At 42.8% G+C, this 72,089-nt stretch overlaps 2 protein-coding genes across 2 annotated transcripts in view; both read left to right on the top strand.

Annotated features, from left to right (window-relative positions):
* Positions 1-30,274: 30,274 nt before the first annotated feature.
* Positions 30,275-42,186, top strand: LOC309565746 (phospholipase A and acyltransferase 2-like). Its single transcript, XM_082270728.1, has 5 exons — positions 30,275-30,414; positions 30,696-30,796; positions 38,674-38,773; positions 39,398-39,657; positions 41,998-42,186. The coding sequence occupies exons 2-5, from the start codon at positions 30,782-30,784 to the stop codon at positions 42,097-42,099; spliced, it is 477 nt and encodes a 158-aa protein (XP_082126854.1). The 5' UTR covers positions 30,275-30,414; positions 30,696-30,781; the 3' UTR covers positions 42,100-42,186.
* Positions 42,187-68,509: 26,323 nt separating this feature from the next.
* Positions 68,510-72,089, top strand: part of BATF2 (basic leucine zipper ATF-like transcription factor 2) — a 39,964-nt gene continuing 36,384 nt past the window's right edge. The window contains exon 1 of the mRNA XM_082270727.1: positions 68,510-68,634. Within this exon, the coding sequence (XP_082126853.1) occupies positions 68,572-68,634 (63 nt within the window). The 5' untranslated portion in view covers positions 68,510-68,571. The remainder of the gene's footprint in view (positions 68,635-72,089) is intronic.

Raw genomic sequence — 72,089 nt, 5'->3', positions numbered from 1 at the left:
GACTCTCCTGCTCGTGACGTCATCCGCTGTGCGCTTCCCCCTCCGCCGGCCTGTTTGCAGAGAGAGGCGCCGCGATCGGCGAGACGCTGCAGCTGCCTGCACTGCACTGTAAGCTCTGGCTGGCCTGGTCCTGCAGGAGGTCGGAGGAGCAATGAGAACGGCGTTCCCGCTGTGGAAATAGTGCGGGGACGCCGTTTCCATGCGTTCCCGCAGGACTCGACCCCTGGGTACGTCACTCGCTCAGCCGCTCGTTATCAGGCATCCCCGTGCGAGTGACCAGCGGCTCCGATGTCCGCCGGCCACTCGCGATCTCCCGCTGGAGAGGGAGAAATGCAGGCGGCTGATGTAAACACAGCCGTCTGTCATTCTCTCTGGTGTAACTGCAGAGACTGTACGATACTGCTATGTAGGATCGTATGTCTCTGTGGTTAAATCACAAGCCACGCCCCCCCAGTTAGAATCACGCCCCTAGGGATACATTTAACCCACTGTTTACCCATAAAGTTAACCCCTTCCCTGCCAGTGTCATTTTTACAGTAACAGTGCATATGTATAGCACTGATTACTGTAGTAATGTCACTGGTACCCCCAAAAGTGTCAAAAATGTCAGTCAAGGGTCCGATCTGTCTGCCGCAATGTCACAGCCCGCAATAAAAATCGCAGATAACCGCCATTACTAGTTAAAAAAAAAAACAATAAAAATGACATAAATCTTTCCCGTAGTTAGTAAACGCAATAAGTTTTGGCAAACCAATCAAAATACGCTTATTGCGATTTTTTTTTACCAAAAATATGTAGCAGAAAACAAATTTGCCTAAAATGTTAAAAAATTTTGATTTTTACATTTTTTTTTTGGAATTTCATATTAAAAAATTTTAAAAATATTGTTATTTTTTTCAAAATTGTCGCTCTTTTTTTGTTTATAGCGCAAAAAGTAAAAATCGCACAGGTGATCAAATACCACCAAAAGAAAGCTCTGTTTGTGGGAAAAAAAGGACGTCAAATTAATTTGGGTACAGCGTCCGTTGAAGTCATGCAGTGCCGAATCGTAAAATAGGCCCTGGTCTTTGAGCAGCCAAATCCTCCGGGGCTTAAGTGGTTGAATAAACTTTGAGATTTTTTACCTATACTGTCCTAACAACATGTGATATGGTACCATAAAAAGTCCCAGTAGAGGACTTTCAAAGCCCTGATGGCTCATTAAAGAGAGCCTGTCACAAAAAATGCACCACATAGGGGACTTTTTGTCTTTTATGTGGTAAAGAAAAAAATTTATTGAAAATAATAAACATAGAAAAGTGTAAAGAAAGTTACACCCAAGCACTTCTGTCAGATCACTTTCAAGTAATTGCGGGTCCCTCCACCCCCACCATATTTTCCTTATTGATCCCCCAAGAGGCAATCGAATGTTCCCTGGATCAACTTTACCTATAAATATTAGTACAATATTAGGGGTCTTTTGGAGCACTGATGTCTCATTAAAAATTAAAGAATTTTTCACCTATGTGATGATAAAAGTTTAGAAAAAAAAAGTGTAGAAAAATTGAAATTACACCAAAGCATATTAGCAGGATTGTTTCCACATAGCACAATAATTGCCCGTATCCCCCTCCCCCCACTCCACTCTCCTCTGCTTTTTTTTTTTAGGATGTAGGAAATTTAGGAAAAAATGTATAAAATATAAGTTACAGCTAAGCATTTAGATTGCTTCCACATATCCCAGTTGCTGCCGGTCCCCCCCTTCCCTCAATGTTCTGTGGTCATTGGTTAGGGACAAACTAATGGTGTGTGATCTGCACTCTCCCCAGGCAGGCGCAGAGGATTTTACAGGAGCAGGATAATAAAACATTGAAGAGTGATGGCAGAAAAAAGGCCAAGTGGCCTATCAAGTCTGCTCCATTTTTTAAATTTATATACGTTGTGGGTTTTTTTTTTGTTTTTTTACACAGCAAACATCAACAATTCTTTATGCTCTATTCTCTATATACTCTTACTCTAAACTATTTTTTTTTTTTTTATACTTTTTTTGTTTTTTTTTGGTTTTTTTTCACACACTAAAAAATTATACTCTTACTCTATATAAATATATTTCTATATATGCAAATATACAATACTAAGACCAGTGGTGTTGTCATCCTCATCTGTGACATCTCAGCTGATGTGGTCTTTCAGGCATCTAAATGAAGAGAAAAAAGATATGTTATATATAGAAAACAGGATGGGAAATACCAAGGTCATCAATTTCATAGAAAACCCTGATCTCCATAATTTCTCCGATGCTGAGGTTGAGTAGGTCTCGAGCGCTGAGTCTCCGGTGTTCTCTCCCATCATCATCCATAATGGGATTAGAAATAAATGCTCGGCACACAGGACATGTAGAGTTGTCTGCCAACCACGTTCCAATGCAGATGGTGTGAAATCTGTGGGAGCACTGAAGAGTTGTAACTTCTTCTCCCACTTCATATTCATCCAAGCAAATGGAACAAAGTGGTTGTTCTTCGCCCCACCGCTCCCTCGCTGGTGGTCTCTGCAATGCAGGGTTGTCCTCAGCAGCCAATATCCGGTCTATCTGAGCACGGCTTCTATGGGATTCTCTTCTCTGTTGAAGCTGTAATCTTGCCCTCGTCCGATGGGCGATAGGGGAATCTTGGCCTGCAATTACAATTGCTGAGAGTTCAGTATTTTTGTTCACATAACCCTTCCATCAGATTTTTAAACACTAAATGGCTGGGACATGTCTCAAATTTTACACATTTCAAGTGTGACAATTGACTATTTCATAGGTAAACCTTACAATTGGAGGTACATTAAAAGAGAAGTATGGGCTTAAAAAAATATATTATTGTTGTTGGTTGGCACCTTAAAGAGCCCAAGAAATATTTTTTTATTTTCCATTATCAGTTAGGGATGTGGTGCTTCTGGCTCCCCCTCTTGCCCAAAACCTCTTTCTAGTGTACTCTCCTACCAGTATAAAATATTGTCATTGCAAAGTACAAGGCACTCCTCTCCGCCTGGATGGTGCAGAGGAGACAATTGCAGGAAATTGTTTGAGATACAGAGCAGACAGATTTCATCTGCCCACCTCACTGCATGTGTGGTTATGCCCTCTAGGCACCCTCTTTGTCCAGAACATTATACCAGTGCAGGGGAAGGCAATGAATAGGATTTATCATAGGCTTCGAATTATCAATGGATTTGTTCCTGTTTTCCTGTTCTAACGGATTGAGATGAGATCTTTGTGGAAGATTGTGATAAACAGACAAACACAGACATAAACAATGTCAATAATGGATAATGTGTCTGTGGAAAAAGCGTATATACTGTGTGTGTATGTATATATATATATATATATATATATATATATATATATATATACATATATATATATATATATATATATATATATATATATATATATATATATATAACCAAAAGTATTGGGACGCCTGCCTTTACACGCACATGAACCTTAATGGCATACCAGTCTTAGTCCGTAGGATTCAATACAAAATTGAGTTGGCCCACCCTTTGCAGCTATAACAGCTTCAACTCTTCTGGGAAGGCTGTCCACAAGGTTTAGGAGTATGCCTATGGGAATGTTTGACCATTCCACCAGAAGGTCAGGCACTGATGTGGGCGAGAAGGCCTGGCTCACAGTCTCCTCTCAAATTCCTCCCATAGGTGTTCTATCGAGTTGAGGTCAGGACTATGTGCAGGCCAGTCAAGTTCCTCCACCCCCAACTCGCTCATCCATGTCTTTATGGACCTTGCTTTGTGCATTGGTGTGCAGTCATGTTGTAACAGGAATGGGGCTAAGCCCAACCCCTGAAAAACAACCCCACATCATGATCACCCCTCCACCAAATGGTTTTGACCAGTGCACAAAGCAAGGTCCATAAAGACATGGATAAGCAAGGTTGGGGTGCAGGAACTTGACTGGCCTGAACTTACAAATGCGCTGCTGGAAGAATGGTCAAACATTCCCATAGACACTCCTAACCTTCTGTACAGCCTTCCCAGAAGAGTTGAAGCTGTTATAGCTACAAAGAGTGGGCCAACTCAATATTGAATCCTACATACAAAGACTGGGATATCATTAAAGTACATGTGCATGTAAAGGCAGGCGACCCAATACTTTTGTAATATAGTGTGTGTGTATATATATATATATATATATATATATATATATATATATATATATATATATATATATATATATATATATATATGTATGTATTTTTTTTCTAATATTTTTTATTTATTTTTCCAATAGATATAACAATACAAAAACAATACATTAACATTCAACTCCCCCCCCCCCCACCCAACCCATTTTTGCCACACACTATTCGGGTTCTATTATTTACTAGTTCTAGCTCTCCTCTCTTCCTACTACTACTTTCCACCCCATACTTCCACATATTTCCCCGTTTTTTTTTTTTTATAATGAACCCAATTTTCCCATGTGTTGTTACATCCCTCAACTTGACCCTCTTCACAGCTACTTAAAAACTCCCTTTCATATAGAGAATCTTTGGCCTTCAACACTTTGTTTAACCACTTGCCGATCGCCCCACGCAGATTTACTGCGGCAGGGCGGCTCGGCTGCGCAAAATCACATAGATCTAAGTAAAATTATGTGCACGCGCGCTCGCCGCCGGGGCCACGCTCCTGCTGTGATTAGACACAGCAGAAGGAAGCCCGTGGGAGGAGCGGCAGGGATTGTCGCCAGCCATCCGCAATCGTCAGAGAAACTCTTCTGTCACTCAGGTAGAGAGAGATCAGGAGTTTCAGACAAGCTGAAACCCCGATCTCTGTGTGCCTGTCACAGAACCCTTCCCCCCCACAGTCAGTAAGCACAGTTAGGCATAAATTACCACTTTGGTCACCCCCAGTGTTAACCCCTTCCCTGCCAGTGTCATTTATACAGTTACAGTGCATATTATTTAGCACTGATTACTGTATTAATGTCACTGGTCCCCAAAAAGTGTCAAAAATGTCAGTTAGGGGTCCGATCTGTCCGCCGCAATGTCGCAGTCCCGCTAAAAAAATTGCTGATTGCCGCCTTTACTAATAAAAACGATAAAAAATAAAAAGTCCAAAAATCTATCCCGTAGTTTGTAAATGCTATAACTTTTGCGCAAACCAATCAAAATATGCTTTTTGGGATTTTGTTTTACTAAAAATATGTTGCAGAATACAAATTGGCCTAAACTGATAAAAAAAATAGATTTTTTTATTGGGAATGTTTTATAGCAGCAAGTAAAAAATATTATGTTTTTTCAAAATTGTCACTCTTTTTTTTGTTTATAGCGCAAAATCTAAAATCCGCAGGTGATCAAATACCATCAAAAGAAAACTCTAGTTGTGGGAAAAAAAGGACATCAATTTTATTTTGGCACAACATCGCACGACCACACAGTTTTTCTTTAAAGTAACGCAGTGCTGAATCGCAAAAAATGGCCTGGTCATTAAGGGGGTAAAATCTTCCGGGGCTGAAGTGGTTAATTGCTCTACCTCCAATCATGTTCTCACATCTCTTTCCCACTTTTCAATGTATGGCGGTATTCTTGGCTCCGTTATGTCCGATCATTTTTTATATATCTGGAACATACCATGTTTTAGTTTTGATTACGAGTTACACAAACATTCAAATGGAAAAAGATCCCTTTCTGACCTGATGGGCTGGGCCAACGATGCCACAAAATGTCTTAGCTGCAAATACCGACATTCATTCTAAATCATTAAATCACTTTTATGTTTCAGATCCTCATATGAAAGTAGCTCCCCCTTTTCCAGTTATATTTTTTAACTGTGCCATTTTATCTACAATCCATTCCCCAAATTGTGTCCGAATTCCCGATAAAAAATAATTTGTCCCAGTGAGTTAAATTAAAGGGTAGTTATATCCCCATTGATATTGTCTATGTATAGAATCCCAAATCCTAAACACATTTCTAGTCAACTCGTGAGTATTTATATCCAATCTCCTATATTTCTGTGGAACCCAAATATTATCTCCTAACTGTGTTTTACTCATCGTGTTTTCAATTATTACCCATGCTTTTATGCTTCATCGCTATTTGTGTTAGTCCACAACACCATTCGTGCTAATACAGTGGCATTATAGAAGCTTTAAAATCCGGAACTCAAAATGGTACTCAGTAGTTTGTATGGCCCCCACGTGCTTGTATGCATGCCTGACAATGTTGGGGCATGCTCCTAATTAAATGATGGATGGTGTCCTGGGGTATTTCCTCCCAGATCTGGACCAGGGCATCACTGAGCTCCTGAACAGACTGAGGTGCAACCTGGCGGCGTCGGATGGACTGAAACACAATGTCCCAGAGGTTTTTTATTGGATTCAGGTCAGGCGAGTGTGGGAGCCATTCAATGGTATCGATTCCTTCATCCTCTAGGAACTGGTTGCATACTTTCGCCACATGAGGCCGGGTAGTGTCATGCACCAGGAGGAACGCAGGACCCACTGCACCAGTGTAGGGTCTGACAATGGGTCCAAAGATTTAATCCTGATACCTAATGGCAGTCAGGGTGCCATTGTGTAGCCTGCAGAAGTCTGTGCATCCCTCCATGGATATGCCTCCCCAGACCATCACTGACCCACCACCAAACCAGTCATGTTAAATAATGTTACAGGCATTATAACGTTCTCCATGGCTTCTCCAGATCCTTTCACGTCTGTCACATGTGTTTAGGGTGAACCTGCTCTCATCTGTGAAAAGTAGAGGGCGCCTGTGACAGACCTGCCAATTTTGGTGTTCAATGGCAAATGCCAATCGAGCACCACGGTGCCGAGCAGTAAGCACAGGGCCCACTAGAGGAGGTCAGGCCCTCAGGCCACCCTCATGACGTCTGCTCCTGATTGTTTGGTCAGAGACATTGACACAAGTGGCCTGCTGGAGGTCATTTTTTAGGGCTCTGGCAGTGCTCATCTTGTTTCTCCTTTCACAAAGGAGCAGATACCAGCCCTGATGATGGTTTAAAGACCTTCTAAAGCCCTGTCCAGCTTACTTAGAGTAACTGCCTGTCTCCTGGAATCTCCTCCATGCTCTTGAGACTGTGCTGGGAGACACAGCAAACCTTCTGGCTATGGCACGTATTGATGTGCAATCCTGAAGGATTTGGACTGCCTGTGCAACCTCTATAGGGCCAAGGTAATGCCTCATGCTACCAGTAGTGACACTGACCCTAGCAAAATGCAAAACTAGTGAAAACAGTCAAAAAAGATTAAATTTCAGCAACATGAACTAGCCTGCTGCATCATTTTTTCACTTTGATTTTTAGGGGGGTCATTGAATTCAGCCCTCTGTAGGTTGATCATTTTCATTTCCATGAAACAATGTGGCATCCTTTCCTTCCTAGCACATTACCCAGTCTATATCAGCATAGATATCCAGCATGAGATTTTTCCCCTTTGAGATCTGATGTGTTTTCAAAGTGTTTCTTTCATTTTTTTGAGCAGTCTATGTATATATCTATATTTATATTTCTCTGGTTTGAGGGTGTTAGAAGACTGGAAGTAACCGCTATCTTCACGTGCGATGGCACAACCACGGGCGCTGCTGAATAGGGAAAAAGCACCTGGGCGTGCTGGCTCACAAGCTACATATGGCCATAAGAGCGTGTTTAGTTAGAAATATAAGGCAGCATGCATGGTCTTTTTTGTGTTTATTTACTAAATCTAGAGAGGGTAAAAATAGTCACATTTCTGCAGAGAAACCAATCAGCTTCCAGGTTTTATTGCTAAAACTTAATTCAGCAAGCTGAGGTTAGAAGCTAATTGGTTTATCTGCAGAATTGTGACTCATTTTGCCCTCTCTAGCTTTAGAAAATAAACCCTTTTGTTTATATTCAGTTTCCAGCCAGTGATTGCTAAGATGCTGGCTAGTGGAGGAGGGGCTGGAGAATGAGTGGGTGTGACTTATAGTAGAAGTGGGCGAGTACACAGGTAATAATTCAAGGCTCAATGTACCCGCCCACATTCTCTGCAGTTCCCAGTACTAGATGGGAGCTGTGGTGTCTAATCAGGCTGGGTTCACAGTAGTGCGAATTGGATGCGGGTTTCAATGGAGCCGGTTCACACATCTCGGTGGCGAATGCGGAGTGCATTGCACAGGGGTCCTATGCATATTTGGCTCAGTTTTATTTCCGAATTCAAGCAAAAATTCTGGCCCGATTGGCCCCTGAAACAGAGAACAGGGACACACCAGACCCCTGCTGTGAGCCGCATCCATATTAGGTGCTAACCCAGCCTTAGTGAGTATGGGGGATGGGACGTCTCCAGGTATTTGCTCCTCCTCCTCAGCCCCACATAAGCTGTTTTTTTTAATTAAAGAAATGATTAATTCATTCACTGACTTTTCTCCTAAACAGTGAGGGTTTTCACTAAAAAACTAACACTTTAGTGGTTTATACAGGTTTATAGGTTTACTGATCAAAGAGGTATGGGGGCATCCAAGAGTTTCTCATTAAACCTATCAACTCCACATAAACAACCTGAAAATGGTAATAAAAGACAAACAGGGGTTTAAAACATTTCTCATTATGGTACAATCAACTTACCTGCTGGGTCCTGCTGGCGTGATGGCATTCTGCGAGGGTTTCGTCGTGAGCAGCGAGGCATATTGATGGTATCAGATGCTGATTTACCTGAAAAAACAGCTAATAATAGATAATATCAGTAATAATAATGATATACAGCAATAATATATAATAAGAATAGCAGTATATATTAGGAATAATAGGTATTCGCAGGAGTGTCGCTTCAGAGATGCTTCTGTGTCGCTTTCTCCTCAGCTAAAGATGGCCGCCAGAGCTGCTGTGCGTTTCAACCTGCTGGAACCGGCTTCACCTCACACCACCTTCCACCTCACACCAACTGCCATCTCACACCAGTGGGCACTGCTCAGATTCAGTGCCCTGGCACTTTACCTTACAATTTCTCTGTCATAAAACAATGTACCCAAATACATTTTATACCAATTTATAGATTTTACACATTAATAACTAGTACTTTGGTGATTTTAGTGAGTTTTTTTTTAAAATCGCCTCAAGAAGGCGCTATGTTCAGTCCTCCGTAGCTACAGTTCTGCCCATAGCCAGAAGATGTCTCTCTTCCCAATTTGCTCAGCTGGGTTTATACAGAGCAGTTTTGTTTCTCTGAATAATCATTGTGACATTCTGATAGTAGCTGAGATCAGAGGAGGGAGAAGGGTCCGCTGAGGGGATGAGGAGCCCCGGGGACAGCACAGGTGAGGAGTGTATGGGGGAAGGGCTGAGCGGGAGAGCCGGGAGTGCAGGATGGAGGAGACCGGGTGTGTTGTATGGAGCTGTGTGGCCGGAGAAGGAGGTGAATGTGTATAGGAGAGGCCCAGGGCGGAGGAGCGACACACATGGACAGTCACCCCCCAGTGTTATCCCCCCCCCCCCAGTCTATGTCTGCCCCTCTCCCCCTCCAATCTATATCTGCCCATCTTTTTTTTTACCAAAAATATGTAGCAGAAAACAAATTTGCCTAAAATGTTAAAACATTTTGATTTATACATTTTTTGGGGGGGGGAATTTCATATAAAAAAATGTGAAAAATATTGTTATTTTTTCAAAATTGTCGCCATTTTTTTTGTTTATAGCGCAAAAAGTAAAAATCGCACAGGTGATCAAATACCCCCAAAAGAAAGCTCTGTTTGTAGGAAAAAAAGGACATCAATTTCATTTGGGTACAGCGTCGCATGAACACGCAATCGTCCATTAAAGTCACGCAGTGCCGAATCGCAAAATAGGCCCTGGTCTTTGAGCAGCCAAATCCTCCGGGGCTTTAGTGGTTAATAAATGAATAAACCTAGAAAAGTGTAAAAAGATGAAAGTTACACCAAAGCACCTCCGCCGGTCCCCCCACCTTCTGTTAGAACCCCCGCTATGTTTTCTGCGCTCTGCACACCCATTGGTGAACCCGGGACCAACAAAGTGGCTGTCGTCCATTTGCTGGTTTTCCCTTCCTGTTAATGACCCAGAAGCAACATGTAAAACTTCACTTCTGGGTCCTGGTGTCACCTGGCTGAGGAACAAACTAATAGAGTGCGATATGCGCTCTCTTAGGTTCATTGGAGAGCAGGTGAGATATCAGAGGACTTTAAAAGCCCTGATGGCTCATTAAAGAGAACCTGTCACAAAAAATGCACCACATAGGGGACTTTTTGTCTTTTATGTGGTAAAGAAAAAATGTTTTTGAAAATAATAAACATAGAAAAGTGTAAAGAAAGTTACACCCAAGCACTTCTGTCAGATCACTTTCAAGTAATTGCGGGTCCCTCCACCCCCCTTGCTTGCACCCCCACCATATTTTCCTTATTGATCCCCCAAGAGGCAATCGAATGTTCCCTGGATCAACTTTACCTATAAATATTAGTACATAGGTACCAATATTAGGGGTCTTTTGGAGCACTGATGTTTCATTAAAAATTTAAGAATTTGTTACCTATGTGATGATAAAAGTTTAGAAAAAAATTGTAAAAAGTGTAGAAAAATTGAAATTACACCAAAGCATATTAGCAGGATTGCTTCCACATAGCACAATAATTGCCTGTATCCCCCTCCCCCCACTCCACTTTCCTCTGCTTTTTTTTTTAGGATGTAAGAAATTTAGGAAAAAATGTATAAAATATAAGTTACAGCTAAGCATTTAGATTGCTTCCACATATCCCAGTTGCTGCCGGTCCCCCCCTTCCCCCAATGTTCTGTGGTCATTGGTTAGGGACAAACTAATGGAGTGTGATCTGCACTCTGCGCCCAGGCAGGCGCAGAGGATTTTATAGGAGCAGGATAATAAAACATTGAAGAGTGATGGCAGAAAAAAGGCCAAGTGGCCTATCAAGTCTGTTCAATTGTTTAAATTTATATACATTGTGGGGTTTTTTTTTTTCTTCGTTTTTTTACACAGCAAACATCAACAATTCTTTATGCTCTATTCTCTATATACTCTTACTCTAAACTATTTTTTTTTTTAATACTTTTTTTGTTTTTTTTTTTGTTTTTTTTGTTTTTTTTTCACACACTAAAAAATTATACTCTTACTCTATATAAATATATTTCTATATATGCAAATATACAATACTAAGACCAGTGGTGTTGTCACCCTCATCTGTGCCATCTCAGCTGATGTGGTCTTTCAGGCATCTAAATGAAGAGAAAAAAGATATGTTATATATAGAAAACAGGATGGGAAATACCAAGGTCATCAATTTCATAGAAAACCCTGATCTCCATCATTTGCTGAGGTTGAGTAGGTCTCGAGCGCTGAGTCTCCGGTGTTCTCTCCCATCGTCATCCATAATGGGATTAGAAATAAATGCTCGGCACACAGGACATGTAGAGTTGTCTGCCAACCACGTTCCAATGCAGATGGTGTGAAATCTGTGGGAGCACTGAAGAGTTGTAACTTCCTCTCCCACTTCATATTCATCCAAGCAAATGGAACAAAGTGGTTGTTCTTCGCCCCACCGCTCCCTCACTGGTGGTCTCTGTAATGCAGGGTTGTCCTCAGCAGCCAATATCCGGTCTATCTGAGCACGGCTTCTATGGGATTCTCTTCTCTGTTGAAGCTGTAATCTTGCCCTCGTCCGATGGGCGATAGGGGAATCTTGGCCTGCAATTACAATTGCTGAGAGTTCAGTATTTTTGTTCGCATAACCCTTCCATCGGATTTTTAAACATTAAATGGCTGGGACATGTCACATATTTTACACATTTTAAGTGTGCCAATTGACAATTGATGGACTGGCCAAGCATGTCTCCAGACCTAAACCCTATTGAGCATCTGTGGGACATCCTCAAATGGAAGGTGGAGGAGAGCAAGGTCTCTATCATCCTCCAGCTCTGCAATGTCATCATGGACAAGTGGAAGAGGACACCAGTGGCAACCTGTGAAGCTCTGATGAACTCCATGCCCAAGAGGGTTAAGGCAGTTCTGAAAATAATGGTGGCCACACAAAATATTGACACATTGGGCCCAATTTGGACATAGTCACTTAGGGGTGTACTCACTTTTGTTGCCAGCGGTTTAGACATAATTGGCTGTGTGTTGAGTTATTTTGAGGGGATAGCAAATTTACACTGTTATACAAGCTGTAGACTTACTACTTTACATTGTAGCAAAGTGTCATCTATTCAGTGTTATCACATGAAAAGATATAATTAAATATTTACAAAAATGTGAGGGGTGTACTAAATTTTTAAGATACTGTGTATGTGTGTTGGTTGCTTGCATAACGTAAATGCAGAGTGGAAATACCCAACTAGGCATAGTAGGTACAGATTCCTCCACTTACCAGATTGGTATGCTCATGGATATATAGTGCAATTGGAAATGGATAGGAGATGTTTGCTACAGGATGTTAAACGACAAGAGGTACTGAACTTTGAATTTAAGCCAATATTGGACTTTAATGTCCAATTCAGACAGGTTGAAAAAATTATTAACAAACACTGGAATCTTCTAAGAAAGGATAAGGTGGTGGTACTGCTCTACCTATGAAACCAAAATGTATATCTATAAAAGACTCGACTTTGAAAGACATGGGATGCTCCAGGGGTCACTGATCCCCCTATTCAGAAGAAGAGCCCATTATTTAGTTTCATCACAGGTTTTTATGCGTGTGGCAGATGCCCAGCTTGCCGCCATTCCATAAGTAATGTTAAAAAGAAAAAAGAAATGTATCTGGAAGCATGGGTAGGAGGTATAAAATCAAAGATCTGATTACCTGCACCACTATGGGCGTTATCTATATGTCGGAGTGCGGTTGTAGGCTCCAATATATAGGACGCACATCCAGATGCCTCTACATTAGGGTGGCAGAACATATTAAAAATATTAAGAAAGGGGTCATTACACATAATGTGCCTAGGCATTTTAAAGAAGTCCATGATAGGAACCCAAACTCACTTAAATTCTGGGGGATAGAAAAGGTGGAAAGACACTGGAAGGGGGGGTGGGGACTATATAAGACAATTGAGCAGAAGAGAATCTTATTGAATTTTTTAAGCCAAGGTAATCTTACCGAGAGGTTTTAATGTGCACTTTGACCTCAACTGTTTTATTAGTGATAAATGAGTGTTACTCCATTTAGTTTACTTTATTTGTGTGTCTTTATATTCTTATATATATTTGTTTTAATTTTAAAAAAATGTTTTTATATTTTTTATATTTACATTATCCTGTGTACCCTTAGTCTATTATATGTTTTATTAATGGAAGAGGAGGTGTGGCTGATTTTATTATTTCAATTTTTTTTTTAATATAATATGGTAATTTTTATGCAAAGATGGCCGTGAAATTGACATGAGCAGGTAGGCTCTGCATTCTTAACCACTTTACCACTGGAGGATTTTGCTGTCTTACGTCCAGGCCACTTTTTGCAGAAGATCGGGGAAGAGGAGCCAGCAGCATTCCGGATTTATATATCCCCGGAGGGGAATCGCTGTTTTTGGCCCATTGGTAACACAGGGATCAGAATATGAGGTGAGCGGCCTGATTGCACAGATGGAGGCGAGCACCAGCACTTCATTGTGTGTTTGCAGTGTACGGTGGAATGTCTTGTTGATGAATTCCTTCAAGAGGCACTTATGATACATGGACTTTATATTTTTTTTCACCTTTTAAATCCTTTTACTTTTGGGTAAAAGTACCATTACACTATATGTATATCTCTTTTTGGTGAAGCACTGTTTTTCTGTTATTATCTGGTATTGTGTGTAGTGAAAACACTGGGTTAGTGCTAGCAGCCATCTAGAGTCTTATTATATATACTTTTGGTCACTTTATGATTGCGTTGATTTCATTTTTTGCACAGTTACGGCACATATAGTGTATAATGTGAGGGAGTCACGGAGCCACCAGCCTCCTGGCCACTATAAATATTCACCCCAATCAGGGACATCCTGGACCACGCCGCTGGGAGTGGCATGTGGCGTCACTTACCCGGCCAGCTACCATCACACATGCGCCGGTCATGTCCACGCAAGTAAAGTAACGGCCGCTGCCCGAAGGTTGCCGTCAGGGAGCGCAAACCGAGGGATAGAGGCAACCAAAGGCAACATGTGCCCTAGTGGAGCCTCCCAATGCCGTGAGTGAAAGCACCCCCAGCCCTTTGTGGCTGGGGGAGGGAACACTGCCGGCCAGATTGCTGCCTCAGAGGAGACCAGCAGGCCTAGAGAGACCATGGTCGATGCCTGCCCTGAACGGCTGACAAAGCAAAATAAACCATAAAAAAAATAAAATAAACATAGAGCACAGAGATGCTCAAATAGTGCAAGAACAAAATCTGGGACAGTAACAAAAAAGATAATCAATTGAAGAGGGAAGGGAAAAACAAGTATTTAGGAGCAGATATTTTTTTTTTTATTATTATTAGATGGCATAGATGACTTATTGCCTATAGGGTTTATTGATATACTAAAAGGGACCAAAGTTAGTACAAATTTAATTTCTAAATGGAACTGATGTGCCAAAGAAGTATCAAAGGAGACTAGCACGTTAACAAAACATATGTAGAAAATCTAGTGTGGTAAATAGAGCACCGTATATAGGTGTCAGAGTATAAAGATGTGGGGTCTAAAAAAAAGGCTTATAAGAAAGGACTTAATTCAAACCTGGTGGCTTGGTGGCCTTCAGTAGTTCTATCTTTAAAGTCTCCCTTTGCAAAATGATCTTGTCCCAGTGGCCAACCCTTGGATCTTGAGGGATGGTTTCCAAGATGATAAATGATGCTTCAGTTGTATCAACTTATGGTAGATATCCAGGTGGCGGCTCACCGGGGTGATCATCTTGCCATTTGAAGAATGATAAACATGATCACCAATCCTCTGTCTAAACTGGCGGATTGTTTTAGCTACGTAAAATGATCCACAAGAACAACACATGAGGTATACCACACCCTGGGTGTTACAATTGGTGGAAAGTCGTGGAACAAAAATGTTTTCATTGGGTAGGGTGAAACGGGTAACATCACCCACCCATGAGCACATATCGCACGTACCACATTTGTAAATTCCTCAACAGTGTTTGTTGGTGTGGGGGGGTAGGAGTATAGTGACTACGAGTAAGTTGGTCACAGAAAGAGGTATTTCTACAAAAAAGGATTTCGGGGGTAGGTCTTACATATTTAGAAACAATGTGTTTGTTGGTAAGGAGGTGCCAGTGTTTGTTTAAGACTTGGCATAATTGGAAGTGTTGAGAAGAGTACTTGGTTATGAATTTAACTGTACGAGACGGAGTTCCCTTTGTGTTTTAGAAGTTCTATAGACAAGTGCATTTCTGTGTTGTGAAAAAGCCTTATTATACACTTTTTTAAGCAAGGATTTGCTGTAACCTTGCAGAAGTAGTTGTTGTTGGAGTAGAGTTGATTGCGTTTTAAAGTCACTAATTTGGGTACAATTCCATCTAAAAGGAAGATATTGTGCATATGGAATGCTATGTTTCAAAGGTGTAGGGTGGGCACTGGCCACCTGCAAATTCATATTGCCCCCTGCCTGGTAGCTAGGCATTGATCAGGATCTATGTAGATATTGAAGGTCTGGCCTGGGTGGGATGATAATTGAATGTTAGTTTGAGATTATAGTCATTGTTGTTTAAAAGGTCCACAAACTCGAAAAGGGCCTCTGCTGTCTCCGCCCATTTGATGAATATCATCAAGAAAGCAGAACCAGCAGAGGGCCAGGTCTGTGTACTTACCGATCATTGGCAATCATTTGCAAAAAGCTCACGCTCCCAACCCCCCAGGTACAGGTTTGCATAAGCTGGTGCGTCTCCCTGTACCTGGAAGTAATGGGTATTGAGGAAAATGAACCAATTGTGTGTAAGGATAAAGTAAAAGCGTTTAAGTACAAAATCCCTGAGGTCCTATTGAGAGTGTATTTCAGAACATCTATATAAAAATATATATATGGGGACATGACCAATTCAATTACCTTGGAAGTTTTTATAAGATAAAGAAAGTGGACATGTCCCCTTGGGAACGTCTGGAATGATATGGTGAGATACTGAGACTGATCAATGTCAGCCAGGATACTATCTTAAGCCCCAAGCTGGTCTGTTTCTATCTAACTTTCTGTAAACTTCCATTCATTCTGTTTCCTCTGTGTTGACAACCTAACAGTGCCAAGCATTTCCTTGTTGGGCGGACCTGGCCCAGAGCCAGGTGGAGGTCAGATATCTGTACCATGTGGATACGAGGAATGCTGGCTGCTTGTCTAGATAGTATAAGTAATTTACTAACATGGCATGACTAAGACTTTTGGATGTGCTAAAATGTATATAAAAGTTTTGAAATATATATAATGCAAAGGTCTTGATGTATATGTTCTATTGACAGGCAAAGTGAGTAGTGAAAGGTATAACTTGAAATAAATGTTTAAATGAACAATACACTAAGTAAATGCCTCACACCTTTGTTTGTTTTTGAAATATTGGTGGTGGTGTTGGGGGCTATTGCCTGGATTCTATTAACAATAGTTGTATTGACACCATTCCACGTATCTGATCCTCAAGAGGTCATTGAGCCAGATTGTGGGGAATATCTAGCATTGAGAAATATTGTTCATGAATCCAGCCAATGTGACCTAGAGGTGTGACCCATTAATAATTCGCAATACATGTGATAGATTGGGAATAATAATTGACACTGTCTTTATATGTTATTGCATTTTATTTGTTTTAATTGTGGTGTTAAAAATTTGGAGAGATAGGCAGAAAGGGTTTGTTATCTGTGATTTCAAATTTCCCATAAAAGTGTGAAGTTTGAATCTGTGCAGAGTTGAGGAATTTAGCGTGCAGGTGCCTCAGTAGTAAAGAGGGCTACCTCCTTATTCTGTGTGATAATCACAGTACACTAGAAGGGGTAACTGTGAATGCATAAGACTGCCCAAGAAAGAGGTAGCAGCAAGGGAGGATTGAGATTCCTGGTGTATATAGCCACCTACCAGTTGAGCAGGTAATATCCAGGCAGTGGCGGCTGGTGCTCAAAATTTTTGGGGGGGCGCAAAAACAAAAATGTAATAGGTATTGCTTCGCGGCAAAAAACAAGGTAAAAAAATTGCATGACTTTGAGGTCATGGTACAGGCATGGCACATGTGATGGTATAGGCATGGCACAGAAGGTACAGGCATGGCACAGGTGATGGAATAGGCATGGCACAGATGGTATAGGCATTGAACAGGTGGTAGAATAGGCATGGCACAGGTGATGGTATAGGCATGGCACAGGTGATGGTATAGGCATGGCGCAGGTGATGGAATAGGCATTGCACAGGTGATGGTACAGGCATGGCACAGGTGATGGAATAGGCATGGCACAGATGGTATAGGCATGGCACAGGTGATGGAATAGGCATGGCACAGATGGTACAGGCATGGCACAGGTGATGGTACAGGCATGGCACAGGTGATGAAATAGGCATTGCACAGGTGATGGTACAGGCATTGCACAGGTGATGGTACAGGCATGGCACAGGTGATGGAATAGGCATGGCACAGATGGTATAGGCATGGCACAGGTGATGGAATAGGCATGGCACAGATGGTACAGGCATGGCACAGGTGATGGTACAGGCATGGCACAGGTGATGGTACAGGCAGGGCACAGATGGTACAGGCATGGCACAGGTGATGGAATAGGCATGGCACAGATGGTATAGGCATGGCACAGGTGATGGAATAGGCATGGCACAGATGGTACAGGCATGGCACAGGTGGTGGAATAGGCATGGCACAGATGGTACAGGCATGGCGCAGGTGGTGGAATAGGCATGGCACAGGCATGGCGCAGGTGGTGGAATAGGCATGGCACAGATGGTATAGGCATGGCACAGGTGATGGAATAGGCATGGCACAGATGGTACAGGCATGGCACAGGTGGTGGAATAGGCATGGCACAGATGGTACAGGCATGGCGCAGGTGATGGAATAGGCATGGAACAGATGGTACAGGCATGGCACAGGTGATGGAATAGGCATGGCACAGGTGATGGTAAGGTCATGGCACAGGTGGTGGAATAGGCATGGCACAGATGGTACAGGCATGGCGCAGGTGATGGAATAGGCATGGAACAGATGGTACAGGCATGGCACAGGTGATGGAATAGGCATGGCACAGGTGATGGTAAGGTCATGGCACAGGTGGTGGAATTGGCATGGCACAGATGGTACAGGCATGGCGCAGGTGATGGAATAGGCATGGCACAGGTGATGGAATAGGCATGGCACAGGTGATGGTAAGGTCATGGCACAGGTGGTGGAATAGGCATGACACAGGTGATGGAATAGGCATGGCACAGGTGATGGTAAGGTCATGGCACAGGTGGTGGAATAGGCATGGCACAGATGGTACAGGCATGGCGCAGGTGATGGAATAGGCATGGCACAGGTGATGGTAAGGTCATGGCACAGGTGGTGGAATAGGCATGGCGCAGGTGGTGGAATAGGCATGGCACAGATGGTACAGGCATGGCACAGGTGATGGTAAGGTCATGGCACAGGTGGTGGAATAGGCATGGCACAGATGGTACAGGCATGGGGCAGGTGATGGAATAGGCATGGCACAGGTGATGGTAAGGCCATGGCACAGGTGGTGGAATAGGCATGGCGCAGGTGGTGGAATAGGCATGGCACAGATGGTACAGGCATGGCACAGGTGATGGTAAGGTCATGGCACAGGTGGTGGAATAGGCATGGCACAGATGGTACAGGCATGGCGCAGGTGGTGGAATAGGCATGGCACAGGTGATGGAATAGGCATGGCAAAGATGGTACAGGCATGGCGCAGGTGGTGGAATAGGCATGGCACAGGCATGGCGCAGGTGGTGGAATAGGCATGGCACAGATGGTACAGGCATGGCACAGGTGGTGGAATAGGCATGCCGCAGATGGTACAGGCATGGCGCAGGTGATGGAATAGGCATGGCACAGATGTTACAGGCATGGCACAGGTGATGGAATAGGCATGGCACAGGTGATGGTAAGGTCATGGCACAGGTGGTGGAATAGGCATGGCACAGATGGTACAGGCATGGCGCAGGTGATTGAATAGGCATGGCACAGGTGATGGAATAGGCATGCCGCAGATGGTACAGGCATGGCGCAGGTGATGGAATAGGCATGGCACAGATGGTACAGGCATGGCACAGGTGATGGTAAGGTCATGGCACAGGTGATGGTAAGGTCATGGCACAGGTGGTGGAATAGGCATGGCACAGATGGTACAGGCATGGCACAGGTGGTGGAATAGGCATGGCACAGGCATGGCACAGGTGATGTAATAGGCATGGCACAGATGGTACAGGCATGGCGCAGGTGGTGGAATAGGTATGGCACAGGCATGGTGCAGGTGGTGGAATAGGCATGGCACAGATGGTACAGGCATGGCACAGGTGGTGGAATAGGCATGGCACAGGCTTGGCACAGGTGATGGAATAGGCATGGCACAGATGGTACAGGCATGGCGCAGGTGGTGGAATAGGCATGGCACAGGCATGGCGCAGGTGGTGGAATAGGCATGGCACAGATGGTACAGGCATGGCACAGGTGGTGGAATAGGCATGGCGCAGATGGTACAGGCATGGCGCAGGTGATGGAATAGGCATGGCACAGATGGTACAGGCATGGCACAGGTGATGGAATAGGCATGGCACAGGTGATGGTAAGGTCATGGCACAGGTGGTGGAATAGGCATGGCACAGGCATGGCGCAGGTGGTGGAATAGGCATGGCACAGGCATGGCGCTGGTGGTGGAATGGGCATGGCACAGGCATGGCGCAGGTGGTGGAATAGGCATGGCACAGATGGTACAGGCATGGCACAGGTGGTGGAATAGGCATGGCACAGATGGTACAGGCATGGCACAGGTGATGGTAAGGTCATGGCACAGGTGATGGTAAGGTCATGGCACAGGTGGTGGTAAGGTCATGGCACAGGTGGTGGAATAGGCATGGCACAGATGGTACAGGCATGGCGCAGGTGGTGGAATAGGCATGGCACAGGCATGGCGCAGGTGGTGGAATAGGCATGGCACAGGCATGGCGCAGGTGGTGGAATAGGCATGGCACAGATGGTACAGGCATGGCACAGGTGATGGTAAGGTCATGGCACAGGTGATGGTAAGGTCATGGCACAGGTGGTGGAATAGGCATGGCACAGATGGTACAGGCATGGCGCAGGTGGTGGAATAGGCATGGCACAGGCATGGCGCAGGTGGTGGAATAGGCATGGCACAGGCATGGCGCTGGTGGTGGAATGGGCATGGCACAGGCATGGCGCAGGTGGTGGAATAGGCATGGCACAGATGGTACAGGCATGGCACAGGTGGTGGAATAGGCATGGCACAGATGGTACAGGCATGGCACAGGTGATGGTAAGGTCATGGCACAGGTGATGGTAAGGTCATGGCACAGGTGGTGGTAAGGTCATAGCACAGGTGGTGGAATAGGCATGGCACAGATGGTACAGGCATGGCGCAGGTGGTGGAATAGGCATGGCACAGGCATGGCGCAGGTGGTGGAATAGGCATGGCACAGGCATGGCGCAGGTGGTGGAATAGGCATGGCACAGGCATGGCGCAGGTGGTGGAATAGGCATGGCACAGATGGTACAGGCATGGCACAGGTGATGGTAAGGTCATGGCACAGGTGATGGTAAGGTCATGGCACAGGTGGTGGAATAGGCATGGCACAGATGGTACAGGCATGGCGCAGGTGGTGGAATAGGCATGGCACAGGCATGGCGCAGGTGGTGGAATAGGCATGGCACAGGCATGGCGCAGGTGGTGGAATAGGCATGGCACAGATGGTACAGGCATGGCACAGGTGATGGTAAGGTCATGGCACAGGTGATGGTAAGGTCATGGCACAGGTGGTGGAATAGGCATGGCACAGATGGTACAGGCATGGCGCAGGTGGTGGAATAGGCATGGCACAGGCATGGCGCAGGTGGTGGAATAGGCATGGCACAGGCATGGCGCTGGTGGTGGAATGGGCATGGCACAGGCATGGCGCAGGTGGTGGAATAGGCATGGCACAGATGGTACAGGCATGGCACAGGTGGTGAAATATTCATGGCACAGATGGTACAGGCATGGCACAGGTGATGGTAAGGTCATGGCACAGGTGGTGGAATAGGCATGGCACAGATGGTACAGGCATGGCGCAGGTGGTGGAATAGGCATGGCACAGGCATGGCGCAGGTGGTGGAATAGGCATGGCACAGGCATGGCGCAGGTGGTGGAATAGGCATGGCACAGGCATGGCGCAGGTGGTGGAATAGGCATGGCACAGATGGTACAGGCATGGCACAGGTGATGGTAAGGTCATGGCACAGGTGATGGTAAGGTCATGGCACAGGTGATGGTAAGGTCATGGCACAGGTGGTGGAATAGGCATGGCACAGATGGTACAGGCATGGCGCAGGTGGTGGAATAGGCATGGCACAGGCATGGCGCAGGTGGTGGAATAGGCATGGCACAGGCATGGCGCAGGTGGTGGAATAGGCATGGCACAGGCATGGCGCAGGTGGTGGAATAGGCATGGCACAGATGGTACAGGCATGGCACAGGTGATGGTAAGGTCATGGCACAGGTGATGGTAAGGTCATGGCACAGGTGATGGTAAGGTCATGGCACAGGTGATGGTAAGGTCATGGCACAGGTGGTGGAATAGGCATGGCACAGATGGTACAGGCATGGCACAGGTGATGGTAAGGTCATGGCACAGGTGATGGTAAGGTCATGGCACAGGTGATGGTAAGGTCATGGCACAGGTGATGGTAAGGTCATGGCACAGGTGGTGGAATAGGCATGGCACAGATGGTACAGGCATGGCGCAGGTGGTGGAATAGGCATGGCACAGGCATGGCGCAGGTGGTGGAATAGGCATGGCACAGGCATGGCGCTGGTGGTGGAATGGGCATGGCACAGGCATGGCGCAGGTGGTGGAATAGGCATGGCACAGGCATGGCGCTGGTGGTGGAATGGGCATGGCACAGGCATGGCGCTGGTGGTGGAATGGGCATGGCACAGGCATGGCGCTGGTGGTGGAATGGGCATGGCACAGGCATGGCGCAGGTGGTGGAATAGGCATGGCACAGGCATGGCGCTGGTGGTGGAATGGGCATGGCACAGGCATGGCGCAGGTGGTGGAATAGGCATGGCACAGGCATGGCGCAGGTGGTGGAATAGGCATGGCACAGATGGCACAGGCATGGCGCTGGTGGTGGAATGGGCATGGCACAGGCATGGCGCAGGTGATGGAATAGGCATGGCACAGATGGTACAGGCATGGCACAGGTGGTGGAATAGGCATGGCACAGATGGTACAGGCATGGCACAGGTGGTGGTAAGGTCATGGCACAGGTGGTGGTAAGGTCATGGCGCAGGTGGTGGAATAGGCATGGCACAGGCATGGCGCAGGTGGTGGAATAGGCACTTACCTGGCGACGGCTCGGCTCCCGGCGGCGGCTTCTCCCCTCCTCGCGTCTCTGATGTCCGTCCTCTTCTGCTCGGCTCCTGGCGGCGGCTTCTTCGAGGGCTGCGGCGGGAAAGTGACCGGGCGGTGACGGTGAGTGACTGATGCACGCACCGGCACCGCCCCCAACGAGGTCACCATGGATGTCCTGAATCATGATTGGTCAAGGCTGGAGTCTGGACCAATCATGATCCAAGACATCACAAAAGGGGGTGGTGTAGCGCATTTTTCTGCGCTACAGTTACGCCCCAGAAGGCCGCCAATTGGCGCCTCTGCTGGTGGAAAACCCCACCCCCATCGGCACCAATGCGGCGGACGCCGAAAGAGGGGTGGTGGAGCGCAGAGCTCTGCGCTACAGTTACGCCCCAGAAGGCCGTCTATCGGCGCCTCTGCGGGTGGAAAACCCCACCCCCATAGGCACCAATGAGACGGGCGCCCCTTGTGGGCAAAAATTTTTTTTTTTTTTTTTTTTTTTAAATCTTTTTTTTTTCTTTTTCTTTTTTTGGGGGGGGGGGGGGCGGCGCCCCTGCGCCCCCTATGGGCCGGCCGCCACTGTATCCAGGTAATGTAAGTATCCAACCATTTTAGTTTCACCTTCCTTTTTCAAGCGGGTTGTGAAGAAGGTGCTAAAGAATTGAATGTCCTGGTCGGGGGGGGGGGGGGGGGAAACACCTTCTAGATGGAAGGTGTGTTATAAATAAGGGGAAGCTTTGGCCGAGTTTTTGTCTACTCAATTCTGTGAGAAAAGGGATAAATAAAGTAACCAGGGATTTTCCAAAATGGGAAATCATGTGGGAGGAGGTTCAAAAATTAAGGAACCACCTTTGACTCCTTGCTAGGAATTAAAAACATGTTTTGGCAAGTGGGTGGTTAAGTATTTAAATAAATGGCACCGATTGACACAGATCACAGACTGCTCTTTACCTGTTCAGGGGACTTATGATATCAGGATTTGGACTGCCTTGCACCACAATTTTAAAAGTAAAATGACAGGCCCAAATTAATTGGTGGCCTGGACGAGGTGGATGAATAAAGCTTATTAAAAAAAACAGTTTTGCAGTATTGCCAAAGGAGTCAGAGGAAGAGGGGGACATATCAGAATAAATGGTTATGAGCACTCATTTATTGGCTAAAACTCTCATAAGGGACCCCTGCGGGCCAGCTGTAGAGGAGGTATCAAGCAGTGTCAGGGAGGTAGCTGGTCATGATGGCCGTCCACCCCCATATGCGGCTGCATCAGCACCAAAGAGGGGCCCTTTGGGGGTAGGAGGGGCTTCTCCAGGAGAAGGGTCTAACGTGGGATCATCACATGAGGTTTGTGGATATAGTGGTTCACCAGGGGAAGTGTCTCCATATGCTTTAGATTTGTATCCCCCTTTGCCGCCTGATAAGGAGTGGTATAAGGACGACGCGGTGCTTAGGAAGTATATTAATTGTGTCCTTTTAGTTTCCAGAATAGGTCATCTGTGGAGGAGGAAGATGGAAGCATGGCAGGGTGTCCTGATGGTATTAATCCTGGATCCGATATATGTGGGAAGCCAAACCTTCTTGAACAAGATGATCCGAATGCATTAAGTGATCAGTACTCAATTCAATCTTTCAGATTGTTGGATATGTACTATGATTCCCTAGTGTATGTCACAAATTTATAATTGCTATGGCAGTAACGAGTCCAGACCTATACCATGCTTTATTGGTAAATTTGCCTAAGAACAGTGTGTTAACAGTGCAGGGAAAATAGTCAAGGAAGAGGATTTATTGATTCAAGGGATATCAGGTAAAGGGATAGGTATTATCCTGAATGGGACAGTCAGAGTGGGTATCACAGATTATTAACAAGAGCCAGGGGAGACCCAGGTTGTTCTGAATGGGTGTTATACTGTCTTGAATCAAACAACGTGTCAAAGTGAAAAGGATTGCTCCAATTGTTTTAATGAAGCCTTGAAGCAGTCATTAAGGCCTTTGAACATACCAGATGAGTGCAATGAGACATATATAGACACTGATATAAACAAATATAATCAGTCCTTGAAGGAGTTGGTGGATTCAGAATTAAAAAGAGTCTTGCCTAATCCATACTATGTTGTGTGTGGACGGAAAGCAAGAAAAAGTCTGCCTCTTAAAGCCAATGGTACCTGTAAAATAGCAGAACTTATTTATGCTACTAGGCCTGTAAATATGTGTGAATTGCTAAAAGAACATAGGCAAGGTCTACTCAATAAAGGCTGCTACAGATGCTATGACTGGCATTGCACAAAAGTATAAGATATCAGTGTTTGGGGAGGCATTTAAAGCGTGGACTTGTGCTCCGTCCTTTACTGGATGGGGACATAAGATGGCAAATAGGATCAATAGTTATGCAAAAGTAACTAATATAATGTTGGGTCATGTCCTAGCAGCAGTAAAGGATGAAGCAGAGGAATTATTAGAGGTAAGAAGACAGATGATTGCTAACCATATGGGTTTAGACATCCTGTTTGTCTCCCAGGGAGGACTATGTGCAGTGGTAAAGCAGGAATGTTGCACCTATATGGTTGACAATAGTTATGGCATAAATGTCCACCTTTCAGCAGCAGAAGGGTTACAGGGTAATGTACATGATATTATCAATCATAATCTAGATTTATCTGAGTGGGGTGGAGGTGTATTGTCATGGACATCCTGGTTGAACCCAGCTAACTGGTCTAATGCCCAGTACACACGATCCGAAAATCAGGCGACGTTCCATCCGTTATTTTTCGTATTCTAGCAGCTCTCAATAATATTCGCTAACGGGAGAGGTTACTCACGATACGAATTTTCTCGGACGATAATTCTTAGCTTCCGGTATGCGTAACCCCGCTGTAGCGTGTGAGGGGAAAATGATGTCTACTGCTCATGCGCTGTCTACTGCTCACCATTTTTTTCGGACGAACAACATACTGATAATACGATTATCGTACGATGTGTTATAATACGATCAAAATTTTTATGCTTGCACGACCGGATAATATCGGGTGAACTGTCGTGATCGCCTCTCGTAAGCTGTGTACTAACGATCCGATTATCGTCTGATCCTTTCACAAGCGTTAATTTTCGTCCGATTTTCGGATCGTGTGTACGAGCCATAAGGGTGAGGTTTTTATGACATTCCTGATAGGATTACTGAAAATAGGAGGAATTGTGTTAGGAGTAATAATATGTTTGCTTCTGTGATATACACTAAGCTTATGTGCTTGCAGGAAGATTTATAACCAATTTAAATCCAAGAAAAACTCAGATGTGTTTGTCACTTCAATTTGAAGGAACAATGGAAAACAGCAGAGGAGTGCCCTGAGATGCCTGCACTGATACTAATGTCTCCTGCAATCCATTAGGGGGAAGGCAACCCTGACCATAATGAAATTTCCGAAGACCCTCCAAGGGTGGACTCCCTCCCACCACCTCCTGAAGTAACATGGACTGTGCCTGCATTCATTTATTTGCCATCCACTAATGGGGGATTGAGAAAGGATCCTGACCCAACTCATGCTGAAGAGACCTCAGGAGATGCTCAGCTCCCTCGGGGAGTTAATAAGGACATTCTGATTGTTGGACATTCATACATATATTTGGCACATTCTAGGGCCATGTGGCAGAATATGGAAAATTTGGGGTTCACTGAACAAGGGATTATGATCAGGTGTGGGGGGGGGGGAGCGGGGAATGACCTGGCGACAACTGAGACAGTTTTTACAGGATGAACCATTCCTTAACCCACCGTTTGCCATAATAATACACTAGGGAGGTAATGACATAAGGAGAAAGGGGCGGGTGGAACCTCTAATAAAAGAGTGAGAGAAGATATGTGTTGGATAAGAGGAAAGTTCCTAACTTCTTCTCTGAAGAAGAGCACAACCTTAAAGTCTTGAAAAGCATCAAATGTCTTACCCCTTGTTTGTTGTTCATCATAGAGGTTTTTCTTATGCCAATGTGACATTGTATCCACATAAATGCTAGCTTTATTTCCTATGTCTCTGTGTCCCTTCGGACGATTTTACTGTTGTCATAAATAAAACCAATTTTAATATTATACACATATACCCTTTATTTGCCTGTTGTCCGACATTGCCCACAATAGTCCCACTTTTTGGAGGGTTTCCTTTTGTTCTATACTGATTGGGATGATGGCATTCTTTCAGCTCCCCACCCCTCTCTTCTTGCCTGCCTGTATGAGGTACAAGCAGACAGCTTACACTGATAGTCTGATTGCAATACAATGCTTCACAGGCTCTCAATAAAATAAATAATAAATGCATATTTTTTTACTTGCAAAAAATGCGCATTTATTTATTTTTTTTAAAGGTGAACTTATCCTTTAAGCAGACTCATTATGATAAGTAATCTCCCCTGCATCAGACATACCTCCCAACTTTCTGAGATGAGAAAATGAGACACAATGTAATCCCAGTACACACAAGTACCGAACCAGTAGTTAGACCAGCTTCTGTTAGAACCGTCATGCTGGAAAATCAGCATTCGATAAGCACTTGCAGCCTATGGGTGCATGCACTGATCTCTGTATTCTGGTGGGGGGTTGAAGTACCCGCTGTTAGAATACAATAGCACAGTGGGATAGATCCTCACATCACACATTGTTGATCTGTCTTTTTTTTTTTTTTATTCAACCCGCTAGTTAAACGAAAAAAAAAAAAGAAAATAAACGTGTATACCTAGCTTTTGAATAAAGTATGTAGGCAAAGGCCACACCCCTGTCAGGCCAGGCCCCATTATGTATACTATGAGTAATTAAAGTGTGTGTCAGGGCAGAATAAAAAAATGGCATATTCAATGCATTTTGGCAATACATGCAGAAAAGTACAGGAGAATACCCGTTGACCTGTCAGAAATCCAGTGTGTTTCTAAATTCCAAAACAAGAAAAAAGAACGATGAAGAATGCATAAAAAATCTTTTCCAAACTGTAAAAAAGTCATAGATGAAAAAAGCAGCGAGATTAACCACTTGCCGTCTGCTCACTAGAGCTGTACTGCGGCAAAGTGGCTCTTGTAGGTCTGACGACTGTATTCAGTCACAGTGGGATTCGGGCCAGGGGAGGAGCGGCGGCAATCGCCGCTGCTCTTCCTCGATCATCGGGGAATCGAGTGCTGGAGATCCGCCTGCTTGTGTTTTAAGTGACAGGCAGGGTCAGATTGCAGGGTTCAGCATAGTTGAACCCTGGATCTGTCCTTGTGTCACACAGTCACCTCCCCCCACACACGTCAGTAAGCACCAGGCATACATTAACCCCTCCCTCTCCAATAAAATTAACCCCTTCCCTGCCAGTGTCATTTTTACAGTAACAGTGCATATTTATAGCACTGATTACTGCAGTAATGTCACTGGTACCCCCAAAAGTGTCAAAAATGTCAGTCAAGGGTCCGATCTGTCCGCCGCAATGTCGCAGTCCCGCAAAAAAAATTGCAGATCGCCGCCATTACTCGTTAAAAAAAAAACACCAAAAATTACATAAATCTTTCCCTTAGTAAGTAAACGCAATAACTTTTGCGCAAACCAATCAAAATACGCTTATTGTGATTTTTTTTTACCAAACATAGGTAGCAGAAAACAAATTGGCCAAAAATTTAAAAAAATTTTGATTTTTACATTTTTTTGGGGGGGAATTTCATATAAAAAAATGTGAAAAATATTGTTATTTTTTTCAAAATTTACGCTCTTTTTTTGTTTATAGCGCAAAAAGTAAAAATCGCACAGGTGATCAAATACCACCAAAAGAAAGCTCTATTTGTGGGAAAAAAAGGACATCAATTTAATTTGGGTACGGCGTCGCACGACCGCGCAATTGTCAGTTAAATTCGCACAGTGCCGAATCGCAAAAAGTGGCCCAGACGTAAGACAGCAAAATCCTCCGGTGGTAATGTGGTTAAAAACCTTGCAGTTTGTATAAGATATGTCCAAAAATCCAACAGCAGTGCAATGTATAACAGATATTACACAGATTTTAAAGCTCCAACAATGGCTGGGCAGACCAGCAATTTTAAAAACAAAGTGAAGACAGTGTGCACCAACTTCTTGTAATATAGTCAGAGAATGTAATAAACAAATAGAAAATGTGCTCTTAGCGATTGTCGGTGACCCAGCAAACACTCTCCAAAGGAGGACAGCCTGCATACATTGGCCAGCTGGTTAGTACAATGATGCTGGGATTAGAATGTATAGGAAAGCTTTTTTAGAAGATGCAGTGATCACATTGTCAAGAGTATTATGAACTGTCTCCTCCCATGTCCAGGTCATACTGTTGCTATGGCGATGCATTTTAGAGGTTTCCCCCCTATGTTGCCATAGCAACACTATGATTAGAAAGAGCAGAGAGTGTCTACAGGGCCGCTGACAAGCATTTCTTCTCACTTAGGTTTGTGACTGCATTTTCTTACGATTTGTTTAATAAATTCTCTAACTTTATTACGTGAGGTTGGCGTGTTCTCATTTTACCTAATGCTTCTATCTTCCTGTTTGGGCTCACAACACAGTGCCCTTTCTGCGCTAAAATCCATGCTGGTTGTTAGTCCTGCTAACTTATCCATCATGCCATACCAGGCGTCTGATTGGCCTCAAATTTATTCTGCAGCAGGACAACTCCAAAAATACAGCCATGTCATTAAAGTGATTGTATAGTATCAACTTTTTTATGTGTTAAAATAACAAACGTGTTATACTTACCTGCACTGTGCAGTGGTTTTGCACAGAGTAGCCCCGATTCTCCTCTTATCTGGTCTCTTGCCGCTGCTCCTGGCCCCACCCTCCTGCCCAGTGTCCCCACAGCAAGAAGCTTGCTATAGGGGCACCTGAGCCAAGCCGCTGCTCTCTGTGTCTATTCAGACATGGAGCCATGGCCTGGCCCCACCCTCTCCTCATTGGTGTACTGACTTTGATTGACAGCAGTGGAAGCCAATGGCTCCAGCTGCTGTCTCAGTCAATGAGGAGGGAGAGTCCCAGTCAGCTGAGGCTCTTGTACAACATGCTGGATCGAGATGGGGCTCAGGTAAGTATTAGGGGGCTGAGGGGGGGGGGCTAGGGCTGCTGCACACAGAATGCACTAAGATAAAGAAAACCTTCCGCCTTTAGGAACACTTTAAGAACCATCTTAAGCATAAAGAAGAACAAGGAGCCCTAGAATTGAAAGTTTGGCCTCCACAGAGCCCTGATCTCAACATCATCAAGTCTGTCTGAGATTACATGAAGAGACAGAAGGATCTGAGGCAGCCTACATCCACAGAAGATCTGCGATTAGTTCTCCAAGATGTCTGGAACCAACGTACCTGTAGAGTTCCTACAAAAACTTTGTGCAAGTGTAGCAGGGAGAATTGATGCTGGTTAGAAGCCAAAGGGTTTTCACAGCAAATATTGATTTGATTTAGATGTTTCTTTTGTTCACTTACTTTGCATTTTGTAAATTAATAAAAATAAACTATTCAATTATACAGTGTATTTTTGAAAGCATTCTTACTTTATAGCGTTTCTTCACACCTGCCTAAAACGTGTGCACAGTACTGTACATCAGATCAAAATGAGGAAAAAAATGATTTGTTTTACAAAAGAGGGGCTGTCTCTCTATGTTCTAATCTTCATATCTCTACATTTTATACAGTAACAAAACATATTAAAATGTGAAAGTCATACAAGCATTACAATATTAACTATGTGCTTAGTTAAAATACATTACACACGGCTCTTTTATATAAAAGCTGCCCCTTTTATTCTTGGTGCTGAGCTCTGAAAACATGACTGCGTGTGTTGTGCATTGTGGGTACACAGAGCGTTGTCATGTGCCCAGTGCCAGGCTCTGTTTACCCTGCTCTCTAGAGATGTCAGTGCAAATGAAGCAGGACCTCACCATCTCTCCAGCACTGAGGAAGGTATTTATGAGAGTTTAGATGTATTTCACTGATAATTGCTCACATGCATTCCCTTGATATCACCAAGGTCTTCTCTCAGCTGCAATCTACGTGCTGCTATTTTATGGGCTGCTGATTCGGTATACTGTAAATGATATTCTGAATACAGACTCTCGGTGATCTTTCCTGTTCTACTCGCAGCTTTTCCTTCTTTCTGGTCAGTGCTGTCTTTTTGTTTAAGGATCCATGTATGGGTGTGATTTGTAGGTCATCTGAGCTCTGACATAATGTTTATTTTTAAGCACAGCCGTCTAGCTGTGGCCTAGTGATTAGACTACGATGGGAAGGATTGTGACGGCATAACAAAACATCAAAACATCAAGAAGTCATGCCACTGATGTCGGTGAGTTGTATAATGTTATTTTATTCCACTCTCACTAACTAAACTACCAAATGTTGACATTTACAAAAAAAGCACTCTTGATTCTGTCACTGTCATGAAAGGGGTGGAATGTTATTCCTATTCATGTGATTTGATTGATGGATACTGCACAGCTTCTGTCAGTCATACAGATACTAACACTGAGCAATACCTTGCCACGTAAGTACAGTATTGTACCTCTCAAGTTTTTGTTGACATTTATTAGCCCTTTATAGATAAGAACTTTATATCATATATACCCAGAAATGTTAAAGTGAAACATTTAAAATAAAATGCCTACACATCATTTTTAGCTTTAGGCCTGTAAAAGCACCACTATGTTAGCCTATGTGACCACGCACACAGGTGTTTACAGGATTATTTGAAGAGCAGCGTTTACAGGCAGAAATAAACCCCCACCAAAGGTGCGCTCTAAATTAAGCTTTTGAGCAGAAAAAAGGCATGTACGCACATAAATGTGTGTGTATGCACATGTTACTTTCGGTTAGGGAGTCTCCAAGCAAGAGCTTCAAGGATGAGATAGTGAGTCCAAATTGATGAAAGAAAAGGTGCATTTATTCACTGCAGTGGAGAGATACAATACACAGAGGCTCAATTCATGTGAGCAGAGCCAAATGGAGAAGTATCTCTGACTACCATACATTACCATTAGCTTAAAGTGGAGTTCCACCCTAATTTTATACTTACCTCCATCTTCTCGCTCCGGGTCACCTGAAAAAGAAATGGATAATCGCATTTTTTTTTTTTTTTTACTTACCTCGTAGCGAAGAAAATATACTTACCTTACTTCCTTCTTCCTCCTTCCTCGGCCGCGGCCCGTCGTCACTTCCTGGCTCTGCAATGATTCCTGGGAGCTGAACGTCATCGCTCCCAGGAATCATTGCGCCTGCACCGGCCCCGACGTCAGTTCCGAGGCACGCGCGTCATCCCCTTCTAAACAGCTTCTGGGCATGCCCAGAAGCTGTGGAGGGATGAAGCGCGCACCGGAAGTGACTGCAGGGCCGGCGCAGGGCATCGAGGGACCGAAGAAGGTGGAAGAGGACGGTGAAGAGGATCTCGCTGGCTTCAAGCTGCCCACATCTGATAAAAGAAAAGGAATTGGCAGCACTCCAGGTTGAGTCAAAATCCAGGTTTATTGACTGGACATCCAAATATGACAATCGTGACAAGGTACAATTGTGCGTAATGATTAAGCACACAGTCAGTGTGTGAAACGCGTCTACCTTGTCACGATTGTCATATTTGGATGTCCAGTCAATAAACCTGGATTTTGACTCAACCTGGAGTGCTGCCAATTCCTTTTCTTTTATCAAGTTTTCACGGAGGCGAGCCGGGGCATGCACCTGTGTGAGTCATCAGGCAATTACACCACCTTGAGCAGTGACTCCTTGTCTGTTCAATTGCCCACATCTGAGATGGCAGCGCTGGACAAGACGTTTTCAAGGTAAGTATTTGTCCTAACAGGTAAGTGCAACCCGGGACAGATCAGAGGCTAGCCATTGTGGAATGTACTAGCCCTGACTGTCCCGGGGGTATTTTTAAAAAAAAAAAATTCCAGGGTGGAAATCCGCTTTAACTAATTTATAGTAATGAATATGCATAAGAAATAGGTGTGTTCTAGGTTGTAATCTAGGTGTGATCGTATAATCAATCCAATCAGTGTCCATACCTTCTGAATGGCAAGTCAATAGTTAAATTGGCGTTAACATCATGTGACTGATATAAACAAAATTACCATGTAGGTCGGCCCATACCCCGAATATAGTATACAATACCAAAAAAGAGAAAGTAGGGGTTTTTTAGAGGCCAATTGGGATAAGGAGGACCAGGATACAGTCATATAAAATAAAAATAGTTTATTAATACATATAAAACAATGTGTGTAAATAAGGGACACAGAAAAACAGTCCCATATATATTTCACCAATAGGATAAAAGACGCAGCACAGAAATATATTTCCTGTGTCGGGAGTTGTAGAATACTTCAAGCAGATGTTGACGCAAAGTCTCTGATGACATTCGGTTTGAGGGTCCCAATAAGCATAAGGCTTCGTCAGAGACCGAACAAGACCGATATTTCTGCAGTACATGTGTATAACAAACAACAAAAAATGACATTAGATACAAAAAGATAGCAAAACATATAATATAGTTGTTAAACATATTTTAGTTGTATCACATTATAAGACAAATATCTTTATAAATCCTATATGCGTGGCTCATACTGACCTTGCTGCGTGCAAAAACAAATAATAGTGGCAGCATAGGATACCAAGTCCATAGATCAAGGTGCAAGGTTCAAGTGGTAGCTTAAGTATCAGCAGTACTCTTTATTGTTCCTCAGTCGGATAGATGTATCTCACATTCCAGCAATACCTTTGTGGCTTTTATGGCTTACATATACATATATATATATATATATATATATATATATATATATATATATGTGTCCTATTTTCAGCAAATCGGATAGCAACGGAGCTGTGGATAATTCAATATGCTATCAGTCCAATATACATTATAAATGTATAAGATGGAGAACAGTATAGTCAACAGACTACTGTTCTACTATTGGGCGTAAAGTTATAAATTTACCCACCTCATTGATTCATTTATAGGCTATACTGGCCTTGAAAAGCGCTCATCCAAAATGTTGCTTGTTCATATTATATATACAGTGCCTTGCGAAAGTATTCGGCCCCCTTGAACTTTGCGACCTTTTGCCACATTTCAGGCTTCAAACATAAAGATATAAAACTGTAATTTTTTGTGAAGAATGACTAATGATGATAAATAGAATCCACCTGTGTGTAATCAAGTCTCCGTATAAATGCACCTGCACTGTGATAGTCTCAGAGGTCCGTTTAAAGCGCAGAGAGCATCATGAAGAACAAGGAACACACCAGGCAGGTCCGAGATACTGTTGTGCAGAAGTTTAAAGCTGGATTTGGATACAAAAAGATTTCCCAAGCTTTAAACATCCCAATGAGCACTGTGCAAGTGATAATATTGAAATGGAAGGAGTATCAGACCACTGCAAATCTACGAAGACCTGGCCGTCCCTCTAAAATTTCAGTTAATTCAAGGAGAAGACTGATCAGAGATGCAGCCAAGAGGCCAATGATCACTCTGGATGAACTGCAGAGATCTACAGCTGAGGTGGGAGACACTGTCCATAGGACAACAATCAGTCGTATACTGCACAAATCTGGCCTTTATGGAAGAGTGGCAAGAAGAAAGCCATTTCTTAAAGATATCCAAAAAAAGTGTCATTTAAAGTTTGCCACAAGCCACCTGGGAGACACACCAAACATGTGGAAGAAGGTGCTCTGGTCAGATGAAACCAAAATCAAACTTTTTGGCAACAATGCAAAACGTTATGTTTGGCGTAAAAGCAACACAGCTCATCACCCTGAACACACCATCCCCACTGTCAAACATGGTGGTGGCAGCATCATGGTTTGGGCCTGCTTTTCTTCAGCAGGGACAGGGAAGATGGTTAAAGTTGATGGGAAGATGGATGGAGCCAAATACAGGACCATTCTGTACTGGTGAGTGGACATACTGGGTTCCTTTGCTGTAATACTATCAGCTGGGCTTCCATTATGCCCCCAATTACCTTTCAGGAGGGATGGGCCACCTCCAGGCTCACCTGCCCCCTATCTATCCATTAGCTTGCATGTGCTCCCACTGTGGAGACTCTTTAAAATTCATTAGAGTTAGGACTGCAGGTAGCAGGGAGCCTTGACGTGGCCCTGCAGCTTTCACATGCGTTTGCAAATGTGTGCTAACTAAACCCCTGTATTGACGCAAACTGTTAGACAGGCCAATTTGGTTGGTAAGCAGACTGGTTGGCAAATTGAACTGGGAATTTTATCTTTGTTTGTTTCATTCTGGAAGAAAACCTGATGGAGTCTGCAAAAGACCTGAGACTGGGACGGAGATTTGTCTTCCAACAAGACAATGATCCAAAACATAAAGCAAAATCTGCAATGGAATGGTTCACAAATAAACATATCCAGGTGTTAGAATGGCCAAGTCAAAGTCCAGACCTGAATCCAATCGAGAATCTGTGGAAAGAATTGAAAACTGCTGTTCACAAATGCTCTCCATCCAACCTCACTGAGCTCAAGTTGTTTTGCAAGGAGGAATGGGCAAACATTTCAGTCTCTTGATGTGAAAAACTGATAGAGACATACCCCAAGCGACTTATAGCTGTAATCGCAGCAAAAGTTGGCGCTACAAAGTATTAACTTAAGGGGGCTGAATAATTTTGCACGCCCAATTTTTCAGTTTTTTATTTGTTAAAAGAGTTTGAAATATCCAATAAATTTCGTTCCACTTCATGATTTCTGTCCCACTTGTTGTTGATTCTTCACAAAAAATTACAGTTTTATATCTTTATGTTTGAAGCCTGAAATGTGGCAAAAGGTTGCAAAGTTCAAGGGGGCCGAATACTTTCGCAAGGCACTGTTATATAATAAATGCCACCGGTATGGAGATATATACTAAAAGAATAAGGAATGATATTATTATAGAGTGTTCGATCTATTCTGGGAGAATAGGGGGCTAATATTAATGGTTAAGTATCTATAAAGATGTATATGCACATACACCTCCTATGCTATAATATAGGGCCATCCTTAGAAGATTACATACCTTAGTATTGTCCCATATAGTATTGAGGCAGGATAATATTATATATATATATATATATATATATATATATATATATAAATATAGTACATCAAGAACACATTTATCAGACCCCATATTAATTTGCTCACACGTAACTATATGGCCATAGTAGAATGAATTTAAGATCAAAGTCCATATACTCATAAACGAGCCTACACATGTGTGCATACAGTACAGTACATATTGTAACATTAGAGGCTTCTTTCTGGCAAATTCTGGATTTAAAAAACTGCTCCTTTTTTTCCTGTGTGCATGAGGCCTTAAAAATATTCTAATTATTGGCTTGGAAGATAACCCTTGCGTACCTTACTTTTCTATACATATAAGAGGCTATTTATAATTAGGAAATGTGTGTTGTTCCCGATAGTGACCAATCAGATTCCTCGATCTCCGAGAATATGTTGGATTAAACCTGTTTAGTCAACACTTTGCGTTTCTTAACATTTTCTTTTATTTTATTTACAAAAAGCTCCTTAGTAAATACATTTCAACTTGGTTTGTGAACCAAGTTTGTAAACCTGTTCCTGTGAAAACTCCAAAATGTTTGATTTCCCACCACCTTCTGTATCGGAGACTATACATGTGGGATTCATTTATTTACGAATTTAAATTTGGATGATTCGGATAAATCCAAATCTCCGAATCATAATAGTAACAAACTTTACCTAATCTGAAATAAATTATACCAAAAACAACAAATTTATTAGTATTCATTAATTTCATTTGGATGACAGGATGCAATAGTTTGGGCCTTTTGTTAATGTTTGAAGCATCCAAAATAACGTATTAACATGATCTGAATTGATTTGGATCTATTAGTTTTTATTCTAGTGAGCATGATGTGAATATTCTAATAAGATTCTTTTTGTATTGGAGTTGAGATCATAAGTTTAATTTGTATGTACGCAGGCCAACAAAGTCAGTTGGTAACAAATGAATACGTTAACCAATATAGCCAATCCATTGAAATAAGAAAAAGAATATTACAGAACTTCCACAGAACAGACAGAACATAAATACAAATTATTTCAGAACAACGAATATATACTCTTCCAAAATAACGAATGGTTATGAAAACGATTCATAATAACATAACGATTATGACAAAACAAAATGATTTACTTAAGGAATGAAACCAAAATGAAACAAATTTTACGTTATGCATGTGTCAACCGGAAACAATGGTCACTAGGTTTAATATAAGGCGTGATGGTAAATTTAGAGGTGTGCCTACATCTCCCTGTCCTCTGAAGCCCGATCCACTTCTGGATTGCGCTCCAGAGGCTACTGACAGGCGGTGAGGAAGCAATGTGATGCCTCCTCACAGCCTGTTTTAACCCCATTTTTTCAGACAATCACACCACAACCACATGCATTGCCTGTGGTTGCAGGGCGTTTGCGGTGCTTCCCCACTGACTTGCATGTGTAGTGATTGGGGGGCTTGCCATCTGCTGATCGCTACATGTCAGGTGAATATACCCGCGGTCGTAAAGTGAAGCATCGTGGTATGTAAACATCCCCCTCCACTGCCTATTACAGCTTAAGGGGAGGGCGGTTGGTGGGTGGCAAAAACACAGCTTAACCGCACATTTTTGCCAACCCTTATGCAAGTCTAAACAAGGCCTAAATCACCCTAGTGGGGACACAGACGAGAGTATAAAAACCTCACTGGAGGTTTCTAATTCTTCCACACTCAATCCAAAACTAAAACAACATGTTTTGGCTTTATGTACAGTTTAAGAGCAATTCACATTCCACGGTTTGGGTATTCTAGCACTCCTTTTAAAGGACTGGTTTAAATGTAGCTCCATAATTTTGTATTTATTGATGCTTTTTTTGAAGACTGGCCATAGACACAATGCTCAGCTTACATATATGGTACATCAGAGCAAATTCAATCCAATGAAAAAAGTTTTGCACAGATAAGGGATATTTTATATGCATGGTGTGAATCTTTTTGGTAGCACTTCACATAACAGTAACATGAATTTCAAGTTAAATTGTTAGGAAAACGTATGAGGCCTTTGTACTTTCCTTCTCCAACAAATACTGCTATTTACATTGACTAAAATAATGACAATAGTGAGTGTGACTAAGGACCTTAAAAGGGATTCAAAGTTTACCTTGCTGAATTTTATACAGTCATTAGAAGGTGAATCAAAGCAGAAACCATCTACTTATTTTAAATATGATGCTCTATAACTGAGATCTACTGCCTAAATCTGCATTCCTCTACCAATCCAAACATCTCTATTGTACTTTGCTTCAATCAATTTACTCAAACTTTGGCATTCAACAAAGGAAAGAAAAATATTAATAGAGTGGGCCCAGTAATGTACTACAGAATAAAAGAGTAGTGCTCTAGCCCAGCCTGAGCGATCTCAGCATAGTAGTCTGAGATGATCAGCAGATTATAAATATATTTATGTGTGAAATGTTCCTGTTTTATGAGGAAAAGTATGAATTTTGTCTCTGGCACCACTAGAGCCACATAGAATAATGTCTGCACCTTAACACTTGTCCTCGTTGTTGCTTCCTGCCGCAATAGATCAGGGGTCTTAAGAGTTTAAAGGGAGGGCCGACTGTGGTCAGTGGGATTTAAAAATGACAGCGTGTCTGTGGTCAGTAGGAGGAGAAATTGTGCCCCATTATAGATTATGAAATATTTAGATATATATATATAGATTATGATTATTAATATATTTAGTGATAGGAATAATGGCCTATCGTTAGTGTCAGTGGAAAGAACAATGCCCCATTGTTGGTGTCAGTGGGAGGAATAGTGCCCCATCATTGGTATCAGTGGGAGGAATAGCATTTCATATCTGTGGGAGGATTCCCCAGGGGCCAGATAAAGGCATGCAAAGGACTGCATCTGGCCCATGGGCCACAGTTTGGAGACCGCTGCTATAGATAGTAAGAAAAAAAGAACAGAGAAGTTGAATCCACATCCCTGTTTATTTAGTCTTTATAGTAACAGAAACAGTTAGGACTGCAAGTGGGTGGGGCTTATCAGTTAAAAAAGTGTTTTTTCAGTGTTGGCAAAATCAATGCAATAAATTAAAGATAAATAATAAATTTAAACGGCCTGGCCAATATTTATTCTGATATATTCTGGTAACAGTTTCTTCTTTTTATAGGGTCCACCACCTCAGCTGGGAGACCTGATTGAATTTTTCCGCCCTTTGTACCAGCACTGGGGAATATACGTAGGGAATGGCTATGTTGTCCATCTTACAGGTAGACTGTGCTATTCTTATACTCAGGGTTTGGTTTTGGCCTAGGGACGTGCAAAGATGCTGCCCAACTGGGACAGTTGCCATAAAGAGCAAGAGAGAACACCGATGCTTTTAAGAAGATGTATGTTGGTATTTCTCTTTCTAGAAAAAGCCTGGTAAAAAAGTGGTTATAATGGGATAAGAGTTTGCAAGAGCATCAAGTGAAGGAGCATAAATGGTTAGAGGGAAAGTGCGTAATGAGATTGGGAAGCTAACCTGAAGCAGAATGGCTGTGGTAGTCTTCAAAGTAGAAGTGTGACATACGTGATGCAATGGAGTCAAGCATTCATTTTAAAAGCTGGGCCACATAGAGGATAACTGGGATTGTGAGCGTGTTTCATTATCAAAAAAAGATTTTTCATCTTGTTCAAATATCTCTGACTAATTAGCAGCAGTTTCCGTTTTCTTCAATAAGGGAGAAATATTGTGACAGTACAGGCACTAGAACAGACATGGGCGATTTTTTTGAGTAACAGACTTGCCTGTATGTGCCCTCCTTGAAGCTAAAAGTATTCAAATGGAAATCATGTTGATCCAGAAGAAAAACATTTACAAAATGAATTCTCTTTTCATTTGGTTTTCCTAGATCAAGAAGGCTGGTCAAGCTTGTCATCGGCTTTTGGTGGCTCTGCAGTGGTGAGAAAAGATCGCCTGGAAGATGTTGCACATGGCTGCAATTACAGAGTGAATAATAAATTTGATGAGAAGATGAATCCATACCCCTCAGAAAAGGTGGTGCATGCAGCACTGCAGCAAGTGGGTGAGATAATGCCATACAGTGTCACCAGTGCCAACTGTGAACATTTTGCGACAGCACTACGATATGGAAACTGCTTCTCTGAGCAGGTATGATGTAAGACATCGAAGTCCCAAGTGCAAATGGTACTAAATTGTTTCAGTAGTGACGTAGCATAGGTTGAACCTGGTCATATACCAAATAGCAATGTTGTCAGAATACAGCACCCACTGGCTTGCCCATATCCAGGGACTTAGGCTGGCTTATGATAAGTCTGCATCTACTGGTATACACCTGCTATAAGTCAACTGGTGGCGTATGTAAGTAAAATAAGACGGGTGCACTGTGTAATGTGTGGAGGGATACATTGTTATTTGTAACAGATGGAAGATTTCACTAGAGGAATCTGTGGCCAATGAAGGGAGCATAGTGATTTAGAGCAAGGGCAAATGTAACTGATTGAAGCAGGGGGCTGGTGTAGTTGATGGTGGCAGGGGACAATCTTTGCAGAAAGGAGGCTGTGACGACAAGCAGTCATGTAATCACGAGAAGGCTGTGTCACTTGTGCATGTCTGCACAGAAAGACTGATGTCTGCTGTGTCACCTGTGCATGTCTGCACACTCCAGGAAGACCCTGTATTGCAGTGTAGCCACCCTATAGACAGATGTGTAAGTTGCAAGTTATTTAAGTTCTGTTTATGAAGATGGTCCTGTGAAAGAAAGAAAGCATTTCTGAAAGCAGGTGAGCAACTACTTTAAGTGATGGATTAAGTATTCATTACAAGTAAGTGGTTGTAAAAACAAAAGGTTTTTCTTTTCTGCATTAAGGTAAAAAAACCTTGAATGTTCAGCTTCCCCCCCAGCCCCACCTAAAAAGCTCAGATGCAGCAGTGGGAGCCATTGGCACCTGCAGCTGTCAATCAAATCATGTAAAGGGGGAGCAGGGCTAAGCCGCGCTGTGTGAGTCAACAGACACACAGCCTGGTTTGGGATCAAGCCAGAATGAGTACCCCCCATAGCAAATGGCTTGCTATCCGGGCACTCAGAGGGGACCCCAGAAGAAGAGGTTCAGGGATGCTCTGTGCAATACAATGACACAGAGCATGTAAATATAACATGCTTATTATTTGAATAAAAAAATGAAAAGCTTTACAGTCACTTTAAGGGTTAACCTAGGTGTTAAGTTAAAGAAACCCTTCTTCCTCTGTAAAAAAGAATGGACGAAGTCACCCTATTAAAAAATAAATTACATTTTACTTTTTCAGCAGGTGGTGAGTGTAAGCTTCACTCTTTTGAAGACCTCTGTGCTATCAAATAGTTGTGTAGAATAACATGCTTTTTGCTGGCTTCAGGATTTATATATATGTTTCAGCACTGGTTCCAGTGTTAGCTCTAAGAAGCATAAAATGTAATACAGTTGTATAGATAGTAATTTCATTATTAAACCCTTCCTAGGACCAGTTTAGTAAGTATTTTACTGTTTTTTGAGTGCACTGAGTTCTGATAGATGTGTGTAGTTCAGATGGCTCTAAACATACATGCATACAGTATTTGTAAGACTGTGGGTCCATTCTATATGAACTAGTTATAGTTGCCTAGTTCAAAACTGCTGCCAAGCATGGATACAGTGCAGCTACACTTACCAAATAAAATATTAAATAGATCCCAAGAGCAATGATGGTATGTGGAGCGTATTAAGCCAAACCTACTATCTAATGCCTCGTACACACGCAACGATTGTTGGCCGTGAATTTTCGGCCAACGTCTGATCGGCCGATTGTCGGCTTGTTAGTATGATGCTTCCGACAACCGACTGCGACTTTTCGGCCGAACAAAATCTGGTGTGCATGCTATAAAATTTTTGTTGGCCGTCAACAGAATGGCCGATTTTCCGTCAGTCAGTACAGATTTCGGCAGACAAAAATCAGATAAGCAAGACTGGGCATGCTCAGAGAAGAAAAAACACATGGAAAGTAAACCAGCACATGACATCACTTCTGAAGTTGGTTGTTGTTGGCCGAGAAAATGTGTGTGCAGTCTAGAGCACATTTCAACCAACACAACAACACTGGACAAAAGATGACCGATCGGTCGGCCGATAATCGTTGCGTGTGTACGAGGCTTAAGTTTCAAGCAACCCCATGCTTTTAGGGCAAAGCAATAGGTTTGCATCAACCCTACCCTCAGCAGTGTACACTTACCTTTGCTCCCACAAACTGTACCAGACACTCAACAGTCAAACACTTTACAGCTGAAGGTAAAGAAGTTAGATACTATATGAATATATTTACACTATAACTAAAAAAAAGGTTTCAAATGTATTTTTTATCCATATTGTTCCTTTTTCTAATTAATATATTAATTTTAATTCAAGTCTTTGATGTCTAAATATGTAAATCAACCTGTGATTGAACAGACTATGTTACAGTGATGTTTATAATTTCTTGCAGGTTGCTAATATTGCCCTTTACACAGCAGTTGGAGGAGGAATACTAGCAGCAGCATTAGCCACCCTTGCTATTATTACCAGGAGCAGACGGCAGAACCAGTAATGGCAAGATAGAAATGCTGAAAAGTGACTGCAAAAATGGTTCATCGGATGAACAGTCAACTGAAAACAGAGGCAATGAGTATAGTAGTTTTTACTGTGCCTTGCGAAAGTATTCGGCCCCCTTGAACTTTGCAACCTTTTGCCACATTTCAGGCTTCAAACATAAAGATATAAAACTGTAATTTTTTGTGAAGAATCAACAACAAGTGAGACACAATCATGAAGTGGCATGAAATTTATTGGATATTTCAAACTTTTTTAACAAATTAAAAACTGAAAAATTGGGCGTGCAAAATTATTCAGCCCCCTTAAGTTAATACTTTGTAGCGCCACCTTTTGCTGCGATTACAGCTGTAAGTCACTTGGGGTATGTCTCTATCAGTTTTGCACATCGAGAGACTGAAATTTTTGCCCATTCCTCCTTGCAAAACAGCTCAAGCTCAGTGAGGTTGGATGGAGAGCGTTTGTGAACAGCAGTTTTCAGTTCTTTCCACAGATTCTCGATTGGATTCAGGTCTGGACTTTGACTTGGCCATTCTAACACCTGGATATGTTTATTTGTGAACCATTCCATTGTAGATTTTGCTTTATGTTTTGGATCATTGTCTTGTTGGAAGACAAATCTCTGTCCCAGTCTCATGTCTTTTGCAGACTCCATCAGGTTTTCTTCCAGAATGGTCCTGTATTTGGCTCCATCCATCTTCCCATCAATTTTAACCATCTTCCCTGTCCCTGCTGAAGAAAAGCAGGCCCAAACCATGATGCTGCCACCACCATGTTTGACAGTGGGGATGGTGTGTTCAGGGTGATGAGCTGTGTTGCTTTTACGCCAAACATAACGTTTTGCATTGTTGCCAAAAAGTTTGATTTTGGTTTCATCTGACCAGAGCACCTTCTTCCACATGTTTGGTGTGTCTCCCGGGTGGCTTGTGGCAAACTTTAAACAACACTTTTTATGGATATCTTTAAGAAATGGCTTTCTTCTTGCCACTCTTCCATAAAGGCCAGATTTATGCAGTATACGATTGAATGTTGTCCTATGGACAGAGTCTCCCACCTCAGCTGTAGATCGCTGCAGTTCATCCAGAGTGATCATGGGCCTCTTGGCTGCATCTCTGATCAGTCTTCTCCTTGTATGAGCTGAAAGTTTAGAGGGACGGCCAGGTCTTTGTAGATTTGCAGTGGTCTGATACTCCTTCCATTTCAATATTATCGCTTGCACAGTGCTCCTTGGGATGTTTAAAGCTTGGGAAATCTTTTTGTATCCAAATCCAACTTTAAACTTCTCCACAAAAGTATCTCGGACCTGCCTGGTGTGTTCCTTGTTCTTCATGATGCTCTCTGCGCTTTAAACGGACCTCTGAGACTATCACAGTGCAGGTGCATTTATACGGAGACTTGATTACACACAGGTGGATTCTATTTATCATCATTAGTCATTTAGGTCAACATTGGATCATTCAGAGATCCTCACTGAACTTCTGGAGAGAGTTTGCTGCACTGAAAGTAAAGGGGCTGAATAATTTTGCATGCCCAATTTTTCAGTTTTTTATTTGTTAACAAAGTTTGAAATATCCAATACATTTTGTTCCACTTCATGATTGTGTCCCACTTGTTGTTGATTCTTCACACAAAATTACAGTTTTATATCTTTATGTTTGAAGCCTGGAATGTGGCAAAAGGTCGCAAAGTTCAAGGGGGCCGAATACTTTCGCAAGGCACTGTATATATCCATATAGAGGTTTCTGTTCAAAAACCAATTTTCTACCCTTCCTAACGTCATCACAGCAGCTGCAGACTCATTGTCTTACTGTTTTCTTACCAAAAAAGGTCTTCTAAAGAGGATAAGAGTAAATAAAAATCAAATGTAGCAGAACTATAGATATGGCTTCCTGAAGAAATGGCAGACAGCAGCGGGGACCTGAATGGACTTTACATGAAGAATAACCCAAAACAACGAGAAAGAAAATATATTTTATCACTTTAACACACCCTGATATACACTGATTTACTTGTGTTTTGGCTTGGCCACTATAACTTTTTTTTAAACCAACATTAATTACAACTGGTTGATCAGGACAATATGATGGTTCATAAAAGAGAACGAGGGCAGAGGACCTTGGAGTGTCCCTTGCAGCATCCATTTATTATTTAGAGCAGGAAAACAAAAAGTAATAATTTATTCTATGGCCAATATCAATAAATATCCTTTGAACCTTTTAATATATACACACCCCACTCTGTGTGCCTAGATATGTCATTATTTAATCTCACTAGTACTTACTTTTATAGTGTTAAATTTTTCTTACCTGGAGAACATTTTTATCATTAATTCTATATTGCTGACAATTAAATATTCAGTTTTATTTTAACTATTTTTAATAAATGCAATATGTTTTACTGATGCATGACTTCTACCTAAGTGTAAAAAAATGATGATATACTTATCTGTACATGCTTTCACGGTGTGATTTCAAACCAGATATTGATTGTGGGGCGGAGTTTACTGGGTTAAGTTGTCCATATCATAAAATCATTGCATAATTTGAATAATTCCTGCAAGAAACCAGATAAGGAAGTAAGATTGGTGTGATGTCTCCACATAGCTCTGGATAAGATACATGAAAATAGCTATCAGATCTCAAAACTGTCTGCATCTTTCATTTAAATCACTTAAAAGCCAAGAGCCTGATTAAGGTCTCTTGCACACGACTGTTTGAGCATCTCGCAGCTTGAAAAAGCTAAAATACAGCCCATTAATTGTAATGTGCCTGGACACACAGGAGCGTAAACAAGCGCTGTGCATTCTTTCGTAAAAACAAAATAGAAAAATCTGCATTTTTGGTCAGTAATTTAAGCCTCAATGGACGCAAATACACACGAAAACACGCAAATACGTACAAAAAAAAAAGTCTGGAAAAAGTAGATGCTCAAACAGGAGTATTGTGTGCAAGAGGCCTTTATGGGCTGTATTTGAGCAAAAAAAAAAAAAAATCTGTATTGAGCTTTTTCAAGCTGCAGTGTGCAAGAGGCCTTATAAAACAAAAACAAACTCATTGCTATGTTCTATCTATGGACTGCAATTTTCACATCTTTGGCAGTCAAATGGTTAAATTAGGTCAATCACGAGAGAAACAAGAAGACTGGCAATGTTTTCTGTTGACTCACTGACTTGAATACTTTTTGAGTCTCTAACATAGAGCAAATACGGTATACAGCTCAGGAAAGTTGGGCGTTCTTATCGGCATAATTTATCCAAGCCTGCAACCCTTGTTGTGGGCCTGGGAAAACCCATGTTTATAAAAATTTCTGTAGTATGAACTACCTGTATTTACCTACAGTACCCAAGCACATTCTTCCTTTCATTGGAAAAGTGATATTTCTGACCAGGAGACTCTATGTTATTATAATTACTGTAATTACTAAGGTGCAGAAACACAGGCACAACTCATTTTTATCTGTTTGGAAAAATAACATTTCAGTGCAACATTTTCAGGGACACCGCTATCAGTCTACAACAACCCCTGCCCTCCCCCCCCCCCCCCCCCCCCAAAGAAAGAAGAAAACAGGCTTAATCCATGCTGGTCTTTAAAAAATTGTGAGGGAACGTCTTGGTAGGTTGTGTCAGTGACTTAACATGTTTGCAAACCTCAGACATGCAACAGAAACAAAGCATATCTCTCTATAGTGTGTACTTGTCTCAGCCCAGAGCACTAAATGTAATTTCTATCTTCTGCTTTGTTACTCTGCTATCAGCATAAGTCACTTCTGACATGTTTTCCTGACATCAAGAGAGAAAAGGTGACAAGGGAGGAGTCTCAGATGATTGACAGCCTCAGCTCCAATCCTGTGTGAAGAGGGGTGTGTCCCCTCCCTCGAATCAGCTCTCAGTGCTCTCCTCACTGAGCTCTACAGAGTGTGACTTCAGCTCTCTAACCCCTTTATTCTAAACGCTCAGCAAGCTGTATAACTTGTGATGTAGGAGAAAGGAGAAAATACTGCAGATAAACAGGAACAACTCGTGTAGTAGGATTTGTTTCATCTCTGTGTATCACCTGAGGCCAGTCAGTTCACTGGCTATATATTAGGGTTTACAATCACTTTAACCACTTAAGCCCCGGAAGATTTTACCCCCTTCCTGACCAGGGGGTTTTTTGCGATTTTTTTACTGTGTGACTTTAACGGACAATTGCGCAGTCGTGCGAAGCTGTACCTAAACGAATTTGACGTCCTTTTTTTCCCACAAACAGAGCTTTCTTTTGGTGGTATTTGATCACCTGTGCGATTTTTTGATCATGCGCTATAAACAAAATAAAGCGTAAATTTTGCAAAAATAACAATATTTTTCACATTTTTTTATATGAAATTCCCAAAAAAAATGTAAAAATCAAAATTTTTTAAAATTTTCGGGCAATTTGTTTTATGCTACATATGTTTGGTAAAAAAAAATCGCAAAAAGCGTATTTTGATTGGTTTACGCTAAAGTTATCGCGTTTACTAACAAAGGGAAAGATTTTTGTCATTTTTGGTGTTTTTTTTTTAACGAGTAATGGCGGCAATCTGCGATTTTTTTTTGCGGGACTGCGACATTGCGGCCCACGCACTGACTGCTTAGTGAACGAGCCGCGCCGGGCGCGCGCCTCAGCGGGCGCGCGCTCGCCCGCTATTGGCTCACAAGCCGGTCACAGGCTAGTGACGTATATATACGTCACTTTGCCTGGCCGGGGCTGACCGCCGCAGTATATCTACTTGCGGCGGACGGCAAGTGGTTAACCTGGCCATACATTGATCAAAATTCAGTCGGTTCAGCAAAGACTGGCCGAGTTTCGATCAGTGTGTGGCAGTCTCAGGTATTAAAGGGACATGCTAACAAATTGTTGTCGATCATTGGCTGCAGACGATGATCAGTGTATTCTGACAGTGGCAATGTCCCAGCCACGAGGTGAACAGAGGAATCTGTTTTCTTTTTTTCAGCCTGCTGATTAAAAAAAAAAGAAAAAAAAAAAAAGCGTCCATCTATGACCAGTTTTGGAAGATTATGCTGCTCCAAACAAATCAGATGATATTATGTCCCTACAGAGACATTGGTAGAAAGGACAAAAGGTCTGCTATCCACCCTTATATTAGTAAGGCCCTTAAATAAAATAAATAAAGAAAATATCATCAGAAAAGTACAATAGATTCTGGACATAACCCATGGATCATAGTAGCAATATTATTTTCTGACTTGCAAGGATGTCCAGGATACTTGATTGAACGAATTTGTTGCAAATAATTCTGGCCCTTTTAGAGCCGGTCCACACTAGCGCGACTTGTCAGGCGACTTGTCAGCCTGACAAGTCGCGCTCCCTCGCGGTCCATTGACCGCTACAGGACCCGTTCTAATAGGAGTGACACAAGTCGCTCCGACTTAGAAAAAGGGTCCTGTACTACTTCGGGGCGACCTCGGAGCAACTTGCGTAGAGTAGACTTCCATTATGTGAAGTCCCTGCAAGTCGCTCCGAAGTCGTGGTGCATGGTAATGCACAAGTCGCCCCCGAAGTAGTAAGGAGTCGTGTCGCCTTAGTGTGAACCGACTCTTAAAACAATTGTAAACCTAAAAATGTTTTTTTTTTTTTTTAATAACAAACATGCTATACTTACCTGCTGTATGCAATGGTTCCTTTTCTTGGGTCACCCTCCTTGCTCCTCCCCCATGCTGAGTCCCCTCATAGAAAGCCACTGACACAGAGTGCAGCTTGGCCCTGCCCCCCACTCTCTACTCACTGGTTGTGATTGATGGCAGCAGGAGACCATGGAGGAGAGAGAGAGCTGCTGCTCTCAGGCCCAGCGCTAGATTGGGCTCAAGAAAGTATAAAAGGGGGCTGGGGGAGCTGCATACAGAAGGTTTTTTAACTTAATGCAGAGAATGCATTAAGGTAAAAAAACAAAACAAAAAAAACTTCTGTTTGCCCCTAGAACCACATTCTTCTGCTATGGGGCACATCCTGTATTGATGCCAAGCTGTGTTTTAATTATTTCTGTTTACTATTATTATTCAAAAAGATAGCCACACCGATACAGTATTAAAAGTTCGGCCCCTTTCACACGGGCTTTCCGATCCGGTCCGCCTGTCAGATTTTCAGGCGGACCTGATCGGATGCTCTATGCACCCCTATGAGTATTTATAGCTCTCTCTTCAAACACATACTCTGATGCTTGAGCCCTGCACTTACTTACACCACCATCTAGTGGTGAACATGAATAACTGCTAAATTTCTGCATATTCTTTATTTAATAAAATAATTCAGGTTTTACAACAAATACAAGTGTAACATCAATGTGCACAGTATAAAAAATGGAATACATGTCAAAACAATGAACAATAAAGATGAAATGTATCCTTAAAAAGATCAAACAATATAAAAATCAACAAGTCAGGGGAAGTAGAAACTAAAAATCAAATGCTCTTTTCTTATTTTCCCAAAATATGTTAACAGAGAGAGAAAGAGAAAAAAAAAAAAAAAACAGGGAAAAGGACAACTGCAAAAATAAAAGCAGTTGACCCAAAAGGGTCTATAAATAAAAGATTTGCTGTGTAGATGTTAAAGGCTAAGTTCACCTTAAGGTTTATTTTCATCCTCTGGATGCCTTTGCTCCAGGAGAGAAAAATGCAGAACAATAAATGCAGATAAAGCCATGTTTTCCAAATGGGTTTAGGCACATTGTGTAATAATTTAATTCTGTCCATTGGAATGAATGAACACAAGTGCTAAATGCTTTTAGGCATCCTAGGCCTTTTTTACAGCAAAACTCTCCTGATGGGTTTTCTTCTGCCTCCAAATGCCTATGTGTGCAAAGACACAATGACTAACATAAAGGGGTTTTAGAGACAGAAAAAACGTCAAATGCCTCTAAGAGTCGTTATTTTAATGCCCTGTGTGAATGATGGCTAAGGAAAAAATAAATAATAAATGCACATATTGTAGTAGGAAAAAAAATGTATTAACCATTTCCATACAAGGTACTTTCACCCCCTTCCTGCCCAGACCAATTTTCAGCTTTCAGCGCTCTCACTCTTTGAATGATAATTACTGGCATTCAATGCTGTACCCAATCAAATTTTTTATCAATTTTTTCACACAAAACGGAAAATTGTTATCAAATACTTACGGTAATTTTCCTTTCCTGATGGACTCCATGGCAGCTTACGTGTGGGTTAGTTCCACCTCCTCCTACCTCATAGGACCCTACTCCCATAAATTTTTACACCGTGCCAGAGGCCGTGTTCCATAAATAGCCTACTCCAGCAGATGGGAGGGGACTCCAGCTGCCATGGAGTCCATCAGGAAAGGAAAATTACGGTAAGTATTTGATAACAATTTTCCGTTTTCCTGACAGACTCCATGGCAGCTTACGTGTGGAAAATAACTAGCCAAACACACAAGGGTGGGAAACTGCTGGCCAAAAGAAATTTAATTTGCACCATCAACAGACAGTACTTGAAAACCAAAGTTAACAGAAGACAATGAAGCTGGCTCAATAAAATAATGAGTCATGAAAGTGTTAATGGAAGACCATGAAGCCGCCTTGCATATTACTTCAGGGGCCACATGACATAAGCCGCCCAGGACATGGACACCCCTCTTGTCGAATGCGCAGTCACTGCTTCTGGAGGAGCCAAGCCCTTAGCCTTATATGCCCATTGGATGGTCTGAACAATCCATGCCGCTATGGATCTTGAAGAGGCCCGCAAGCCCTTGTTCTTCCCGTGGAGGAGAACAAAGAGATAATCTGAACGCCTGAAGGAAGCTGTTGCATCCAGGTACAGTCTCAGAATTGCACCCACATCTAATGGATGTGTATCCGGATCATCTGACGATTTGAATGTTGGAAGGACAATCTCCTGGTTCTCGTGGAAAACAGAGACCACCTTGGGGTGTGATCCCACCATGGGGATCAGAACCACACGATCTGGAAAGAAGGTCAGGAATAGTTCTTTGCAACCCAGAGAACTAATCTCGGAGACTCTTTTAGCCGAGGTGACGGCTACCAAGAAGGCCGATATCAGAGACAGATCTTTAATGGAGAGTTGCTCCGTGTGACTTCTTCTGACGTCAGAAAGGAAGTACAAGACGAGTGGAAGATCCCATTTAGGGAACCTTGGCTTCCTCTGTGGCCTGAGTCTGGACGCCCCCCGAAAGAATTGACGAACAAGGGGATGAGTCGCCCAAGAAGTGCCGAAATAGCAGAAACTTGCACATGTAGTGAGCTAACAGATAATGGTAGGTCCAGTCGACTGCAGGAAACCAACAATATGCTGGATATTCAGGTCATTGCATGACCCCCCTTTCTTGGTAACAAACTGCTGCCATAGAATGTAAAGCAGGGTACATCACCACGTCCACGACCAGACCTTCAACCATACGGACATCGCTGGCTGCACACACGATGGGGCGTATTAATGGGCCTCCCGCTAATATCTGGGACGATTGGCTATATGTCGCTTTGTCTGCCATTGGCCAGGTTTGCAAGCTCTTCTGACAACTGACTCCATGTCTGTGTCCTACCCTGCATAATAGCTAGGGCGTGCTGGACATGAAGGGGACACCACTGGATCCGACATGCAGACTGCCAGGCCTGAATCGGGAATCTTCATGAGGTAAGATTTGACCATAATCCTTTCAGGAGGAGGACAAAAAAGGAACACGGCCTCTGGCACGGAGTAAAAATTTATGGGAGTAGGGTCCTATGAGGTAGGAGGAGACGGGACTAACCCACACGTAAGCTGCCATGGAGTCTGTCAGGAAATAGTTTTCTTTTGGTAGTATTTAATCACCACTGGGTTTTTTATTTTTTTGTGACATAAGTGAAAAAAGAGCGAAAATTTTGAAAAAAAAAACAAACATTTTGTTTTAGTTTCTATTATAAAATTTTGCAAATAACTAATTTTTTTTTCATAAATTTGGGCCAAAATTTATACTGCTACATATCTTTGGTAAAAATAACGAAAATAGGTGGATATTATTTAGTCTGTGTGAAAGTTATAGAGTCTACAAGCTATGGTGCCAATCATTGAAAATTGATCACACCTGATGTACCGATGGCCTATCTTATTTCTTGAGGCCCTGAAATGTCAGGATAGTACAAATACCCCCCAAATTACCCCTTTTTGGAAAGTTGAGATTCCAGGATATTTAGTAAGATGCATGGTGAGTTTTTTGAAGTTGTAATTGTTTCCCACAATTCTTGGGAAAATGAAGAAATAATTTTTTTTTTCACTCTTCTTTTTTTTTTTTTTAATTTTCATAATAACAAGTTATTTCTCACACACAGTATATGCATACTTGCAATTACACCCCAAAACACATTCTGCTACTCCTCCTGAGTATGTCGATACCACATATGTGAGACTTTTACACAGCCTGGCCACATACAGAGGCCCAACATGCAAGGAGCACCGTCAGGTGTTCTAGGGACATAAATTACACATATCATTTCCTGAAACCTATCGCACTTCTGAAGGCCCTGGAACACCAGGACAATGGAATTACCCACAAAATTACCCAATTTTGGAAAGAAAACACCTCAATGTTTATTCTTGAGGCATTATGAGTGTTTTGAACATGTCCTTTTTTTCCACGTTTTTGAAGAATGTGGAAATAAAATGAAAACTTATTTTTTTTTACACAAAGTTGTCAATTTATAAGCTATTTCTAAATTGCTATTCATAGCATGTACATAGCAAAAATTACACCCCAAAATACATTCTGCTACTCCTCCTGAGTATGGCGATACCCCATGTGTGAGACTTTTACACAGCCTGGCCTCATAAAGAGGCCCAACATCCAAGTAGCACCTTCAGGCGTTCTAGGAGCATAAATTACACATCTAATTTCATTACAACCTATCACACTTTTGAAGGCCCTGGAGCACCAGGACAATGAAAACACCCACAAAATGACCCCATTTTGGAAAGCAAACACCCCAACACATAATCTATTTGGCATGGGCTGCAGATAGGTACTCAGTTACTCTGATGAGCTGCAGATAGGTACTCAGGTACTCTGATGGGCTGCAGATTGGTACTTAGGTACACTGATCAGTTTCAGAAAGGTACTCAGGTACTCTGATGGGCTGCAAAGAGGTACTTGGGTACTCTGGGCTGAAGACAGGTACTCGGTTACTCTGGGCTGGAGACAGGTACTCTGATGGTCTGCAGATAGGTACTCTGGGCTGCAGATAGGTACTTGAGTACTCTGATGTGCTACCGAGAGGTATTTGGGTACTCTGATGGGCTGGAGACAGGTACTTGGGTACTTTGATGGGCTAGAGACAGGTACTCGTGTAATCTGATGGGCTGCAGATAGGTACTCGGGCACTCTGGGCTGAAGACAGGTACTCGGTTACTCTGGGCTGGAGACAGGTACTCTTGTACTCCGATGGTCTGCAGATAGGTACTCTGGGCTGCAGATAGGTACTCAAGTACTCTAATGGGCTACAAAGAGGTATTTGGGTACTCTGATGGGCAGGAGACAGGTACTTGGGTACTTTGATGGGCAGGAGACAGGTACTCGGGTACTCTATTGGGCTGCAGATAGGTACTCAGGTACCCTGATGGGCTGGAGACAGGTACTCTGAAGGGCTGGAGACAGGTACTCTGGTACTCTTCTGACAGGTACTCGGATGGGCTAGTGACAGGTACTTAGGTACTCTGATAACAGGTACTTGGATACTCTGATGGGCTGGTGACAGGTACTTGGGTACGCTGATGACATGTACTCAGGTACTCTAATGGGCTGCAGAGAGTTACCTGGGTACTCTGATGGGCTATAGACAGGTACTTGGGTAATCTGATGGGCTGCAGATAGGTAATCGGGCACTCTGGCTGGAGACAGGTACTCGGTTACTCTGGGCTGGAAACAGGTACTCGGGTACTCTGGGCTGTAGACAGGTACTTGGGTACTCTGATGGGCTACAGAGAGGTACTCTGATACTTTGATGGGCTGGTGACAGGTACTTGGTTACTCCGATGACAGGTACTCGGGTACTCGGATGGGCTGTGACAGGTACTTGGGTACTTTGATGGCAGGTACAGAAGGACCTGTCATCGAAGTACTCGAGTACCTGTCATCGGAGTACCCGAGTACCTGTAATCAAAGTACCTGAGTACCTGTCACCAGCCCATCAGAGTACCCGAGTACCTGTCACCAGCCCATCAGAGTACCCGAGTACCTGTCACCAGCCCATCAGAGTACCTGTTATCAGAGTACCTGATGGGCTGGTACTCTGAGGGTTGTGATGGGTACTCAGTTACTCTAATGGGCTGGTGACAGGTGTTTTGGATTGGGACAGTCAGAGATTATATCTGTCCCTGGTCTAATTTCAATACGGTGTGTGCACACAGAAAAATCCACACTGACGCCAAGCTCAGAGATAAGACACTTCTCTTTATTCATTTCCTCTTTTTAAGCTTATAAAGCATCAAGACATTCATTCCAGGAAATACTTGTATAGACCTGGCGTAGATAAAAAGCAGCAAAGAACATATAAGCTCATGATTGGATGTATCTATGCAACTATGATTTTCTTCCAGGATATGACAACCTCTATCTTGGGTGCTGTCTCCTTGGAGGCGCGCCATCTTGGATTCCATATTGCAGCAGGAAGGGAGGCATGGTCTAGCGGCCATTTTGAGTAAGGTAGTAAATCTCAGCAGTAGCATATATATATAGATATATACATAAGGCATAAGGTATGCATCATAAGGTGAAATAGGCATTTCACTATAACCATTGATTACATCCATTACACAGGTACTTTGATGGGCTAGTGGCAGGTCCTCTTTATTGGGGGGGGGGGGGGGCAATCAGTGTGTTTGGTGTGCACTGTAGTTGGTAATTGGCTGTTACCGCAATCTCCTCCTCACACAGGTTTTGTTGACATTCTGTGACTGGCTGTGATTGGACACAGCTGGTCACATGTTAAAGAGCCAATTTCATTGGCTCTTTACCTGATCGGGGATGGAAAGTGTCAGATTGACACTTTGAAGTGGCTGTGGGCGGAGTCCTGCACAGCCACTCCAAATTTAAATATGATAGTGGCAGCAGGGGAGAGGAACCCGGCACGTGTCACAGGGAGGGGGTTCTCGGGTGTAACATATAACATGCTCCTTAACCACTTTACCACTAGAGCATTTTGCTGTCTTACGTCTGGGCCACTTTTTGCGATTCGGCGCTGTGCGACTTTAACTGACAATTGCGCGGTCGTGCGACGCCGTACCCAAACGAAATTGACATCCTTTTTTTCCCACAAACAGAGCTTTCTTTTGGTGGTATTTGATCACCTGTGCGATTTTTACTTTTTGCGCTATAAACAAAAAAAGAGCATTTATTTTGAGAAAATAACACTATTTTTCACATTTTTTTATATGAAATTCCCCCCAAAAAAGATGTAAAAACCAATTTTTTTTAAAATTACCTACTTACCTACCTATGTTTGGTAAAAAAAAATCGCAATAAGCGTATTTTGATTGGTTTGCGCAAAAGTTATTGCGTTTACTAACAAAGGGAAAGATTTTTGTCATTTTTGGTGTTTTTTTTTTAACGCGTAATGGTGGCGATCTGCGATTTTTTTTGCGGGACTGCGACATTGCGGCGGACAGATCGGACCCTTGACTGACATTTTTGACACTTTTGGGGGTACCAGTGACATTACTACAGTAATCAGTGCTATAAATATGCACTGTTACTGTAAAAATGACACTGGCAGGGAAGGGGTTAACTTTATTGGAGAGGGAGGGGTTAATGTATGCCTGGTGCTTACTGACGTGTGGGGGGGGAGGTGACTTTGTGAGACAGGGACAGATCGGATGTCCAGCTATGCTGAACAGTCCGATCTGTCACTCCCTGTCACTGAGGAGATCCGCCCGCTTGTGTTTACACAGGCGGGCGCATCTCCACACTAGATCCCCGACGATCGGGGCAGAGCAGCGGCGATCGCCGCTGCTCCTCCCCTGGCCCGACTCCCACTGTAAATGAAAACAGCGGGAGCGCGCCTACGGCGGCGCGCGAGCGCCGCCTACAGGGGAGGAGTCTGACGACGTAGGTCTACGTCGTCAGACGGGAACGAGCCACTTTGCCGCAGTACTATTACAGTACTTAGCAGTAAAGTGGTTAAAGTATAACTAAAGGCAAAACATTTTTAAACTTTTACATAGAGTGGAGAGGGATAAGAACTCCTGCCAGTTTGTATTGCTGTCTCTGTGGCTGTTAAAGAGATTCACAATCTCTATTTGTCCCGTTTATCGTTATCTTCGAAAGTGAATATAAAATAAAACCCCAGTGAAGTAATAGATGGGAAATCTTCCAATGGGAACACTAGTTCTGGTGACCCTGGAATTCCCTCACTTTTGAGGCATTTCCCCTCACTTCCTGTTTTGGCTATGGGACAGGAAGCAAAGGGAAATCTCCCAAATGGGACACAGATGGCAAAAATTTAATTATGTCAAACACAGCACACTGCCTCCATTATAAACAAAGAGAACTAGTAGGGTTTTGTTTGCTGGAGTTTTTACCTTTTGAGTTTCTGCAAAAAGTAAACTGCAATTTCTGAAAATATTTTGTAAAAGTTAATGGTAAAAGTATTTTGTAAAAGTGAATGGGCACATGCCAGAAATATAAAGTAGATCTTATTTTAATTTTGCTGCAAAAGTGAAACTACACTTTAACAGTTTGAGAACCTAAAACTATATCATTATGAAAACAAAAATATGTGCAGCGCTAGAAGAAAAAAATTCCCAACAAAATAAATTGTCCAATCGCAGGAAGCATTCCACAAGTAACATAAACAATGGATGGTGAGAAAAAGTCCAATATATAATGGTGCAAATCATATATAAGTGCAGCAAATCCCGTCACCAGTGAAGGTAGAAATATATTGCGCTCACCAGATGGATGGGACCCCAAAACACCTTATAGTGTAGGAGTCAAACAGGCTTAAGAATGATGGAGTGTCCCCACAGATTTTTCACCGATTCCAACGGCAACCATGCAAATCTCCGGTAGATGAAATAATTCAGAGATTCTCCTTCCACATGGTGGGTGGTAAAACCGAAAAAAATGGAGGGACATATAGCGTAATATTGCTAAAATCAATTTAATATCAATAAAGCTGATACACTTACAGACATCCGTGAAAGACAGGCATATAAGATGTAAAACAGCTGGGCTGACCAAGTCCTCTTTACATGTTTCGGCATAAATGCCTTTTTCAAAAGATAAAGTCAGCAGGTAGCCAGTGTTCATATATATATAGAGGTAGAATTAATTGGGTACACCTGTAGGAAGTAGGCAGTGGACTGCATGGAAACCGGAAGTAAAACCGGCGTGCGTTCCAAGCCTCACTATGGTATAGCGCCAAAAATTAAGCCTATTAAATCATAAGGGGAAAATAAGTATTTAACAGGAAGTGATGAAATGCCTGGAGGGGATGGCATTAGCCATCGTACACCCCAAGCCTCTTTCTGGATTGTAAGACAGGATATGCTGACATCACATCCGGGACTGGGCGGAAGTGATGTCAGCGTCAAAACATCGAGGGGGGACGGCATTTAACCATCATCAACCCCAAGCCTCCATCTGAAATGTAAAACCGGATATGCCGACATCACATCCGGGATTGGGCGGAAGTGATGTCAGCAAGGCAAGGCGGACCGCTTTACCGGAAGTTAGGGCATATCAATGCACCAGGTCAACAAACCAGAAATGGAGACAACTCGGATTGGCCGATTCAGCAAATAGTGAATAACGCCAATAAGAGAACAAAAAAAGAGGAAAATAAAAATAAAATGATGACGTTATAGTTAAACAGCGCCAACAAAAGAGTAGAAAAGGAGGGGAAAAAATCGGTTTAGTTATCTAAAACCATAGTATATCATCATAGTGGGCTCATTTAAAAAATGAGAAACCAATATTTGGAAAAAACAAAAAATGTCAATTGTCCACAGTTGAAGGGACATAATAACAAATTTTGTCTATATACAGTCCATAGTCTATCTCCATATTAGGTGACCCTTAATACAGGATATCTATAACAAAAAATAATATTTTTATTAAATAACTACATGATGTATACAGCCAAAAGACAAATGTAATAAAAATATTTTAAAAAAATATCGTGAATAAAAATGATAAAATCACATAAAAGAACGAATAAGGATAAAGGGAACGTAAAAGGCTAATGATAGCCAGAAAGGCAGGTGGGAGTGGGATATTTAATACGCTAAGCTGTGTTTATAAAGGCGTTTATATCCCACTCTATATTCAACCCAAAAGGATGGTAGGACTTCAAAGTATAGATCCAGTATGTCTCTCTCCTAGAGACACCACGAATTTTTGAGCCACCCCTCCAGGGAGGTACATACTGGTCTATGACCTGAAATAAAGTGCCAGTGGGATCTTTATGGTGATAAAGAAGGTAATGTTTACCTACAGTATGCTTATCCTTGCCTGTGAGAATGCTCGTAATATGTTCATTAACACGCACATTAAAGGACCTAATAGTGCGTCCCACGTACTGCTTTTTACAGGGGCACATTAACAAATAAACAATATGAGTAGTTATGCAAGTGGCGAAAAACTTGATATGGTAGAGACTCCCTGTGACAGAAGATTGAAAAGATGTGAATTTCCTTCTTTTATCACAATTATATTCGCACACTCTGCACTTCCGGCAGGGATAAAAACCAATAAGATCAGCAAAAAATTTTTTTGGTTTAATTGGTTCATCCGGTACATTGGGAGCTAATTGTCCTCTTAATGCAGGGGCACCTCTGAAAGTGACCGAGGGTCGTACAGGTAAGACGGTACCCAAAATGGGATCATTTCTAAGTACATCCCAATGTTTAGAAATAATTCTCTTGATGGAATTATGCTGAATAGAAAAATTGGTAAAAAAGGACCATTTAGCAAAGTCAGACTGGTTTTTTGTTTTATTTTTATTTTTAGACCCAGAAAGTAATTGTGCTCTATCAATCTGGGTTACTTCCATTATAGTGGACTCAAGAACATCAGAATTATAACCCTTAACTAAGAACCTATCCTTTAGCAGCTGGGCTTGTTGGAGGAATTCATGTTCATGAGTACAATTCCTCCTAAGTCTGATGAATTGACTCTTAGGTATTCCACCCAACCAAGCCTTGTGATGACAGCTGTCAACAGGCAGGTACGAGTTACGGTCTGTGTCCTTGAAAAAAGTACTGGTGACAAACTGATTGTCCACTATGGAAATATTGAGGTCTAAGAAATGAATATTAGTGGAACTATATTCAAAAGATAAATGGATACCTCTCGTATTATCATTCAAGAATGACATGAATGTCTCGAGAGATGAGGTGTCCCCCTTCCACAGGAGGAGGATGTCGTCTATATAACGCACCCAGAGAACCAGCTCGGGTGCGTCATAAGGAAAGACGACATCCTCCTCCCATTTGGCCATAAAGAGGTTGGCCAAACTAGGGGCGAACTTCGCCCCCATGGCCACACCCCTTTGTTGTAAAAAGTATTGGTGATTAAACCAAAAGTAATTCCTCCCGGTAGCAAATATCAACAGATCTAGAATGAAATCTCGATGTGAAGGAGAGATAGATTTATCTGTCTTTAAGAAGTGGTCAACAGCGTTTAAACCCTGATCATGAGGGATACAAGTATAGAGCGAGGTGACATCTGCTGTCACCATCAGATGTTCACCTTCTAACTTGATATTTTTCAGCCTGTTGATAACATCACAGGTATCCTTAATGAAGGAAGGAGTGTCAATAACCAGCGGTTGTAGATAGAAATCGATGTATTTTCCAATACGTGATGTAATAGAATTAATGCCGCTAATAATAGGGCGACCAGGAGGATTTACCGGGTTTTTATGTACTTTCGGTAAATAGTACATGACTGGGATGCGAGGGGCTGTAGGAACCAAAAAAGACCTTTCTTTCTTGTTTATTAAGTTCCTTTCATAGCCTTTCTCCACCAGTCTCACCAATTCCTTCTTGAAAGAAGTAGTAGGGTTATTTTGTATTTTGATATAGGTGTCCTGATCGCCTAGGATTCTACCCATTTCATCATAGTAGTCCTGTTTATCAAGGACGACGATACCGCCGCCCTTGTCTGCCAACTGTTGGGGCTGGTCCTCTCTCGGGAACATACCTCATCAATATTTATAACCGTTGTTGATCATAGACTGTGAGGGTGTTGATATCATCTGACTTTGCACCCTTAGGCTGCATTCACACTTGAGCGTAGCGTTTTTTACCGCGATTTTACCGCAATTTTACCGCGATTTTTTCAGGCGTTTTTCATTGACATCTATCAAAAACGCTGGTAATCAGCCCAAAAAGAAGCTCATGTACTTTTTTCAGCTACAGGCGTTTTGCAAAACGCTCAGATGTGAACAGGGGCCATTTAAATTAATGGGGTTTTACTTGTTGGGCGTTTTGGAAGCGTTTCTTTTGAGCGTTTTTGGAGCTGAAAACGCCCAGGTGTGAATGGAGCCTTAGTGTTGGTTCACACTATGGCGATCCGACTTGGGGGGCGACCTGTGAAGTCGCGTGCACCGCGACTTCGGCGCGACTTGCATGGACTTCATAAAATGAATGTCTATGCAAGTCGCTCCAGGTCGCCCCGAAGTAGTACAGGACCCTTTTTCTAAGTCAGAGCGACTTGTGTCGCTCCTATTAGAACCGTTCCTGTACTACACTATGGACCGCGACGGTGCACGACTTGTCAGGCTGACCAAGTCGCCTGACAAGTCGTACTAGTGTGAATGGAGACTTATTGATACTCCATACACCTATGTAACTTTTGCTAGGCATGATAGAAGACTGTTTTTTGCTTTCTAAGTCTATGATCTTTATAATGTTGTTAAAATCTATGATGTTTACACAATCTTTGTTAATGTTTGCATTGAATTCTCAATAAAAGTTTTTTTTTATTGGAAAAAAACAATATCATTTGGCAAAGTTCTGTTTTCACTTGGAATATACGTTTCACAGAAATGCCCCAACCTGACTCTTCTGAAGACAGTATAACTGTTTTCTTTGTTTGCATATGAAGCCTGCATGAGTTTGGGCAAGTTTAAAGGATAGCTAAAGCTAAAACACGTTGTTTAAAATTTTAAAATTTTAGATGTTGTAAGGAATGGTTAAAACTCTGTCAGGTTTCTGTAGACCGCACAGCAAGAGAGTAAATCTCTTCAAATATTTCAGCACTTTACCCCACCAAAGTCTACTACAAACATCATAATATGCATAATTGTTTAGTTTTCAATAGTATTATTGAAAATAATACATATAAAAATTGTTGTAATTCCTACACCGTTCAGCTGATTTGGATGTAAATACCCTCAAATTAAAGCTGAAAGTCTGCAGTTAAAGCACATCTTGTTTGTTTCATTTCAAATCCATTGTGGTGGTGTATAGAGCCAAAAAGATTAGAATTGTGTCGATCTCCCAATATTTATGAATCTGACTGTACCTGGATTCCATTCTTGTGCCCTGAACTTTTTCAGGCTGGTTCACAGGAGACAGAGCTTCTTCCAACATGGCGCCCATTCATTAAGCTGCACGTGGGGATTCTCCTATTGAAGAGGAGAGAGACCCTGCAACACCTCTCAGTTCTCAGACACAAGGCACTAGCCCTATTCCTTCCCATAAATCCCACAGTAGTTTTCATGCTGCTTCAGAAATGGGGGCCTAAGAAAGAAACTGGTACCTCAGAGAACATACTAGAGGACTACCTACTAAAGCAGATATTATGCAGTTAAAAGCCTCAGCAGAAAATGCTTTTAAAGGAGAAATTGATATTCCAAAACAAGGGAGCACACATCTAGGTTAGATTAGAGACTTCAGAGATTGGGTACTAAGGTTTAAGACCTATTGCAAGCTGTGAAATGCATTAGGAATAAATTGATGAGACAGAACACCATTACTAAAACACTACTATCTCAGGTAGACGTCGATGAAAATTGAAACAGGAGACAGAATATGAGGATTAGAGGGCTTTCAGAGGGCTACAGGGGATTTTCAGGCAAATATTGTGTGGTGGCGCCCCTTCCCACATTGAAAAAGATAAAGCCTATATGGTTCTTCTACAATCAACCCAGTATGTGAATAGGCACCAAGATATAATGTGTAAATTGCACAAATATTTTATCAAAGGTGACTTTTTGCCTGCTATGGGCGTGCAGCATGTTCACTTTGATGGGGCGAAGTTACTGCTTTTCCTGAGTCTTTCTAGAAGAACCTCAATGACGAGCAGGGCTTTGCACCCATTACTAAAAGTTCTGCACTGGGAAGGGATTGATTACCACTAGAGGCTTTCCTTTTTGTTTGATTGCCCACAGAAATCAGAAGACAGCATCTCTATAATAAACCTGATTTATCCTGCTATCTTAGTCATCTGGACCTGCCTGAAACTGATCCTGACTATCAGATAGCAAAGGAGGTTCCTATGCCACAAAGTCAAGAATCATGGTTGCCTTTAACATCATGGACTCTCAGAAGGCAGACTGGGGTCACCACGCCATGAGCCATGTTTGCAATTTTATTTCATTGTTCACCCCAGGTATTCGACTCTCCTTCAAACTGTATAGTTGAAGACCACCCAGTAGTGTATGTATGTATTTCTTGTCCTCGGTGTATGTATATGTACAGTGCCTTAAAAAGTATTCATACCCCTTGAAATTTTCCACATTTTGACATGTTTCAACCAAAAATGTAAAAGTATTTTATTGGGATTTTATGTGATCGACCAACACAAAGTGACACATAATTGTAAAGTGGAAGGAAAATGATAAATGGTTTTCAACATTTTTTACAAATAAATATCTGAAAAGTGTGGCATGCATTTGTATTCAGCCCCCTTTACTCTTATACTCCTAACTAAAATCTAGTGGAACCAATTTCCTTCAGAAGTCACATAAGTAGTAAACAGAGTCTACCTGTGTGTAATTTAATCTCAGTATATTTAATTTCAGTTGTACTAGTGTTTTGTTTGCGTCTAGCAAGGTTACTTTGCGGTACAAACAAACAAACTTAGACCTTTGTGGTGTATATAAATGTGCTTTTACTATGTTAAAGCAATCTGTACATACAAAACTATTACAATAATACAAGACTGGCAGATACAGATAAAGATAGATATATATCTATCAAGAATACTTAACTAAAAGAAGTTTGCAGCCATGGAGTCCCATTTGCTATCACGCAACATGGTTCAGGGAAAATCAGCGTCCAGTTCATGCTTCATGGATGTTTCTTGTGAGACTGACTTCTTGCAGCTTTGAGCGGTCATTTAGACTTGTGATTAAGGATTATACCATCCCCCCAAACCAACACCCTTTGTCCTGAGGAGAAAAGGGCTTGCTTATCCATTGTTTGGACAGTGACTTTAAAGGGGGGGGGGGGGGGGAGAGGTTAGGCTTGGCCAAACTGCATTCCTTAATCCTTTACAAAAGAAAGGTATGACCTTATCATTAGTGAGCCACTGTAATATGCAATTTCCACAACAACTAGGAAGCCCTCAGAGGTTTGTTAGAGAACCTTAGTTAACAAACCACATCATGAAGGCCAAGGAACACACCAGACAGGTCAGGGATAAAGTTGTGGAGAAGTTTAAAGCAGGATTAGGTTATAAAAAATATTCCAAGCTTTGAACATCTCACAGAGCACTGTTCCATCCATCATCTGATAATGGAAAAAGTATGGCACAACTGCAAACCTACCAGACATGGCTGTCCACCTAAACTGACAGGCTGGGCAAGGAGAGTATTAATCAGAGAAGCAGCCAAGAGGCCCATGGTAACTCTGGGGGAGCTGCAGTGATTCAAAGCTCAGGTGGGAGAATCTGTCCACAGGACAACTATTAGTCATGCACTCCACACATCTGGCCTTTATGGAAGAGTGGCAAGAAGAAAGCCATTGTTGAAAGAAAGCCATAAGAAATCCCGTGTGCAGTTTGCGAGAAGCCATGTGGGGGACACAGCAAACGTGTCGAAGAAGGTGCTCTGGTCAATTCTTCCTGATGCTGTAGAGCAGGGGTTGTCAAAGTTTTCAGTACAAGGGCCACATTGTATATTTTACAAATATCCAAGGGGGAAAAAAATCAGTTTAATAAATGAACAAATCGATTTTTCTTTTTGTAATCAGCTTGATATGCTTAGAAAAAAGCTTAGAAAAAAAAATAACTTTAGTAAAAGAAATTCCAAATAAACTTGAGCCCATGAGAGTTCTCCTTACATAAGAGTCCCCATCAAAGACCCTATTACATCAGAGTACTTCCTTATATGAAAGTTACTGTATCAGAGTTAATCCTTACATGAGAGTCCCCAGTCTTACATCAGAGGGCCAAATAAAATCTTGCAGTGGGATGCATTTGGGCCACAAGCCATAGTTTGGAGACCTCTGCTGTAGGGGATGCCCACAAAATATTTCTTTATATTTGGTGAACATGTCACAAGATTAACAAATGTCGGTATTCCATTTCACTTAGATAGAGAAGACTATCCTCAAATTTATATCTCCAGCAGTGGCGGCCCGTGCATAGGGAGCGCCAGGGCGCCGCCCCCCCACCCCTAAAAAAAAGAAAATAAAAAAGAAAAAAAAATTACAAAAAGAACAAATAAAGTTTTGAAAAAAAAAATTGTGTTCGCCGCTACACCGGCCTATGTGGTGGCTATGGGGGGGGGGGGGGGGTGGCTGCCTTCTGGGGGCGTAACCTGGGCAGAAGACATCGCGCTTGGACACCCCCACTTTCCTGATATCCTGGCTGTGATTGGTCCAGTCTACAGCCTGTGAAACATTTGTGAAACATTTGCCAAATAAAGATATAAACATGAAATATTCCTGACAATGGGCATCAGTCACAAATATTTCATGTTTATATATTTGAAGGCCCAGAGCATGCGGACAGCATTAGTGTAGTCACCTGTAAGGCGAGGCAGCAGTACGCAGCAATGGAACCAGACACAGTGAGCCAGCACACAAGAAGCAGGCGCGGGGACATCGGTTTTAGAGGTGGCACTAGTGGAGCAGTTCAGCTCAGCTGTAAAATAAATTCGGTCAGCATGTCAGCCCACATTGTCATTTTCAGGGGTGTGAGGGTGGTATGAGATGCAAATGTGCAGTGGACTCACTGTGAGTCCATTGCACATTTGCATCTCATACCACCCTCACACCCCTGAAAATGACAATGTGGGCTGACATGCGGACAGCATTTTACAGCATTGTTCAGCTGTAAAATTCTTTCAGCTCAGCATGTCAACCACATTGACAATTGTTGGGTGTGAGGGTGGTATGATGCATTGCAAATGTGCAGTGAGTGGACTCACTGCTCCAGTGACTCACCTCCCAGGCAGGCTAAGGCTGCCACCTCTAAGCCGATGCCCCCGGCCTGCTCCTCGTGTCCTGGTGGCTGGCTCAGCCTCGGCTCCTCAGAGTCCTCGTCACACTCCTCTGTGCTGGTGCTGCTTGGCTTGCTGCCAGTGCCTTGCGCTGCCGCCGGCACCTCCTCACTGTCCGGTCCCGGTCCCCGACACACAGTGGACAGACTGCTAGGTAGTCAGTCAGTACTGTCCATGTGACGCCACTCCCGCATGCGCTTTATTCCTGGCCGCCTAGGCTGGGTGCTTGGTGCGCGCCGCGCACTCTCGCTATGCTGGTGAGACGTCTTGCATGATGCCACTCCGCTGTGCACGCCCCCCTCCACCCGCCTGCCAGCCTGTGTTTGTAGGACAGAACAGGACCCCCCAAAGACAGGAAAGGACCCCCAGGATAAGACAGGACCCCCCCAAGGAACAGGACCCCCAAGGACAGGACAGGACCCCCCAAGGAACAGGACCCCCCAAGTAACAAGTAACAGGAAAGGACCCCCAAGGACAGGACAGGACCCCCCAAGGAACAGGCCCCCCAAGGAACAGGACAGGACCCCCAAGGAAATGGACAGGACCCCCAAGGAACAGGACAGGACATGACCCTCCAGGACAGGACATGACCCTCCAGGACAGGACCCCCCAGGACAGGACATGACCCTCCAGGACAGGACCCCCAGGAACAGGACAGGACCACCAGGAACAGGACAGGACCCCCCAGGAACAGGACAGGACCCCCCAGGAACAGGACAGGACCCCCCAGGAACAGGACAGGACCGGACCCCCCAGGAACAGGACAGGACCCCCACTGACCTAAATGGATGTATTCGGATGATGACGGTCCCGGCCTGCAGGCTGCTCCATTCTCGACTCGTGTGTGTCCTGTGAATGTCATGTCCTCCTCCTCTCCTCTGCTGGCGCTGGCTGACTCGGCTCCCGCTTCTTCTCCTCTGTCCTCTTTCACACAGCGCAGGCGCCCGCTCTCCCTCAACGTCACCCCGCGCACCGCGCTGTCTGCTGCTAGGCTGGGCGAGTGGGCGGGCCTGACACGCCTCCATGGGGAACGCCCTCCTGCTGTGTCGGTCGCCTGGCAGTCCTTCCTCCTTTCCTCGTAGTACCTTTTAGCGCCGCTGCGCCGGCGCAAACTGGGGAGGATTTCACCATACCTGTCCCCCCCGCATTATTTCCTGGGGGGATATGTCCCCCCTGTCCCCCCCGGTTCCTACGCCCATGTTGGTGGGTAATGAAGGTGGGTAATGCTGGCACTGCTGGCGGGTAATGCTGGTCATGCGGGTACTGCTGGTCATGACGGCAGGTACTGCTGGTCATGACGTCCAGTACTGCTGGAGGAAGCAGCGGCTGCAGTAGAGAGCAGAGCCGCTGCTTCCTGTATGACTCCTGTCACAGGCGGAGTGCATTTCATATCACTCCACCTGTGACAGAGCTTGAACTATACAGGAAGCAGCAGCTCTGTCACTAACTGCAGACATCCTAAATCTCCTGCGGCAGCCGGGAGATCGTGGGGCACTTGCAGGTGTCCGTGGGCTGCATTGCCTGCGGTTCTGGGTTGCATGCGGCCGGCGGCCCGCGGGTTGGACACACCTGGAGTAGATACTAGTTTTCTATCTACCACTGAATACCTTATAATTGTCTTTTGTTTCTTTTTACAACACCAATTTTTTTTTTTTTACTCTCCTTTTTATATACTGTATGTCTCTACAGTTATTGGACAACCATCATTGATTCCATCAACTGCAATCACAAATTTCGATATCCTGCTATCTTGGTATGTAGCAAGGAAGAAGGGATACTTAAGGTGTCACTAAAGACAAAAGTTTTCTTTCATTTTTGAATAGAGTAGGGGAGGGTTATAACCCATCAGTTTTTTTTTTTTTTTTTTTGCCATCTGTGTCCCTTTTGGGAGATTTCCCTTCACTTCCTGTTCCACAGTAAAAACAGGGAGTGAGTGAAAATCCCTCCAAAGCGAAGGAGTCCCAGGATGTCACCATAACTAACTTCCCCTCTATTACTGTTCTGGAGTAAACCCAAGATGTGGGATTTTATTTTGCTTTCACTTTCAGTGATAACAGTAAACAGAACAAATAGAGAGGGTGAATCTCCCTAATCAAGGCACAGAAAGCAATGAAACCTGACAGGGGTTCTAATCCTTTCCGCTCTGTTCAAAGCTAAAAAAAAAATTGAATTTTTGTAAGAACTTACCATAAAATTCTTTTCTCTGAGTCCTTTGACAGTCGGCACCCTCTGCAGGAGTAAGCTAGGCAGTTAGAAATGTTAATAAAAAACTTTTTTATACTTAGACACACCTCCAGGGGGCCGACCCCAGCCATTGTCCTGATCCAGTTACCACTGGTCCTCAGTTTGTAGCAAGCAGTATCGGAAGGCAATAACCCCCAGATCCAAAAAAACATGCGGCGACTGTCAGAGGACTCTAATTTTACGGTAAGTTCTTACAAAAATTCTATTTTCTCTTACGTCCTCTGACAGTCGCCACCCATCCATTTAGCCTTCACTATTAGGACGTCCCAAAGCAGTGCAGGTGTGAGGGGTGGGAAGACGCAACCAACTTAAAAGGTAATGAAAAAAAAACACCCCAAGGAAGAGACAGAAAAAAATATGTCTCTGCAAACAACCGCCGCACTCAAAACTATGCAGCCAAAGGAAGCAACCGAGGATGCCAGTATAGTAATTCTGCAGAATTTTGTGAAAGTGTGCACAGACGACCAGGTTGCCGCTTTGCACACCCGAGCCACAGAAGCCTGATGGCGAAAGGCCCAAGAGGCACTGACAGCTCTAGTAGAATGGGCCTTTACAGGGAAAGGAGGAACCTGACCCTTGATGGAATAGACCTGAACAGTCGTCTGTCTGATCCACTTAGAAATGGTTGCCGCGGACGCAGCCAAGCCCTTTCAAGGTCTCTCAGGAAGAACAAACAGGGAATCAGACTTCCGAACAGATTCCGTGGCAGAAAGGTAAACCCTGATCGCCCAGGCCACATCCAAAGAATGCAAAACCACCTCCTTGGGATGCATGGGCTTCGCACAAAGCGAAGGCAACACGATAATCCCATTGAGGTGAAAAGACGAGACCACCTTGGGAACAAAAGACCGACATTCTTTACTTGTTATCCAGCCTGACTGCATAAAAAGTGGAAAAAAAAAAAAGCGAGGCTTCAATTGGGATTTTATATAAACACATTATTATTAAATAATATAATATACGAGGGGTCTTCAAAAAGTTTCTGCTCTTTTATATATTTAATAGAATTAAAAAGTGCGGAAACTTTTTTTAAAGAACGCATGTTTAATACATTTATAAACATTATAACAATAATACTGAAGCATAACATTAGGAAATGGTGTAGCATTAGCTAACTTGAGTATACGTGTGCTAGCCTTAGTATGGTGAGAAGCTGATTTGATTGAAAATTGAACTGCTCCATTAGGACAATGGCTCCTTGATCTAAACCATTTTACATTATTTGTAATGTATAATAAGTGTACAGCTCTTGCATGATAGTATCAGTATAGTAGTGTAGTGTAGTGTAGTGCAGTATCCGTACTTCCCTTCGCATTCCACAATTTAGTCAACCAATCATTAGCCAGAAGGTGTGAACGAAAGAGAAAACTAACTCCATGTGACTTCTGACAGAAGAATTGCAGTTAGGGTAAAGCGAAACCAAGGAAAGAAGCAAGTTACTAGAATCAGTGCAACATACTTTTTCTTAGTGGAAGGCAAAAAACAGATAGTACCAGCTAGTTTCTCACATAGTATTAGTCAATGCTGCTGTTTTAGAGAAGATATGTAAAATAGTTACATTTTACATTAACAAAAACCTAAATTTGTTAGGTTTATAAAACATGTAGGAAACATCGGAATATTTTAAAATTTTGCAAAGCTGCAAGTGGCAGGAATATAAGCAGCTAAACAATGTGACTGCTTCATAACTATTTAGGTGTGCTTGTTTTTTTTTTTTAATACACTACAAACTAACTTCACGGATTTTTTTTTTTTTTTGCATTCTGCATACACATAGATTAAATAAAAATCTACAAATATGAAAATAGAACAAAAAGATTTCTGTGAAACTAAGATGACAACATGGAAGACGCAAGATAAGGTACGTGAAACTTTGGCTTCTTTAGGTAGAGATTGTTCTTTATCTCCACTGTATAGATATCTTCCTCAATAACACATCCTGTCTAAAAGCACATTCAATAACTTTCTCTTTTGACCAAGCTACAGAAGAGGATATCAAACTTCTCTCAGACACCCACCTAACCACCTATCTCCTGGACCCTGTTCAATACTACCATGGCCCCCCTCTTTCTCTACCCTCTCTCACTCATATTTGAAATCTCTTCCTCACCACCGCCACCTTCCCCTCTTCTCTAAAGCATGCACAGATCACCCCTATACTCAAAAAGCCCTCACTGGACCCCATCAGCCTGAACAGCTTAAATCCCATCTCTTAAGGGCTCCCATTTACTTCTAGACTTTTAGAACAATTACAGTATCGGCGTATAACACGCACCGGCGTATAACACGCACTTTAATTTAGGAGGGAAATTTTAGGAAAAAAGCTTTAATTTTAAATAAACAGCAATGAGCAGTGCTCGTGAATGCAGCCTCATCAGCGCAGTGCTCATGCCGCCTCATCAGCGCAGGGTTCATGCAGCCTTGCCAGTGCAGGGTTCATGCAGCCTCGCCAACACAGTGTTCATGCAGCCTCGCCAGTGCATTGTTCATGCAGCCTCGCCAGCGCAGTGTCCACCAATGCAGCCTTGCCAGCGCAGTGCCCATCAATGCAGACTCGCCAGCGCAGTGTCCATCAATGCAGTCTCGCCAGCGCAGTGTCCACCAATGCAGCCTCGCCAGCGCAGTGACCATCAATGCAGTCTCGCCAGTGCAGTGTCCACCAATGCAGACTCGCCAGTGCAGTGTCCATCAATGCAGTCTTGCCAGCGCCATGTCCATCAATGCAGTCTCGCCAGCGCAGTGTCCACCAATGCAGGGCAACAGCAACAGTAGCATCGAAGAGCGGCCCCTGTATTCAGAAGTCCCAGCACCTATGATAGACGTCACAGGTCCCGCGTCCCGGCATTGGGCCACTGTGCTGTCTATCATAGGAGGCGGGAGTTCCTATGACACCAACCGCTCATCCTACCTTCTACTCGGGCCGGCCCGCCCCCCTCCTCTGCCCTGTCAGCGCTGCCTGGACTGTTTTTTTTTTTAATACATCGGCGTATAACACGCACTGGTGTTTTTCCCTCCACTTTTAGGAGGAAAAAGTGTGTGTTATACGCCGATAAATATGGTAGTCTACAACCACCTGAATTCCAACTTTACCAACAAACTTCTTGACCCCTTACAGTCTGATTTTCCCTCACAGCACTTCAGGGAAACTTCCCTACTAAAACTCACTAATGATTTACTAACTGATAAAACCAATGGCCACTACTCCACATTCTTACTACTAGACCTCTCTGTGGCCTTTGATACTGCTGACCACCGGCTTTTCATCAAAAATCTTCACTCGCTTGGCATCCAAGACTCAGTTCTTTCCTGGTTCTCCATCTCTCAATCACAACGTTCATTTGGTGTTACCTACAACTCTGTCTCCTCTCCACTTCCTCTTTCTGTAGGGGCCCCCAAGGCTCTGTCCTTGGACTTCTTCTCTTTTGTATCTACACCTCCTCTCTGAGTCACTTAATAACCTCCCATGGCTTCCAATACCACCTCTATGCTGATGACATCCAAATCCATCTCTGTACCCCTCAACTCACTCCTTCAATCTTCTCTTGCATTTCTAACTTACTAACTGACATATCAGCATGGATGTCACACCACTTCCTCAAACTAAATTTTGCTAAAACCAACCTCATAATATTCCCCTTTGCTCGTGCCCTTCTCCCTGACTTTTTCTTCAAGATCAATACTCCCTATTGGTGGGTGCAATGGGGAAGGAAGGGGGGGGGCTATGCCAGATAAGAAGGTTACCATGTTACAAACAACCATTGGAAATGGTACTATTTGTACTAAAATAAAAAATAAGCATTATAGGTGTGCAAAATGTGACAATGAAATAAAGTGTTTGCTTGCCAATGCCGGAAGGCTGCCAAGCAAAATTGGTGATTTGGAAGCTTTCGTCCACAAAGAGAACTATGATTTAATTGGTATTGCTGAATCTTGGCTTCAATCTTCACATGACTGAACTATTAATATTCCTGGCTATGCTCTCTTTCGGAAAGACAGGGTAAAACTGAGGGGTGGTGGTGTCTGTCTCTATGTGAGAAGTGATCTCAAAGCAAGTGTGAATAAGGACCTAGTTGATGGAGAGTGTGATGAGGCTGAAGCAATATGGGTGGAACTGTATATAGGTGTATGTACTAAAAAAGGTTATCATTAGACATTTAAATATAGACCTCCCAGTGTTAATGAGGAGGTGGAGACTCAGCTCCTTGAACAGATAGAAAAGGCTGCAAGGGGTGGGAGGGTGATAATAATAGGGGTTTTTAACTATCTGGAAATTGACTGGAGTAATGGCACTGCAGGAACAGTTAAAGGGCAAAAATCTATAAACCTACTACAAGACAATTTTATGGTCCAGTGCATTGAGGCCCTGACTAGGAATTAGGCTCTGCTGGACCTGGTAATCGCAAACCAGTTTATTACTAATATTTATATAAAAAAAAAACATCTGGATAGCAGTGACCATAACATGATTTCATATAATGTAAGCTGTAAGCAACCAACACATACTGGAAATATAAAAACACTTTAACTTTAAGAGAGCTAATTTTTCGAGGATGAGTGCTTCTCTCCAAGATTTAGAACACAGAACAGAAGTGGGAATTCTTCAAAAAGACTGTATGTGAACTCACTGCAAAATATATTCCCATGGACAACAGGTTTAACCCCTTGGAGCCTAAGCTTTTTTCTGACATATGTTACTTACAAGTTAAAAATCAGTATTTTTTGCGAAAATTACTTAGAACTCCCAAACATTATATATATATATATATATATATATATATATATATATATTTAGCAGAGACCCTAGAGAATAAAATGGCAATCATTGCAATAGATTATATGTCACACTGTATTTGCACAGTGGTCTTTCAAATGCAATTTATTGTGAAAAAATACACCTTCATGAATTAAAAAAAAAAAAAAAATAGTAAAGTTAGCCCAATTTTTTACCTAACACGTCATGCTTTAAAATTGCGCACACTTGTGGAATGGCAACAAACTTTGGTACTTAAAAATCTCCATAGCCGATGCTCTAAAAAATGTTAATGGCTACCTGTTTAGAGTTACAGAGGAGGTCTTGTACTAGAAATGTTGCTCTCGTTCTAATGATTGTGGCAATGCCTCACATGTGTGGTTTGAACACTGTTTACATATGCATATGCTTTTAATTTTTGTTTTCTTAATTATTTTATTTATTTTTTCTTTATTTTTGCACTACCCATTAACATTTTTCTTATCACTTTTATTGCTGTCACAAGGAATCTAAACATCCCTTGTGACAGTAATAGGCAGTAACAGGTACTCTTTATGGAGGAATCT

Source organism: Pelophylax lessonae (assembly GCF_965119305.1).
Source record: "Pelophylax lessonae genome assembly, chromosome: 10".
In the NCBI taxonomy this organism is placed as follows: domain Eukaryota; kingdom Metazoa; phylum Chordata; class Amphibia; order Anura; family Ranidae; genus Pelophylax; species Pelophylax lessonae.
The sequence above is the reverse complement of the archived record's forward strand: the minus strand, read 5'-3'. Positions and strand labels throughout refer to the sequence as shown.

Bases quoted from the DNA above. Each gene is read 5' to 3' on its own strand.
- LOC309565746 (XM_082270728.1), top strand. The intron at 38,774-39,397 runs GTAGACTGTGCT...TGGTTTTCCTAG, and splicing joins CTATGTTGTCCATCTTACAG to ATCAAGAAGGCTGGTCAAGC. The intron at 39,658-41,997 runs GTATGATGTAAG...AATTTCTTGCAG, and splicing joins GAAACTGCTTCTCTGAGCAG to GTTGCTAATATTGCCCTTTA.